The sequence below is a fragment of the Carcharodon carcharias genome, chromosome 3 (genome assembly GCF_017639515.1).
Source record: "Carcharodon carcharias isolate sCarCar2 chromosome 3, sCarCar2.pri, whole genome shotgun sequence".
Lineage (NCBI taxonomy): Eukaryota > Metazoa > Chordata > Chondrichthyes > Lamniformes > Lamnidae > Carcharodon > Carcharodon carcharias.
Genome location: NC_054469.1, coordinates 136,538,993 through 136,597,510, shown reverse-complemented (window position 1 = coordinate 136,597,510; position 58,518 = coordinate 136,538,993). Strand labels below are relative to the sequence as shown.

Sequence of the window (58,518 nt, the reverse complement as noted above, 5' to 3'; positions counted from 1 at the left end):
AAGATTATGCTGCTTTGTTCTGCATCCTCCCATCTGAGGAAACAGATTCTCTGCCTCTACCCTATCAATTCTCTATCATTTTAAGCAACTCATTTAGATCAGAAACCTGTCTTCATAATTTAGCTTTCAACTCTGGTATAATTCTGGTGAATCTGTGCTGTGTACCCATTCCATGGCCAATTTACATTTCCTGAAGTTTTGTGCACAAAACTGAATGTTGTACTTCAGATGGGGTCTGAGTCCAGGAAACATGGATAGGTCAAATGAAAAGTCCACTTGCTACTTGGGAAGTGGGATTAGATTATTGGGATAGTCATACACTGCCATGATGGGATAGAGACGATTTGTTTTAAAAGTTATAAAAACAGTATTCAGCAAATTATTGACGGCAGAATGTCAGTATTAATCAATGAGCCAATCTTTCGTAATTTTTTTGTATTCGTTCATGAGATGCCAGGCCAACATTTATTGCCCATCCGTAATGCCCCTTGCTCAGAGGGCATTTAAGAGTCAAGCAATTTGCTGTGGGTCTGGAGTCACATGTAAGCCAGACCAGGTAAGGACAGCAGGTTTCCTTCCCTAAAGGACATTAGTGGTTTTTACGACAATCGGCAATGGTTTCCTGGTCCAGATTTTTATTGAGCCATCTACCGTAGTGGGATTTGAACCCAGGTCCCCAGAGCATTACACTGGGTCTTTGGAATACGTGTCCAGTGAAAATACCACTATGCCAACGCCTCCCCTGACAAGTCCCTCAACTCACTTGACAGACTTTCTAGTAATGTTTGGTAAATATGTGTTGCCATTAAGATTGAACAAAGTCAATGCCAGGGAAATGGAACATATCACTACAGCATCAATCAAATGTGCATTTTAGGTTAGATGTACCACAGGTTAAATGCCTTAAATATGCCTTAAGTACGCCTTAAAACTGTGAGATTGAAAAACTAAATGTGATTAAATCATGGGTAAATTTATACCATTGATTCACACGCATCAAGAATGGGATTCTGAAATTGCCCAAACCATTTCAGTTAGGTTTTTTTGGCAGATCTTCTTATCGTGTCCACGGACAGTCTATACATGACCCAGCCAGAACTGGACACATTTTTATGCCTTGTTGTTGAATTTGGCAAGATCTGCAACAGTGCAGGGTTCCTCTAGCGATAGGCATTGCAGGAGATGTTGCATAGTCTGTGGCTCAGTTCCACATTCACAAGTTGTCGGTCGGGTTTATGGCAGATAAAGAGGTGACTTTCACACCGATTTCTTTCAATTTGAATCCAAGCCCCATGAAATGGGCAATGAAATGCTACTACTTCTTTTGGGTTAAACTTTAAACAAAAAAGTAAACAATGCAAAATAATCCATAATGCAGTACATTTACTAAGTGCACTGAATGACACAATGGTAGTAATGATAGTACTGCAAAAGGCAATGGAATACGTCACAGGGCTGTGAGACAGTCTTTCTAGCAGGATATAGGAAAACTAATACAGGTTGCCTAAATAGATTACATAACGATCACAGATTATGAAAAACATTCAACTCAAAACCCAGTCTTTTGTACTTGCAATTTTGCCAATTGTGGGATGTATGGCCCAGGTATCTTCGATACTTTTCATATGCAGATTTGATAGCAAGTTCTCTATTTACTTTTTCATTAGGGTATATATGGAGGGCTAGAGATTAGCTTAATGGCTTGTGTGGAGAAGATTACTGTTGCTGAATGGTCTGTTCCTGTGCTGTAATGCTCTATGATCCCATGTCAAAAAAACCTATTTCTTTACTAATACTGCCAACAGTAATTTCTAGACTTCTATGTTTAAATTAAAATCAAAGCCATACAAAATACCTCATTTTCTATAGCAATTCCCAGAAATATTCAAATACCAGAACACTTTTTATAAAGCAATTAGAACAAAAATTCTGCAACATTAGGCAAACAGCCTTTTTTTAATAACTCAAGAAATAATCCTGAATACCAACATCACTTTAAAACATTTCAAAAGACTTCCGGAGTTAGAAATATCTTCAAATACCAGTTTAAGCCAGCACAAACATCATCCTTGTAGCTCCACGGATGTTTTTTCAAGTTTCAACCTTTTCTTCATTTGCACCACATGTGTCCACAACACATATAAGACAACTGGTTACAGGGAAAGCGCGGACCTTAGAATTGGTTGTCCATTTGTCGGTCTCAGTGTTGTACTCCAAAATGTGACCTAATCGGCCTACACCTTGGAAACCAGCCAAGACGTAGATTATGGGACCTACTGCTGCACATTTAACTGTTACCCCTTTCCAGGGCATCGTTGACACCATTTTCCAATCATTCATTTTAATATCATAATATTCTATGGAATCCAGACCACCTGCAGGGACAAAAAAAGATTAAGTTTTCTTCCTCAGTGCTAAACTACAAAACAATAACAATTTTCTTCACTTTATGGCACCGTTAACACAGAAAATATTTCAAAAACTTGGAGACATTTTTAACAATTTAATTTGGACCAACGTTTTATGTACACTTTTATGATACAATTACTCACCTCAAATAATACTAAATGATGGTTCTGTACCAGAATGCAACATGAGAAAAAACTGTTTGAGAAATTCACTTATCCCGAAGATGAAATAGAAGTTTTATACTTCATTATATGTCTGGAACTTGGTTTCTTACTGTTTCAGTACGACTGATTTTTTTTTTGGTATAGTTTGTATTCTCCTTTTCCTTTCATGCCACAGAAACGTCTGAGAAGTTTGGCTGTGTGTCATTTTATTGCATTTGCACAAGGCAGATGGGACTCTGGATCTAACTTGGAAGGCTGCAGGATTCCGGAGCCTAGGATTAAGACAGTAAGGGAATGGGGGTGAGCAGGGCGGAGCCTTGGGAGCCTTCAGCCATCTTTCCCACAACTATGGAACTTTCTGCCCAACATCATACTTCCTTCATCTTACAACCTTCTTCTTCAACCATGTCTTCAGTCACCTCCCTTAATTTCCTTCCTATTTCTACATGGGTCTGACTCCAAACTGTGACGTATCTAGGGATATTTTTCTGTACCATTATATCACATACACACACAATATTTGATTGTCCTGCTAAAGTCTGTACAAGACAAAATGGTGATAGTGTATTAATGAGCTGTCATCCTATTAACACTGCTGTAAAATACAAAACTGGACACTGATTACTGCAAGCTATCAGGTGAGAGGATAAAGTGTCAGTCACTTTTCTGCGTTTATGATTTTTTTTCATGAAAAGGTGTTGGATATGAGGAATATTCAGGTGTTGATTTCAAATTTAAGGCATTTGTCCAGGTTAGAAATTCTCCTCACAGTTAAATGCTGGAGCTGCTGGGAGACAGAGGGGATTGATATGCTCATATACCAGGCATTAAAACAATGATTGAGGGGATTAGTTACCTCATCTCAAATATTTACACCACAGAGAATTATAATTTCTTTTTCTGTTGAACTTTGCATGAAACTAGTTTCAAAAGTACAGGTGGGGAGAGTGGGAAGGGATCTGATCGTCAGCTCCACTGGCCAACCCCCAGATAGTAACAGGATCAGAGATCAATTATCAAGCCCAAACTTCCTGGGTCACAGAAGGATGGAGAACAAAGACCCGCTTATTGCAAGCCAGTTGGTGAAGTCTGCAAAGAAATAAATAAGTGAGGCCAAGCAGTTTACATTCAAAAGAGCCAGACAGGCACAGCAAATGCCTTTGTCAGATTTAATGTAAAAATGGGCTAAAAGTGAGTATATTTAACCCACTATTCAGGACATCATCTCATGAAAATGTTAATATGTCAAACTACTAAAAGATTGGAGAAATGCACATGAGGACATGCAAGAAAAACATATTATCCAGTTCAGATTAAAAGAGGATTGTAACACCCCAGATTATGCTATCATATAATTAGATACTACACAGTAGAGGCAAACTGCTGAACGAGATGTAGGTTCTACTTACAAAAGTGAGCAGAGGCACAAACCCAAGAGAATATCTGAGCAAGACCTGAAATTTGTAACAGTGACCAAGATCTAAATGAGAAGGACACCCTAAAGTGTATTATAAATATAAATTACAATGAGCAGAGCTCATTGGCTGATGTTCAAAACTTAGAAAGTGATGCAATGGATTCCAGCTGGAAAATACCACATGGACGATCAAAGCTAACAATGTAAACTGTGTCGTGAAAGACCAGCAACCGGTTTAGCAACTGGCAGAAGGAAGAATATAACAATGATTACTGGAAATTATTGCTTCCAAACTGATGACTGACTGAATATCGCTTTTCTTTTTTTTCCCTACCAGTTCTCATTCACCCTCCCTCCTCAACTATCCTCTTATCCTCTTAGCCAAAAAGCCATTATTTACATGTGAGTCTTGGCAGCAACTGTAAACCAAAGAAAGACATGCATTTATGTAATGCTTTTTCACGACCGCCAGATGTCTCAAAGTACTTTTACAGCCAATGAGGTACTTTTGAAATGCAATCGCTGTTGTAATGTGTCAGCCAGTTTGCACAGAACAAAGTCCCACAAACAGCACTGTAATAATGATCAGAAAATCTGTTTTTTTCTAACAAGTCACATTACAAGGAAATCATCACCCAATCCTCAACCAATGTGCACCAACACAATTCTAGAGTGGTTGGCGTGGAGTGAACTCAGATCAGAATGCATGACAAGTAGAGTGCAAAGAGTTGTGAAATTGATGCAAGTGGGAATTGGGTGCAGAGGTGAAAGTAAGTACTGCTTTTTGCCTCCTATACTTGTGGTTCTTTGATATACAGATAAGCATTTAATTTAATATAGTATAGCTTAAACTAGATCAAGTAGTTCGTTAAAAGACTAAAACTATAAGTTAAGTATGAAGAGCGAGGAAAAAGACCCAGGATAGAGCAATGATCTGAGCAGAAACAACAAAATAGGCAAATCCAAAAACCAAAAAAAGGAATAATGTGATTGACAGCAGGTGGTGGGTTGGCTGGTGAGTATTTTTGTTGTCTATTTGTTCTTTCTCTTAGTTAAGACAGCAGATTAAAATAAAAAAATAGCAGTCTAACAAATAGTGACAGGACACCTCAGTGCAGTCAAATGCACATCCTGCACCATGTGGGAACACCAGGATGCTTCTCGTGTCATGGACAACCAGATGTGCAGGAAATGCTAACTGGAGGACCTCAAGCTTGGGTTATAAAACTTGAGCAGCAGCTGGAGTCACTGCAGTACATTCATGAGGCTGAGCCACATGGATAGCATGTTCTAAAAGGTGGTCACCCCAATTTTATTGATGTGCAGTCAGAGAGAGAGAATGGGTGGCCCCCTAATAGACAAGGAGGACCAGGTAGGTAGTTCTGTGTATCTCACTCACTAACCGATAGCCAGGTCTGAATACTGATGAGGCTGATGCAGCACAACGGCTGACTCAGCTGTGCAAGAGGGAAGGGACAAGCTCAGGGAACTGGTAGTGACAGGGGATTCAATAAGTGGGAGAACAGACAAGCTTTTCTGAAGCCACAGATGTGACTCCAAGATAGCACAGTTCCTCTCTGCAACAGGGGTCAAGGATGTAATTAAGTGGCTGCAGGATATTCTTTGGCTGGGTCGGGGGGGGGGGGGGGGGGGGGGGGGGGGGGGGGGGGGGGGGGTGGGGGGGGGAGAGTGAAGCTGCACAGCTGAAGCTTGTGGTCCACATTGTTATCAATGTCATAAGTAGAAAGATGGGTGTGGTTCTGCAGGCAAATTTTAGAGAGCTAGGAAAAAAATTTAAAAACAACCTCAAAAGGTTACTTCCAGTGCCATGTGTTATGGTAATTAAATAAGAGGATAGTACTGATGATTATGTGGCTGGAAAAATAGTACAGGAGAGAATTTACATTGCTGAGTCATGGAGACCGGTTCTGGGGGAGGTGGGACCTATACATGCCGGATGGGCTGCACCTCAACAGGAGCGGGACTAATATCATGGCATGAGGTTTGCTGTTGGGGAGGGCTAAATTAGCTTGACAAGAGGATGGGAACCTGAGCGTAGATTCAGAAGGCAGAGAAGAGAGGCTGAAAATGGCACACAGAAAATTAGTTAAGCAAGAATGGATGGCAGAGGAAACAAAGGCTAGAAAATGGACAACAAAGGGGTTGTTCAGTGATTAGTTGCATATGTTTCTGTGCAAGAAGTTTGAGGACACAGATTAGACATTTGGAAGTATGCCATCATAGCCATCGCTGAAACATGGCTTAAAGAAGGGTATGAATGGCAACTCGTCATTTCTGGTTACAGGGTTTTCAGAAAGAGGGGGGATATGAGAGGAGGGAGGGTAGTAATATTGGTTAAGGAAACTATCACAGCTGACAAGGAATGATATGCTGAAAGGATCATCAAATGAGGCCATATAGGTTGAACTAAGGGACAAATAAACAGCAATCACAGCTCAGAGTATACTAGAGATCTCCAAACAATTAGGGATTTGGAAGAGCACATCTGTAGGCAAATTACTGCAAACTGCAGAAACAATAGGGCAGTAATATTAGGGGATTTCAAGTACACTAATATTAACTGAGATAAGATCATTGCAAAAGATATAGATGGCATAGAATTCTTAAAATGCATTTTTTAGCCAGTATGTCGCAAGTCCAACAAAAGAAGGGGCAGTAATGGACTTGGTTTTAGCTAGCAGAGCTGTATAAGTAGAAGAGCATCTTGGTGGTAGTGATCATAATTCAGTTTGATTTGGCACAATTATGAAAAAGAACAAAGACAGACCAAGAATAAAAGTTTTAAACTGGGGACAGATCAATTTTACTAAGCAGAGGTGTGATTTGACAGAAGTGGACTTAAAATAGTTGAACGTAAATCAGTGGCAGAGCAGTGGGAAGCATTCAAGGAGAAGGCAGAGAAGGTTCAGAATAAATATGTTCCCACAAAGAAAGAATGTGGGACTCACAAATCTAGGCTTCCCCTGGATATCAAAAATAATACAGAGTAGGGTAAAGCAAAAAAGGAAAACTTCTGTCAGGTACAGAGAGCTCAATACTGCAGGAAACCTAGAACATTATAGAAAGTGCAGAGGTAAAATAAAAAAGGAAATTAGGAAAGCAAAGAGAGGACATGAAAAAAATACGGCAAATTAAATCAAGGAAAACCCAAACATGTTTTATAAATACCTAAAGAGAAAGAGGATAAGTAAGGAAAGATTAGGCATTTTAGAGGCACAAGAAGGAAAGTGTGTGTCATGGTGGAAGATATAGGCATGAAGAGGCGGACAATGCAAACATTGCAGTTAAGGAGCAGTGTGAAATATTGGATGGGATAAACTTAGTGAGAGGATATATTCAGGGATTTAGCGTCTATGAAAGCAAATAATTCACCAGGCTTGGATGAAATGTATCCCAGGTTGCTAAGAGAATCAAGGGAGGAAACAGTAGAGGCTGTAACCATCATTTTCCAATTCTCTCTAGTTACAGGGGACTGGAGGACACTAATATTGTAGCATTGTTTAAAAAGGGTGGAGTGGATATACAGAGTATTACAGGCCAGTCAGCCTAACCTTAGTGGTGGGCAAATTATTGGAAAAAAATTAGATAGTAGAAATAGCCATTTAGAAAAGTCTGATTAATCACGGGCAGTCAGCATAGATTTGTAAGGGAAGTTCATGTCTGTATTAGGAAATTGAGACAGTTTAAGTATGTCATATTTGTATTTGTGGGTGTTAGGAATTAGTTCAGCTTTAAAATTTAAGTTTGATTTGTATTTCTGTGTTTGTTTGTTAAAAGGTAAAGTTGCGTTTTAGTTTCACCTTAAAAGGTGCCTGCATTTCTATTGAGTTTTATGACTCCTAAAGAGAAGTTAAGCAAACAAGAGTAGAGAAAACTGTGCTGTTGCCTAGCAACAGGGGTCCAGAGAGGCAAGACCCACCCACAAACAGAAAAATTAAAGAAATAGCAGTTTTGAGTTCAGTTTGAAGGCAGCTACCAATCAGAAGCAACCTAAAAGGGAAAGATAGCCAGTTCCAAGCTAAAAGTTAGTTGAAAGTAGTTGCTATAGAGAGACAGGACGAAAAGGGGACAGATAGCAAGTTCCAACTGAAAAAGAAAGTCCCCAAAATCCAGGGGAATGGAACAGGAGAAAGTCCCAAGAAGACCTTCTAGTCAAAGGAGGGACAGGAGCCTGGAAAAGGTTCTGTTAAGTGAAGTGAAGAGTAAAGAGCAGAGAAAGGCTCCAAGCTTCAAGCGATAAAGGTCTGTGAGAAACCAGAAGGTCCAAAGAGACAACTGAAAGTCTGTAACTCTTTGAAACATGCATATGTAGCAGTGGTGTACTGTTGACAGCTGAGTCGGTGAGAGAGAGTGCATGGAGGAAAGCTTGAACGCATGTAGTGGCCCTGGGAAGAGGGACATCGGAAGGCGAGTGCGAAATCCTGGAGGTGGACCGAGAGAAAGTATCAGGAGAAGATTCCAAAGTGAGAGATTGGAGATTGGAAGCCCTCATGTGAAAGATGGAGTTCAGTGAGACCAGTTGGCTCATGGTGTAACAAGCATCTGGGTGGGGAGGAGGGGCGCGGGGCGAGTTGAGGAGACATCCATAGCATCTGTTTGGAGTGACAACTGTCACCTGGTTTCAGAGTGTGGGGTGCCTGACCAAAGGCTGCCTATCAGTTTACATGGACTGTGTAAATTAGAGTATAAGATAGCTTTTGTAACTTGAGTTATTCTTACAAACCTGTATATTTCTGAAAGGTATAGCTGTGAGTGAAGGAGTATTGTAATATAGTTCATCTTTTCTTGTTTAATAAATGTTTTATTCTTTTGTTCAAATTTCATCAGCTGACTCCTGTGACTTTGTTCAGTAGCTACTCTCCACATATCTAAACAAACAAGTTAGGATCCATCAAGCCAGGTTCCCCTCTGGGATCAGGCTTGTCCAGTAGTAACATCAGCTGGGATCATAATATCTGACAAACCGGTCTGAATTTTTTGAGGAGCTAACAAGCAGGGTTAATGAGGGTTTGATGTAATCTACATGGATTTTTAAAAGGCTTTTGAAGAGATCCCACATGGCAGACTGGTCAGGAAACCAGAAATCCAATGGATCTAAGGGAAAGAGAAAAGTTAGATCCAAAATTGGCTCAGTGGCTGGAAGAAAAAGTAATGGTCAGCGCATGTTTTTGTGACTGGAAGGTTGTAGCCAATGGAGTTTCACAGGATGTATATATATCAATAATTCAGAGTCAAAAGCAGGGGGCACGTTTAAAAAGTCTGCAGACGACACAAAAATTGGCATTGTGTGGTTGATATGGGGGAAGAAAGCTGGAAAATAGGCTGCTTGAAAATATCAATGGACTGGTCAAGTGAGGAGAAAAGTGGCAAATAAAATTCAATCTGGAGAAGTGTGAGGCAATACACTTGGGGAGGGCCAACAAGGCAAGTGAATAGGCAATAGATTATAAGATATCAAGAAGTGTAGAGAAACCTTGGAGTACATGTTCAAAGATCCCTGACAGGAACAGGACAGATAAATAAGGTGGTTAAAAAGGTGTACAGTATACTTATTAGTCAAGATATAGAATATAAGAGCAGGGAGGTCATGCCAAAACTGTATAAAACATGAGTTAGGCCACAGTTAGAGTATGGCATACAGTACTGATCACTGCATGACTGAAAAGAATATGATTGTACTAGAGACGGTACAGAAGAGATTTACAACAACATTGCCAGGACTGGAGAATATTTACTATGAGGCAAAAATAGATAGGTTGGAGTTGTTTTCTTTGGAACAGAGTAGGCTGAGGGAAAGATTTAACTGATGTGTATAAAATTACAAGGAGCCTAGAAAGAGTGGATTGGAAGGACCTATTAGCAAAAAAGTCAGTAACCAGGATCATAGATTTTAGATATATTAGCCTTGGAGGCAGTACAGCAAAGGTTCACCAGATTGATTCCTGGGATGAGAATGTTGTTCTATGATGAGAGGCTGAGTAAACTGGACTTATACTATCTGGAGTTTAGGAGAATGAGGGGCAATTTTATTGAAACATACAAGATTCTGAAGGGGCTTCACAGGGTAGACACAGAGGTTGTTTTCCTGGCTAGGGAATCTAGTACATGGGGGCATAGTCTCAGGATAAGGGGTTGATCTTTTACTACTGAGGTGAGGAGGGAATCGTGAGTTGGTATCATCAGTATACAAGAATATTTTCTAACATTTATTATTGTCATAAGTATTGTAGATTCTCAATGCTAGACCTTTGAGGCATCTTGATAAAATGAGTATAAATAAGCAACCATACCAAGTCCATTTTGTCCACCAACAGCATAGATTCTGTCATTTACAAAAACTAATCCATGGTTCTTCCTAGCCTCCAGCATTGCAGCAAGTTCTGTCCACCTGTGAAAGACATAAATGTGAAATATTAGCTCAGTGTTACTAACACCCATCGGTACAACAAAATTGTGGGTTTGAATGATTATGGGAATGAATTGGAAAGCTTTACACTGCAGTCAATAATTCTGACAATCATTTCACATCTGTACAATATACAGGTATACACAGGTGAATCTTTCATTACCAATAAGCACTTAAACAAGCACACTTAGTCACTCTTCTTATATCATAGCATTTTTCATCAGTGTTGTATTAGAGGCATCACTTTTCCAAGGAGACACTTAATTGAGCTTTATTTGCTGGTTAATTAAATTAACTATTCAATGAGTGGGGGAATTTTCATGGCGTCCTCGTCAATAGTTATCTCACTACCAAGGCTAAAGTACAAGAGAGAACTGAGAAAAGAAATGAGGGGCAAAGAGAGTGCCTGAGAATAGATTAACAGATAATATAAAGAGAACCCAAAAGATAAAACCAGTAAAAGGGTAATCAAAGGATAGATGGAGCTGATTAGGTATCAGAAAGAATTTATAGCGATAGGGCATAGCCAAGGTACTAAATATGTATTTTGTATTGTTTACACTAAAGAATCAGATGCTGCCCATGTTGCAGTCAAGGAGAAGATAGTAGAGAAATTAGATAAGATATAAATAAATAGAGGAAGTGCTTAAATGTGTTGACCATATTCAATATTGAAAAGTCACCTAGTCCGGATGGGACTCATCTGAGATTAACAAGGGAAGGGTGGAAATTGTGGAGGCTCTGGCCACCATTTTATAACCCTCCAAAGATATGGAAGCGAAGACAGACGACTGCTGAATTGCAAACATTTTACTCCTGATGCAATAAACCATGGCAATTACAGGCTGAATGTCAGAGATGGGGCAACTTCCAGAGACATACAGGATGCTTGGATTCATAAATAGAGACATAAAGTACAAATCAAAGAGGTTATGTTAAAATTTTCGAAGTCACTAGTTAGGTCCTAGCTGGAATATTGTGTCCAATTTTGGGCAACATAGTTAGTAAGGATATCAAAGCCTCAGAGAGGATGCAATGAAGATTTACTGGAATGAAACCAGGGATGAAAGACTTCAGTTATATGGAGAAACTGAGGTTGTCCTTTTCAGAAAAGAGAAAGTCATGGGGAGATTTTATCGAAGTGTTCAAAATCTTGAAGGCTTTTGATAAAGAGTAAATAAAGAGAAACTTTCCAATGGCAGAAATGTCAGTCATTGGATGACACAGATTTAAGGCACTTGGTAAAAGAACCAGAGGCAAAATGAAGAAAAAAAAATACACAGTTATGGTGATCTGGAACCCGTTGCCTAAAGGGTGGTGGAAGAGAATCAGTAATAACTTTCAAAAGGGAATTGAAGACATATTTAAAGAGAAAAACCATTCTGGCTTTGGGGGTAAAGCAGGAGTGCGGCAGTAATTGTATAACACTTTCAAAGGGCCAGACAACCACAATAGGAAAATGGCCTACTTCCATGTTGTAGCAATCTAAAATCCATTTAAGTTTCTGGCCAATGATGAGGCCGGAGTCACCCTTCCCTCATTAACCTCGGATGCATCCCATCCAGACGAAATGACTTTTCAATTTTGAATATGGTCAACTGAAAGTTAGGGGGAGTTGATTGTTTTTTTTAACTGCTAAATTTCTCATGGATTTAATATTCTTTGGACAGTTAAGTCACTGAAATGTAAACAGACACATTTGGTTTGTAGGGACTTGAGCTAATAAAAACAACAGAGCACTCTAATTTCTAACTAAAGAACTTTGCTTTCCGATAATTCTAAGTTGTGCATGATCAAGAATGATTTTGTCAACAGTGCGTCATTCCTAATATTATAACCAGAACTGAGCGCCACTGCTGCTTTCTCTCTTTTTGCCTTTTCCCTTGTGGTTTTATTTAAAATTCTAACTGCCAGCATGCAAAACATGTGCAATTTTCATTGGTGAAACCGGCCAGCAGCGAAACCGGCCTTCAGCTGACGATGCTGCATCTATGTGCAGCCTATTAAAAAGCCTTCTGTTCAAACAGGGAGGTTGTGCATCACTGCACGGATGCTCCACTGATTGAAAGTGACATATTCTTTGGAGAGATGAGTGACTGCCAAAGCAGAACAATCCCAGAGTTCAGCGATGCCTTTCTGCACATTCCACCTCAAGGCCATCAGGGAACAGGGGCTGGGGTGGTAGAGGGGTTGGGGGTTGTGGGGGGAGGTGGGCGTGCTCTTTCCTCCTCAAGATTGTGTCAGAAGGCCCTCCTACCAGACCAAGGCTGGAGGTGGTGAGCAATTGTGTGGTCAGCCACTGAACCTGGGTCCAGTGCAGGAAACGCATCAACAGCCTGCTCTGAACCTCAAGGGTAAATGCCAGTGTCACATCTTCAACAGCAGTCTCTTGCATGGTCATCAATAATGCATATGTGAGAGTGGGCAGCTGTGCCAGAAGAGTGTATGCATGATCAGCCATAGTGCCTCATGGCAATTGAGACCTAAGCATGTGGAAGTTTGCCTTTTGTGTGAGCTTGGATGTAATGCGTGAATGACTGGCCATTCTGTGTGATGGGGTGCATGCAGGCAAAAGGAGGTTTGTGTCACTTGACATGTCATTAACCCTGCACTTTGTCACACAGGACAAGCAGACACACAATGCCAAGGAGTGAAGATGCACAGCAGCAGGAGCTCCAGACCCGAGGCTCCTCACAGCTGCCGTGGAGGCAGCGATGGAGATTGCTAGCAAGGAGGGAGCGGGATCAGTGGCAGACGGTAAGGATGAACCAACCATCCTAATGGTGGCATATGGCACACAGGATGGATGCAATGAAATGCAAGTGTTCAGACTGTGATGATTCTTGATGTGATTCTTATTGTTCTCTGCAACAGGACATCACTATCCAACAACCAGACTGCAAACCTGAAGACTCCACCTCTGGGGATGAAGCAACCAGAGTCCTACAGGATTCATTGTCAACGCCCTCATCATCCACCTCCGCCAGCACAGTTACACTCACATGATTCGGGGAGGATTCACATGTAGATTCAGGAGCACAATCTGGTAGGTACACCACAAGACACGTCCCAACTGCTGAGGGAGGATGTGACAGTCTGGTCCCCTGACAATCAGAGGATTGCTGGGGATCAGGCCCCTGCTGAGCCCCATGCTGATGACCGGCCCCTGGTCACAGCCACAAGAAGCATAATGGAAATGCAGTAGAGGCTAGAGGAAAATATGGCAGAGATTCCAGGGATTATGCACATCTTTGCATGGGGTATGGAGGATTCCATGCACACCATGAGTTCTATCATGTCCCAGGCATTTGAGCACATGGCTTCATTCACAGAGACAACAGTAACCACAATGGAGAGCCAAGTCGAGCATTTAATCCATATGCACTCAGACTTGCATTCCATTACTCCAGCTATGGGCTCAGTGCAGCAGTGTCTAGATGAAAGGGGGTGAGGCTCCTGGACCTCCTGCCAGTCATGAAACAGTTGCAGTTGCATCCAAAGCATTTGAATGATGGTGCTGGATCAGAATAATTGGGCAAGGGAGGCTTGCTACATGGACGCCCATGTACCACTATCCTTGCTACCATCACTCACTAGCAAGTGAGTGTGACAAAACACTGCCCCCCATTCTGTTCTAGGTGGTAGATGACACAGGGTGACAGTTAAAAGGACAAGGGAGGATGGCAGGACTCAGCCTACACCGCGGGAGGGCAATGGAGGTCAGGCGAAGGAGTGATGGTCATGCCGAAGAGTTATTGTTGTGAAACCTTGTGTAGAGCTGGTTGTCCCTGGCACCCCTTCCACATCTCTCCATAGCCCTGGCATCCATGAAAGGCTCTTTTGGGTTTATGGGCTCCTCCTCATGCTCCAACAAATCCTCTTCATCTGAGGGGGGCTGATCTTCTTCATGTTCCTCCCCTTGCAACATCTGCTTGTGTTGCAGCACCTGGTTGTGTAGTGCACAGCTGACTGTTACCATTCATGACAGCCTCTGTGGTGTGTATTGCAGAGCCCCTCCAAACTGGTCAAAGCAGTGGAAGTGCATTTTAAAAAGCCCAATGGTGTGCTCTCTGATGGCTCTGCTGGACGCTTGATTGTAGCGCTCCTCTTCCTCACTCAGGGGATGCTTCACTGGCATCATCAGCCATTTATGCAGAGGATAGCGCTCATCTCCAAGGATCCATCCATCAACCTGGCCTGGGGCTTCAAAAGCTCTGGGAGCCATGAGTTGCGCAAGATGTATTCATCATGGCAGCTCTAAGGGAATCAGCACAGACCTGCATTATTCTTCTCCTGCGGTCACACAACAGTTGGACATTCATGGAGCAAAACCCTTTACAAATTTACAAATGCAGCTGGCTGTTCCCAGGGAGCTCTAATAGCCATATCAGTCCAGCCGATAACACCTTGCGCTCAGGTAAGCTCAGCAATGACACTGAATGCGGCTGACCTTGCAGTCTGCCTGTCCTCATCGGTGGTGAAGTGGATAAAATTATTGGCATGATGGAATATGGCATTGGTCCCCCTCTTTATGTGTGTGGCAGCCTGTGAGATGCCACATATGTTGCTTGTCATGCCCTGGAAGCCACCGTCAATGTAGAAAGTGAGCACTACTATAAACTTCTTGAAGGCAATTAGCATGGGGTTCCCACCAAATACACATGGCTGCATGTCTTGATGAACAATCCAACTTGGCTCAGTGATTATTTCCCAGGACGACCTCAGACGGCCATGGAATCACCTCTGATATCTGAAGATAGTTTGTTCTTGTCCTTTGAATGCGTTGATGCATCAATGCCTTCCCTGGTTGTGTGTGTCTGGACCAGCCTTGACCTCTGGTGCTGCCTGCTGTTGGCCTTGAGGCCCCTGTTGTTGGGATAGCAAGAGTTCTCCTTCACATTCTCTCCTCCTGCTCTCAAAATTGCAAGAATACCAGGTGAATGAGGTCCATGGTTATGGCAGTAATTGCATTATGTAAAGAAGGCAGACATATATGTGACAGCAGGGTTCTCCATGGTTCTCATCCATTGAAGTAATTATTAAGGAGTCCCTTTAATCAGCCAGTTGTGCACAACATGAGCTCCACCCATCCAAAACAACCCTCCTCCCACTTCGATCTGTGATCCTTGCTATTGGAAGTGTATTTTCAGCGAGCAACAGACAATGGTGCATGTTACAATCGAAACCTGATCATGTACCCTCTACCCTGCCCCTTACAGTCTTGCACTTTCCCCCCATCATCCTGACCCACCCAACACAACCTTTCCTTTCCACTGTTACCGTTGAATCTCCCCCCATTACCCTGGACTGTATTACCATTTCTCTGCACGTGCCATTTCTCCCCCCTGTGCCTATACCTGTGACCATCCCAATGCCCACTCTGACCCTGAACCCTTCCATTATCCTCAATGTTTTTGCTCCCTCATGTGACCCACCCCACGAGACTTTCCAATACCTGACCCTAACTCTGCACCTGCCCCCATACCAAATACAACTTCCCTCTTTGACTCAGACTGTTCCATCTGCCAAGCAGCACCCTCAATTCGACCCCCAGGGCCCCGCCATTGATAGCACTGACCCTGCCCTTTAGATGCTTCATCCATCTTTCAATCTCTGCTTGACCTGCCCACCCCCGCCCCCTTACAAAACCACCATACCCAAACAACAACCTATCAAACCCACCGCCTTGTGCCACAGAGTTCAACATGGAAGCTTACTTACCTTAGTCACAGCTTCACAATGCTGACTGGTGCACACCACCTTTAAACTATCGTGAACCAGGTGCCACAAGATTCTCATGCTCCTCTGTTTTTATCCCGAGGATAGGACTTTATTGAAAACTGTTTCAGGTTAGTGAGCATTCATGGCAAGCAAATGTGTTACAAGTATGAACCTGCCACAGAAAGGCACAATCTGACATGACGTAAATACAGCAATGACTTTATTGCTGCATCTCAACTTGCCATCGGGAAATCAAAACTTCACATCCCACCTAATTCAGTCACCCTGCATGCCATGTTTCCTGCTTTTGTGGGCTCCATAAAGTTCCCTTCTAACTTAAAGCAGTAATAGATTACACATGAAGGAGGGTTAATGGGCTTGTCTGATAGTTTTGTGAATAAATGCACTGCAAAGACTAGAATTTTTTACTCCGCTTTAACACTCTTCTTCCAAGGATGACAACACATGTTTGGATACAGTTTTACACAAAGCAGCTACCATCAGGTACCTCAACCAAAATGCCTATCTTCAAGGATAAGTCTAGTTTGTGAATTGACAGAATATTGGCCTGACAGGAAGGGGTGCATCATAGCGAATCTGATCACATATACCTACACGCACTTGTTTTTAGCAGAAGTCACTGGATTAAAAAATTCAAGGTCAAGTATAGAACCCCTAATGGTGTGTATAGTGAAGTCAACGCTCTCAGTATAAATGAGGGAAGTTCCTTTTTTCATGATTCATTTCCACTCTAGACATTGCAACTGCCAGCTGGGGTGGGAGAAACAGCTTTATCCCAGCTTTAATTCTTAGTCTATGCTGAGATAGTAGCACTCAGTCAGTAAGGATGATGGCAATCTAGAATTAATAATTAGCAGAGGGACCTGGGGGTATATTTCTTTCATTTTACTGTTTCATCTACCACTCAAAAAAACCTAGACTTAGTTCCTCCAGAGGAGATTTGATTGAGGTGTTCAAAACCATGAGGATACTGGACAGAGTAGATCAGAAGAAACTGTTCCCCCATTGGCAGAAAGATCCAGAACCAGAGGACACCAATTTAAGGTGACTGGCAAAAGAAGCAACAGCTACGTGAGCAAAAACTTTTTTTTTTTTTTAAACACAGTGAGTGGTTAGGATCTGAAGTGAACTGCCTGAGAGTGTGGGAGGCAAATTCAATTGTGGCTTTCAAAAGAGAATTGGATTATTATCTGAAGAGAAAAGAATTGCAGGGCTATGGGGAAAAGTAGCGGGGGGATGCGGGGGAGTTGTTCTTACAGAGAGCTGGCATCGACATAACGGGAAAAATTGCCTTCTTCTGTGCTTTAACCATTCTATGATTCTATAACCTCAGTGTATAAAGTTAGGAGGAATTCCTTCTATTTTGATACTGCACCTTTAACATAATAAAATGTCCCAAGGTGCTTCACAGGGGCATCAAAACAAAATATGACTGAGCAGATGAAGAGATATTAGATCAGATACCAAGATCTTGGCCAAAAATTAAGTTTCACAGTGTCTTAAAGGAGTAAAGGGAAGTGGAGAAATGGAGAGATGTAGGGAGAGAACTCCAGAGCAGAGGACCTAGGCAACTGAAGGTACAGTTACCAATTGGGCGTGATTAAAATTGGAGATCCTCAAGTAGTCAGAATTAGAGGAGCACAGATATCTCAGAAGGATTGTGGGGCTGGAGGAGATAACAGATTATAGGGAGCCATGGAAGGATTTGAAGAGAAGGTTGAGAATTTTGAAATCAAGACACTGCTTGACTGGCAGCCAATATAGGACACTGAGTACAGGAGTGATAGGTGAACATTTAAGGCACGGGTGACAGAATTTTACATGACCCCAGGCTTACAGAGGGCAGAATGTGGCAGGTCAACCAGAAGTGCATTGGAAAAGTGCAGTCTAGAGGTAACAAGGGTATGAATGAGGATTCCAGCAGCACATGCACTTAGATAGGGGTGAAGTCAGGCAATGTTACAGAGCTGAAAATAAGCAATCTTAGTGATAGTGTGAATGCATGAAAGGATGCTCATCTGAGAGTCAAATATGACACCAAGGTTGTGACTAGACTGGTTTAATCTCACACAGTTGCCAAAAATAGGGATAGAGTCAGTAGATAGCGGATAGATAAGGATAGGTTCATGGGGGGCACCAGATGTAACGGTATGGGAGCAGAAAAAGAACCCACTGCTGGTGATACTCTGGCCACGATTAGGTAGAAAAAGGAGGGAACTAGATGAGACCAGTACCACCCAGCTGGAAAACAGTGGAGAGGCATTGGAAGAGGATGGTGTGGTCAAACATGGCAACAGCTGGAGGCAGGTCAAGAAGGACCATTATTTCAAAACTGATAGTTGTGAATCTAAAATAATGGTTAGAGAAATTAATTGAGAAAGACAAGAAAAATATGGATCTCTCAGAAACCACAACTTTGGAAAAGAAAACAACTATTTGGAGATTCCAAGATTACTGGCACTTACGACTCAGTTGCAGGATTGTACACTTCACAGGAATTTAGAACTCTTCCAGATACATTGTTGCCTAAACTTCCCCCACAAACATAGATGAGTCCTTTAGCCTCCACCATACCATGGCTGCATCGAGGTGTCAACATACTGGGTTTGGTATGCCAATTCTCTGTTCTGGTATCGTAGCATTCAAACAGATACAAGGCAGAGTTTCCTGCAATAAGAAAGAAAAATAATTAAAATGGCTGGTACTAACCAACTAGAAGGGTGGCACCCTATTAATATTTAGAATCAGGCAACCTATTTTGCTGTTGTGGCAATGCTGTGGTATCTCTCAAGAGATTTCTGCTCAAGAATCCCAGCCAGGGAAGAACTTACAGATGAAAAGTACTTCCCAACCAGAATGGAATGAAGAAATGTTTTTTCTTTAAGTCTGCATCTCCTGGTTGCAGCAGAGCTGGCAAAAGCCTACTGCAGCTGTTTTTGCTTTCAACTCAACATTCAGTGGCACAGTGGAATAAAGGCAAAAGAAAGTATGTCTTCTTAGTTTAAAAAATCATTGAGGGAGAGAATTGTCACATTTGTCGAAGAGCCCACATTACTGAACATGTCCTACTGGTCTATTAGTTATGCCAATCACATATATGTAATAGTAAAGACCAAACAGTCTTGCAAGAGGGTTTTTAGATGGTATAAAATTCAACAAAGAATTTCAGGCTTATTTGGATGATTAACAGCAGTATGACTGTTGGACTGTATACTTCCCAAGAATTTAAAACTTCCTCTGTAGCACATCATGTTTACTGTTTCACTTTATTAGAATACTACATTCAAGCAGAAGCTTCAGAAGCAATTAATATTTATTTTGATCAAACCCATATAAAAAGTTCCCTGATGCCCACTGGATAAAGTCGCTGTCTGTTTGTACCACTAACAGACCACAGGGTCCCAGGTTTGATTTTCAGGACTATGCTGTACTAGCTGATCTCAGCTGATGCAACACTGAGGATACAAATGGAGTAATTCATACAACTGAACAATATTCCTGAACAGTGGCTGGGCTTTGCTGTCCATAAATCACCATCTCACAAGCCAATTCCTGAAGTCACGTGGGCTGTGTGTTTTGTAAGCATTAATTATGGGGAATAACTTGGAAGTACCACTTTATAAATCGTCCAGGAACATGATGATGACACTGCAACAAAATTTCGCAAACATCTTGAGTGAGCTACCATTCTTTACTGATTAGAACGGGATACAGCTTTACAGAGCATTAACCTATGAAAAAAGGCTATGAAACCACAGCGTACTTTTAAACAAGAAAATTTTTAAACTTTATTCTTAGGGCTTGAGCTTCTTTGGTACGGTCAGCATTTATTGCCCATCCTGGTTACCTCGAAGGCAGCGGTCAGCTTTCCTGAATCGCTGCAGTCCATGTGAAGCTACTCCCACTATACTGTTAAATAGGGAATTCTAGGATTTTAACGCACCGACAATGAAGGAGCAGCAACATATGTCCAAGTCCAGATAGTCTGTGCCTTGAGGTATGTGTTCCCATGCACATGCTGCTCTTGTCCTTCTAGGTAGTGGAGATCGTAGGTTGGGAGGTGATGCTGAAGAAGCCTTGTTGACTTGCCACAGTGCATCCTGTAGATACAAGCACCATCGAATTAACAGACAATTAACTCACCTACTTCGGAGCCTCCAGATGTGTAAATCTTGCCTTCTGCAGCACATGCTGCAAGACTGTCTCGAGGAGTTGGAGGACCCAGCTTAGAATACCAGCTATCCTTAACCACATTGTAGCAGTCCATCCGTTTGATGGGGAAAAGCTGTGAACCACCCAACATGTAAACAACGTTGTCCCAGAAGACACAGGCTGCATCTCGACGCTTCTCAAATGGACAACGAATGTCCATCCAAGTATAATCCTGTGCAAAGAGTAACATCATTTAAGGGAACAAACTCACAATTACTTTGAACTTGACCTACTGGGATAGTTCCATACATAGCAAGAACTAATGTATCCCACTTAAACTTGACATATTACACTGAACAGTTTGGGAGCTATTGGTTTAATAGTAATATTTTTCAAAGGCTAAAGGAATTACACTAGTATCAGATTTTTGGTGAAATTACAACAAAAGTTAAAATATTTAAAATCTTAAAATAGCAACACAACCACATTTAAACAATGCAGGGACTTCTGGGGCAGTTCTGCTATTTGGAGATGGACTGCTTGACATCTGCCACACCAATTTTTTTTAAGCAGCATGAGGGAGACATCCCCTTCACTGATATACCCACCAAAGGCTGTATCTCTTTTAGAGCAAATATTACAAATAATTTGATTGAAGATAAAAATACCTGCATTGTTAACATTAGCAGCCATTAAGAAGTCTAAAATCTTTGGAATATGGCTCACATGGAGAATAAACAACAACGTGGACTGTTGGTGTTCATTCTTCAAACAAGCAGTAGTCCATATGATGAAAGGCCACTGACCTGAAATGTTAACTCTGTTTCTCAGATGCTGCTTGACCTGCTGAGTATTTCCAGCATTTTCTGTTTTTAATTCCAACATGAACTGGTTTGGTTAAGCTGCTTGATTCCATTTTCTAATCAAGTTCTACACAGGTTCTACGTAAATGCTTAGTCTTGCAGAACCACTGATCACAAATACCTTGGTCTGTGCTCCGCCCACTTCAGCCCCCAGTGTTTACCTTGGGATTAAAGTATCGACAGGACTGCGGCTGAGATCCACCGAACAATGCAATACGATAATCATGTTTCTTCTGTCTTGGCCGTGTACTTTCTCCCAATTCCTCTCTATCCTCTGGAGACAGAAGATGATAGCGCATGCCACCTAGATGGAGAAACAGTCAAGAATGAGGAACAGTATCAAAAACTTTCTGGTTGTTCAGGCATACAATAAAGTAGAATGTTTCAACATCCATTTGGAATGTCACACTCGCAAAAAAGGCAAGGTGGTTAGTCATAAAGATCCACCCCAAAGTGTTGGCTTCCATTTACAAAGCTACTTTAATGTAATTTATGCATTTTGTGCATTCATCAGAGTGACCGATCACATTAGTAGAAAATGGAACACTACCCTACTTTCATCACCCAATGTCAACACAAATTAGATATAGTACAGCCTTTTCTCTATTGCCCCACAATATGCTTTACCCCTTACATCTGGCGTCACCTCTACTGCATATTTTCCAGACCACCATCCTTATTGCTTATGACCATTTAATTAAAATCTGTAACTACTTGTCAGCAACAGTGATTTGGTGCCCGGTTACTGGATTGAGACTGCCTTAATTCACGTAAAATCAATATGTTGAAACCAAAATAATTTCCCAGAATAAAAGAATAGTGTTTTAGCACAGGTACCAACAGTTCCTAAATAAATACTTATAATCCAGGTCAAACAGTTCCTAAATAAATACTTTTGATCCAGGCCAAATATTCTAATATGCTAGATTACATTCTAGTCACCACCATTAATTGGAATTTCCCCATCAAGAAATATTAAATGTCCAACCTTGGATCAAATGCATATTATTCCTGTTACATCAATGCAGAAAACATCTACCATATTTTCCTGTACTTTTGTACGATTTTGGTTTTGTTTTGTGTTCAATTGCTATCCAGATATGCCAGAGTAATTTATAGAATTCTGATCCATGTATTAACTCTAAATCCAGGAATGTGCAGATTCTTGCCAGTCTTTCTACTAAAGCCCAGTAAATATGCATTGGTCATATGCTGGTCATTATGAAATATGTAAAAGAACTCCAAACTTTTAAGTAAATCTTAAAATTAAATTATTTGAAAAAGAGATAAAACCCTGTGCTTAGTGTTCTGATCTATACTAAAATTCACTTAGTTGAGAACAGAGTTTAAAGTAATCACATTGTTTCCCACTCAAATGCAATGTGGCAATAAGTTAGGGAGACAAAACACATATACTTACTAATAACCATTTTAAGACACTCTGGATTATCCTGTATGAGTGATTCTGCTTGGACAGTTTTACTCAAGAAATTCTTAGAGATTAGTGGAAATCTGACTTTAGCCAGAATATCAACCATAAACTGCTGTCGATTGAGCTCATCATATTTTAACCACCTGACTGCTGCGTCATAAACCTGCAGTGGAATAGAAATAAAGCAACACAAATGAATCATATCTGCAGAGAACTTGTATCCCTTGAATGTGTATATCAAAGACACACCATGAGAACAAAATAATATTTGTTCATCTTCCTCCCCTCAAAAAAAGATTTACAGTAAAACATTAAAATGATAAGAGGAAGCATTTATAACTTCTGAATGAAGTTGTATCTAGCAGAAAATGGTAATAATGGATAGGCCCTCTCCCCAACTAATCCTACCTCAAGCCCAATGCTAATATATTATCACTATTTTTTTCTATGCCATTGTAACTGTGCAGATACTTGGTTAAGAAATGCTTAGAAAATTCACTTGATTAAGGAGGTTTTGTGAAGGGAGTTTGAATATGGCTGTTTGTACCTGGTCTTCTGCTCTAACTGTCAATGCATCTTGTTTCAGCAGATGAGTTACTCTTTTGACATCAAGTTGCAAAAACTCATCAGTTTTGTAAACTTCAGTGAAATGCTGATGAATGAATGCATCTGCTGAAGTCTTGAGCTCTGGACAGTCGAGGCACTCTGCCAACACACTTATTCCTGCAAACAAAGACAGAAAACAACCATAGAAGAACCAAAGTAGGAGGGCATTTGGCCAATCACATATGAGCTAATTATCCTCATATAACCTCTCTTTCAATTATTTATCTATTTTCTTCCAAAAGATTCAATGGCCTCAGGCTCAATTATTTTCTTCAGCAAAGTATTTCACACCCCAGCAACCTTCTGTGTTAAAAAAAAAATTCTTCTAAACACTACTCCCTCTCAGGGCAACTTCAATTGATGGCTCCTCATCAGTCAGTCCCCTGCCAGAGGAAATAGTTTTTATCACCAGATTGAAATCCTTCATAATTTTCAAAACTTCTACTGCATCCCCAGTGTGTTCTGCTTCCATAGAAATAGTTCCAATATCTCAAATCTCTCACATAATTTACCATTCCTGCCATCACTCCAGTGATCTACGATATACAATCTATGGTTTCAATGTCCTATGATGGAGCACCAAAAACTGCGCACAGTATTCTAATTGCAGCCGAACAATATCATAAAAATGGACTAATTATAAGCTTTAGAAAAATTAACACAATTCCTCTTTGAGGGGGTAAGTGGCCTATTCCTGTTATTTGTGTTTCAATATTAAGAAACAATCTTGAATGACAGTCGCAATCTAATTTGGCCTTACACAATGATCAGTCAGACTGATTTATGTTATTAACGGTGAGAGACCAGGAGCTGTGGAGGAGCAAAGACTATTAGGTGTCCATATACACAAATCCCTAACAGCTAGTGCTCTGGTTAAAAAAGGCTAATGGAATGTTGGCCTTTATCTCATCTGAACTAGAATACAAAAATTAGAAAATGATGCTTCAGCTGTACTGAACCTTGGTTAGAGCCAATCTGGAATATTACAGTTTGGGGAACTGAACTTTGGGAAAGATGCATTGGCCTTGGAAAGATTACAATGCAGATTCACAAGAATGCTAGGGTTTAAAGGATTAAAGTATTAGGACAGGTTGCCTAAACTTGGATTGTGTTCCTTTGAGTTTATAAGTATAAAGTGTAATCTTAACAAGGTATTTAAGATGAATAAAGGATTACATTAGGTAGATGCAGAGAAGTTATTTCCTCTGGTGGAGCAATCCAGAACAACAGACACAGGGCACAATATTACAATAGAGCTAGCCCATTAAAGAGCAAAATCAGGAAGCATTTTTCTACACAAAGGGTGGTGAAAATTTGGACACATTCCTCGAAAAGGCAGAGGGTGCAGGGTTTTTTGAAATTTTCAAAACTTGAGACCGATGCTTTTTTTAAGGTAAGGGTATCAAAGGCCAAAGAGCAATGACAGGTAAGTGGAACTGAGATACAGATCAACAATCAGCTAACCAAATGGTGAAACAGCTTATGGGGCTGACTGACTTCCTCCTGTTCCTATGTACCACATTTAAATCTGACTTAAAATTTTCTTCTACTGCAATTGATGTTGTTCCTAGACCTATCAGTGTTTACAACTTGAGTTGTGAATAATTATGTGGATGAAATTAGAGAAAAAAATTATCTGTTTGCACAAGATTCATACAGGCCTTAAAGCAATACAAACCTATTAAGAACTGATTTACACTTGAAGATGAAAATCACACCCCAAGTGCTACCTGCATTTTCCAGCAGGGACACGATGTAGCAATCAGAAGTGGGAACTCCAGGCAATTTCCCATTCCTTGATCCAAGAGTGCTAAAGGCAAATGTAGTGCCAGGTTGAGATTAGCTAACTAATCAAATGGTCAATCTGTGGATGGAATCATCCCAGAATTGCACTAAGTGCGGTAGTGGGCGTGAAAAAGGACGCTTTACCCGTTGGCTGCAATGGCAGGTTCTCACACCGTGTCATCGCTTCCTGCCTCATTAATTATGCAGCCACAGGAAATATGCTGTCTCGCTGGCGGGCAGCCTCTGAATTGCCCGCCACACCATTACCACACTGTTTCCTCACTACAAGTGCCATATCTAAACTTCAGGCGTGCACACAGTTCTCAATGCTTGCAGCCCAAGACTGCTCCAGTGAAGACATGGCCCTGAAAGCCAAGAAAAGTTCAGTGACCTGTCACTGGAATGCCTTTTGGAGGCCCACCACGGTGTCTTCCACCCCCACTCTGGCCAGCAATCTCACCACTCTGGGAGGCAGTGGCAATCAGTACCAATGCTGCACAGAAGAGGTTGGCTATCCAGTTCAAAAAGAGGATGAATGATCTCATCCGTGCCACCAGGGTAAGGCAACCATCTCATCATTCTAAGCTGACACACTCACAAGGCCATCACACATTCACTGGCATCTCACTCATTGTCAGCTCAAGGGACATCACCACTCGCTCTCTCTCACACACACACCTTCACATCTCCATCTGGCCTCATCTCCTTTGGAGCCTGCCTCCTCAGTTCTCACCATCTTGAGGCCACTTGCACAGATCAACATGTGCCCACACACACACACCCTGGAATACCCCACCATGCCCAATACAGCCCTCAAATTGCAGCCTCTTCTCTTGCCTGAGGCCACTTCTTCCCCCTTTCCCAAGCAAACCCTAGCCCTGCAGCCATTGAAAAGCCACCCCTACCTTGCAGCAGGTCTGGTACGTAGAGACACACCCATGAGCCCCCTAAAAGTGGTGTGCTGCTGCCTATTAATGACCACGAGTGCTTCCCACAATCACGCCAATGTGCCCGGATGATCCTGCATGGCGGGGGGGTGTTGATTCTGGTGAGCAGGGCTTATAATGAGATGCTAAAAAATTGAAATTAGGTTCCTGGCATGCGGCAGCAGGAAACACAGCCTGTCATTGACAGGTGGAGTGGATAATTGCAAACTGGTTTCGCGATGGGGTAAAACAGATTTTTGGCCTTTTTGCTAAATTGTCCGCTCACGTCTGCCACCAACAGGAGCAGAAAATTCCGCCCTACGAGTTTACTGATCTACATGACTTAGCCATCAGCTGGACCATAGGAGCAAGACATGAAAAAGATAAAAATCAAAACTAATGTCAACAAAAGATGACACTGCAGGGAATGCTTTAGAAGTGTTTTTCCTTAATTGAGGCAACCAAGGTCACTGTATACAGTAAGAAAAAAGCAAAATACTGCAGATGCTGGAAATCTGAAACAAAAAAACTGGAAAAACTCAACAGGTCTGACAGCATCTGCTGAGAGGAAAACAAAGTTAACGTTTCGAGTCCGTATGACTCTTCATCAGAGATAAAAACAAAAAAACTGCGGATGCTGGAAATCCAAAACAAAAACAGAATTACCTGGAAAAACTCAGCAGGTCTGGCAACATCGGCGGAGAAGAAAAGAGTTGACGTTTCGAGTCCTCATGACCCTTCGACAGAACACTCAAGTTCTGTCGAAGGGTCATGAGGACTCGAAACGTCAACTCTTTTCTTCTCCGCGGATGCTGCCAGACCTGCTGAGTTTTTCCAGGTAATTCTGTTTTTGTTTTGACTCTTCATCAGAGTCAGTTCCAGCTATTTTTGTGTTTGTGTCACTGTATACAGCATCATTTGTCTTCATTTCTAGCTGTCATCAGATTTTAAGACAATACCGAGAAAGACATGGCAGAGATTTGAGGGATGAAAACTACATCATCACTACTGCACAGTCTTCACCCTAATTATAGGACAGTATCTGAATACAGATCAATGACATACCAAGGCAATTTGAAGCATCAATTTGCTCTTTGAGGAACTCAACACACATTTTTTTCACTGGTTCAATCTGATACTGGTTTGCTGCATCCAATAGAGATTGGACATTATTGCTGTTAACAGAGATCCTGCAAACATTAAAAAATAATTTATTGAAAACTGTTAATGCGGTTTCTTTGAATTGAAATTTTTAGCAGAATGTTTTCGGAGTTGAAAACTTAAGGGACTGAACATGACAAGTAAAGGGCAATCTTTAAAAATGAATAAGGGGCGGTGGGGGGGAGAAAGAAACATCTACTCACCTTGCAGTATAAGCAAACTCTACCAGCAGTTCAATTATGTCAGGTTCAGCATCTTTGAGTTCCACTTCATAAGACTTTGATTCAAGCATATTTGCTACCAGGGAAGAGCAGGCCATTAATAATTAATTAATTTGGAGTAAGGTGCAATGAGCCTCAATTGCCACCTACTGAAACTGTAAAATTGACCAGCAAAAACAAACTTACTGGTAAACATTAGACTGAAAAAGTGGCTGGCAGCTGCAAGCACTACTCGATGAGCTGGGACTTTTCGATCCGACACCACCAGAAGGACATCACACAAAATTTTCTGAATAAGAAACATAGAAATTACAATACCAAAACAAGCTGATTTGTCATACCGGTCCATATGGTGTTTATCTTGTATGTAAACAGTAATCCTAATCCAATTAACCGCCTGTTCCTATATCACTTTATCCCATTTGGAGATCTCACACATATATTGTATTCATAAAGATCAGACAAACACTGTAATGCAAGAACTATTGTGGCCAACAAGAATATGCAATTATAATAAAAGCAAAGTATTGTGGATGCTGGAAATCTGAAATAAAAACTGAGTTCCTAAGAAGAGTCATATTGGACTCAAAACGTTAACTGTTTCTCTCTCCACTGATGCTGCCGGGCCTGCTGAGTTTCCCATCATTTTGTGTTTTTATTTACGAGTGTGCAACTAGTCGCTTGTAGTACAGACCTGAGTATCACTGAAAAGAGAAACATGCTATTGAAATTTTTCGTCTTACATTCATCAGGACAGACATAAGAATGCCAAATTTCAAAGGGAGCAACAATTTATACTGCATGAGAAAAGGATGCTAATTGGTTGGCAAGTTGAATCAGATTGGTTAAGGCGTTACCATGGACATGTTGGCTGGACATGTTTCTTTTGTCTGCAGTACACCAGTTCCTGCTTTTGAATACATGTAGCTTCTAGCAAGTGTGAATCATAATGCAAGCCCAACTAACAGTCTTAAATTGGTTGTTGGGTAATTCTTTACACACTTGAGATTGTTCAACAACTGCTGCTTAGTCACGGAATCATATCTAAAAGGTAGACATCATATTCTGAGTAACGCAAGGACAAGATGGTTGAGTATGGTCAGTACTCTGCCAACGACAAACAGACAAAGGGGTGTGCCGTTTGATATGATCTGCCAGTTGTGGGGATAAACTGCTTACAGCACTGAAATTTATATATCACAGCACTCATTTATGTGGTAGGCAGAATTCCTTTCTGGATTGAAGACAGTAGTCTCCTGTTAGTGGAGAATACCACTTGCATTGCTATTGCATGGTAGCACCGTGAAATGGCCAGCTTCAGCAGTTGCTCAAAAAATTGGAATACCTTACCCTTCCAGGGTAATTTGAGGTAGACTGGGCACTTAGTGGTGGCCTTAGGCCCATTTGTCAAACACAGCAAGCAATGATCCAATTGGCGCTGAAGAAGGGTCATACAGACTTGAAACGTTAACTTCATTTCTCTCTCCACAGATGCTGCTGGATCTGCTGAGTGTTTCTAGCATTTTATGTTTTTGTTTCAGATTTCCAGCATCTGCAGTATTTTGCTTTTATCTTAATGATTTGATTGGGATAGCCATTATCTTGCAGGATAGCTTTGATGCACTCTATTTTGGCGTCAAGCTTGCAGAGTGAGCAAATGGCCCTATTTATGAGATTGCCTATAAGGCCATTATTAAAGTGAATGGAGCTGTAGGAATTCCAAAACGTATACTGAAAAAAATTTTTTTTTAACCAGTTAATGACAGTGCAACTTTCAAAAGACATTCAATACTCAGTGATGTATGCCAGTGGCAGGTAGGCTTAAACTAGACATTAGTAGAGGACCCATTAGCGGATTTCTCAACTACCATTGAGTGCATTAAGATGTGCAAGAAAATTCTTAAATGCAGCTGCAGATTCAAATATAGCAAAAATATCATCTACGCATTGAAATATGCAAGGGGTAGGTGGTTAGGGGTCATTCCATCAAAAACACGTTTCTCATGGAAACCGACGAAAATGTTAGTGTGAGCTGGGCCAAGGCAGGTTCCCATAGCAACACCAATTATTTGGGCATACATGGTGTCATTAAAGCTGAACTCAACTGCGCAGGTTGCTAAGTTCATAAGTTCAATGAATACAGATTCAGAAAATGGTGCATCTAGATTGCTATGATATAGTGCCACAGCACATATATCTATGGCTTCCTTGAGCGACACATCAGTGAATAGGCTTGCAATGTCAAACAGACACATAGGTACAGCTTTGTTATCGATGTGCAGTCTTTGTGAAGGTGATGGAATCTTTCATCATGCATGTGGAAAATTCAACTAGAACTGGTTGTAGCAGCTCACTCAATCATTTGGCTAATTCATGCTGCGCAGAACCAGTCATAGATAAGATAGGGTATAATAGGACAGCATTTGTGTGTGTCTTGGGCAGCCCGTGCACACACGGATGTAGTGAACTATGAGGTTGAATCCTATCATATACATCCACTAATAGGTGACAGCCACTGATATTAAGCCAAAGAGACATTCTGCCTACAACATAAATGAACTTGCTAAGGATTACACAAACAGTGAATTAAATTATCAGCTGGGCTTGTAACATGACTCACTTACGCATGCTAATAGCTACATATATTTATAGTCAGGGACCTGTCCTCTGTAGGCAAAAGGAACATGCCCAGGCATTGAAACACTTTTTAAAAATCAAATAGAAGCATGGAGGACAATAGTTCCATGGAGCATTCTCCAAGGCAACACCTCAACCAATTAACACCCTTTTCTCATGCAGTATAAATCATTGCTCCCTTTGAAATTTGTCCTGATGAGTGCTTTGACAGCATGTCTCTTTTTTCAGCAATATGCAACTCGTATAACATTTCTTACATGACAGTGTTTGTACGATCATCAAAATTCCACAACTGCCAGCAACTGAGAAGCTTGTCTTTTCCTCCGCAAATCAGGTCTTCCCAACAGCTAGCCTCAACTAATATATCAAGTTTACTTTGGCATTGCTTTAGGTTGCACATCATTACATCAGGAGCTGGTGGTGTTGACACAGCAGAGCAGGAATACAAACAGCAACAGCCTGCATTTGTGTTGCACCTTTCACTTCGTAAAACATCCCATGGCATTTCACACGTGCATTATCAGAACTTCAGACAAATTTTGACACCAAGCCACACAGGAAGATATTAGGACAGGTGACCAAAAGCTTGAACAAAGAGGTGGGTTTTAAGGGCCATCTTAAAAGGAGAGAGGTAAAAGGAGAGGAGGATTAGGGAGGAAATTTCAGAGCTAGAGCCTAAACAACTAAAAGCATAGCCGCTGATGGTGGCCAGTTGTGTGTGTGTGTGTGTGTGTGTGTGTGTGTGTGTGTGTGTGTGTGTGTGTGTGTGTGTGTGGGGGGGGGGGGGGGGGGGGGGGGGGGGGGGGGGGGGGAGGAGGAGGAGGAGGAGGAGGAGGAAATGTAAATTGTGGGTACAGAAAAGGCCAGAATTAGAGTCCTTCTGAGGACTGCAGAGCTGGAGGACATTACAGTGACAGGGAGGAGTGAGGCAATGGAGGGTTTTGAACACAAAGTTGAGAATTTTAAATTCAAGACATTGGTGGGCCGGGAGACAATGTACGTCAGCAATCATAGTGTCTTGGTTAAAAGATATTTAAGATGAAATTCTCTTAAACATTCATAACGAAAACCATTACTATGTCCCCTATGTTATCCTTTTGGAAGTTTTAGTGACTGCAATTTTATTCCAAAGAATGTTTTAACTTCACTGAACTGGATAAGAAATTTTAAGCTTTGTTTCAAAGTCCAATTCAATAACAGTTGTTCTGCTTTATAAACAACAATAATGCCCAAACTATTTAATGCGTGCATCTAATTAGGGCATCAAAATATCTAATTAGGCTTCATATAATCAATAACTTTTGCCGTATAACATTATGTGGACAAATATGGCCATTTTTTACCAGCAATATCCCACAAACAGCAAAGATATGAACAGCCAGTTAATCTGTATTTTGTGGTATTGGGAGGAATGTTGGCCGTGACATCAGGAATACTCACGACTCTTCCTCAGATAGTACCATGGGATCAATAGCCTCATGGTCAAGTAGATAAGACATCATGTCAATGCCAAGCAACTGGAACAATGCAGCGTTCCCTTAGTACTGCATTCAAATGTCAGCCTAGACAAAATATGATCTGAGAGAAACATAAACCTACCTTCCGATTCAGTATTACCTACTGAGCAAACTCAACACTATCCTTTACAAAGATCTTCCTACATTTTGATGAGTACTTTGGGGTGCTAATGCTTAAGCATAATTTAAATATTTACAAATGTTTAGATTGCACTCAGCAGTCTTACAAAAACACTTATAATCACCAACCTCATTTCAGTATGAAGAGATACCTTAAAACTATCAGTTCAATCAAATATGTCATCTTCCCAATTTTTGTTGACTGAAGTCTGGTCTGACAAGATAACAGTCCACATTTTTTCAGTCTCCCTGCTTCCATTTAAATTCTGATCCATTGAAAATTCTGATTTTAAATCAAGCGAATTCTGAAAGATAATTCTATCTACTTTGGTAAAATAAAACACAGATTCCTAATGTTTTACAGGAAGATTTCAAGTTTCATACTTTCCAGGGTTGGGAATAACAGGTCTCACTGATTTCTAGATAGACCATCAAATCCAGCTTCTGGACAGCAATTAATGCTCACCAACAATCTCTCTAAAATTCCTTTGGTAACTTAATGGATATATAAACAATGTGATAGGAACTGAGCTATTCAACAAAGAAAGCTCGAGGTTTGATCCTTGGTCTGTACTGAGTTAGTTGATTTCAATCATGGTGGCAGAAAAGATGTTACAACTAATTTCAGGGCCTCTTAGGCAGGGAAAGGATAAAAAGTCAGACAGGTTTATGTTGTCAATCATTGTCCATTATTGAAAAATAATCATTGGATGTTGAATAGGGGCACAGCTTGGCTATGGTATTCTCATTGGTTAAATCATCTATGAAACTCACTGCGTAGACTCACACACGAATAATAGCTATTTGGATAAAGTATTATAGGCATGTTGGTGCCTATGAAATTGTATTCCAGAGTGAATCAACACATTTGGAGAGATGGGGGCAGGGAGGATATGAAGTAGTAAAGGCTTAAAAACAATCTATATTCATTGCATTAGGGAACCTGAAACAGATGACCTAGTTTGCATAATTCTGGTTTCACAGAAATTGAAGCATGTTGGATATAACTGATGCAAAATAATCTTTCAATGAAGGCTGCCCATGTACGAATATCCTCTACGTGGACACAAAATAAACACAACCTTGATACTTCTATCCTTACAAACTACTGACAGATCTCCAACTTCTCTTTCCTTCTCTTTGAATATGTTGTCGCCTTCAGATCGATGCTTATCCCTCCCACAATTTCCTGTTTGAATCCTTCCAGTTAGGTTTCCACAGCATTGAAATGGCCTTACCTTAAATCTCAAACAACATTCTCTGTATCTATGATACATTATCCCTTCTTGACCTCTCTGCAGCCTTTGACACAGTCAATTACACCAGGGATTCTCAACCTTTTTTGCTTCTGAGTCCCCCCTCCCGTGTTATAAAAACTCCATGGACCGCCTGTAACACAACACAAGTATTTTTTCTGTATAAAATTAGTTATACAATTAAATACATATATTTATTATTTTCTTTCACTTACTTAACGTGAAGCTTGTGAGTGAGTATAAACATCTGTTATCGGCAGGGATACCATTGCACTCACACTAAACACCCACAGATGCTCTCCACTTTGCACAAATGGACTCCAAGGCCTATCTCTACCCCCCTCTCCAAGAATAGCTGCCTCAGTAAGTAACCTGCAGCCACACAGCCCCATGCTTCTCTGGTGTTGAGTGGCTGAAAGCTGACAGCATTTTTGCCTGGAGTTTGTTGGCACATGCCTGAGGATTGTAATAACCAGCCATATTTCCATAGATACAGTAGATGCAGAGAGGGTGCCTCTAACACCTCTCCTTCACTATCCAGCTAAGTTGGGAATGCCCTCCATTGGTTCCACTTTAACATATCTAATCATAGCTAAAGTATCTCAGTGAATGACTTCACTCCCACCCCCACACTCTTACCTCTTGTGTAAGCTAAGGATCCAGCAAAGCTTCTAATGTCTCAACCAATTACCCTACTATATTGAGTTTGTACAACATTAACCTGTACCTATTATGTGTATCAGCACACTATTAAATCACAAACACTGTCACTTCTTGGTGTCAGCCATGGTTCAGTTGGTAGCACTCTCACACACTTTAAAAAGTACTTAAATGGCTGTAAAGGGCTTTGGGGGATCCTGAGGTTGTGAAAGGCACTATATAAATGCAAGTCTTTTCTTTCAAAGCTTCTTGCTGTCCTTACCAAGCAAACAGACATACACACGTCCAACAAGAGTTCTTGAATGAAGCCATCAAAAACAGTTGACCTGCATGGTGTTTTCCCCAATCCCTAATAGAGAGACAATGAGGCCAAATGTAAAGAAAGAGAGAACCTGCAATTATATGGCACCTTTCACAACCACAGGATATCCCAAAGCGCTTTACAGTCAATGAAGTGCTTTTGAAATACAGTCACCGTTGAAATGCAGGAATGGCATTAACCAATTTGTGCACAGCAAGGCCCTCACAAAGAGCATTGAGATAATGATCGGATAATCTATTTTATCACGGTGTTGATTGAGAGATAAATGTTGACCAGGATATGAGGAGAACATGCCTGCTGTTCTTCAGATAGTGCCTCATATCTATAAGAGGAAAGGCATGGCCTTGGTTTAACATCTCATCCAGAAGACAGCACCTCTGAATTGGAAGGTAGCAAACGTAACACCACTATTTAAGAAAAGAGGGAGAGAGAAAAAAGGGAACTACAAACTTATTAGCCTGACATCAGTAGTAGGGAAAATGCTAGGATCTATTCTAAAGGATGTGATAACTGGGCACTTAGAAAATAAAGGTGAGATTAGGCACAGTCAAAATGAATTTATGAAAAGGAAATCATGTTCGACATATTTGTTGGAGTTTCTTTGAGGGTTTTCAGGATGTTACCAGCAGGATAGATAAAGGGGAGCCAGTGGATGTGGCATATATGGATTTTCAGAAGGCTTTCGATAAGTTCCCACACAGTAAGTTAGTAAGCAAATTGAGAGCTCATGGGATCAGAGGTAACATACAGGCATGGATTGAGAATTAGTTAATGGACAGAAAGTAGGGGTAAATGGATCATTTTCAGGTTGGCAGGCTGTAACTAGTGGGGTACCCAGCTGTTCACAATCTATATCAGTGATTTGGATGTGGGGACCAAATGTAATGTTTCCAAGTTTGCTGATGACACAAAGCATGGTAGGAATGAGTTGTGAGGAGGATGCAAAGAGGCTTCAAGGAGATTTAGACAGACTAAGTGAGTGAGCAAAAAACATGGCAGATGGAATATAATGCGGAAAAACGTGAAGTTGTCCACTTTGATAGGGAAAACAGAAAAGCAAATTAGTTCTTAAATGGTAAGAGATTGGGAAGTGTTGATGTCCAAAGGGACTTGGGTGTTCACAAGTCAATGAAAGTTAACATGCAGGTGCAACAAATAATTAGGAAGGCTAGTGGTATGTTAGCCTTTATTGCAAGGGGTTTTGAGTATAGGAGTAAGGAAGTCTTGCTGCAGTTATAGAGCCTTGGTGAGACCACACCTGGAGTACTGTGTGGAGTTTTAGTCTTCTTACCTAAGGAAGGATATACTGGCCAGAAAGGGAGTGCAATAAAGGTTCACCGGATTAATCCCTGGGATGGCAGGATTGTCCTGAGGACAGATTGAGGAGACTGGGCTTGTATTCTCTGGAGTTTAGAAGAATGAGAGGTGATCACATTGAAGTATATAAAATTCTTACAGGGCTCAACAGGGTGGATGCAGGGAGGATGTTTCCCCTGGTTTTTGGGGGGGGGGGGGGTCTAGAACAGTCTCAGAATAAGGGGTAGGCCATTTAGGACTGAAATGAGGAGGAATTTCTTCTTTCAAAAGGTGGTCAATCTTTGGAATTCTCTACCACAGGGGACTGTGGCGGCTCAGTCGTTGAATATGTTCAAAGCAGAGGTCAATAAATTTCTAGCTACCAATGACAAGGGATACGGGAGTAATGTGGGAAGATGGTGTTGAGGTAAAAGATCAGCTATGACCTAGTTAAATGGCAGAGCAGGCTTCAGGGCCAAATGTCCTGCTCCTGCTCATGTGTTTCTGACAACGCAACACTCCCTCTGTACTGAGCTGAAGTGCCAGCCTGGATTATGTACCCCAGCATCGCATCTTCTGACTCTGAGGCAAGGGTACTACCACTGAACCAAACACCTTGTAGTACCCTCTTCCTCACTATCCTTTCACCCCACTAATAATTGTTGCTCAAGCTGAATTCAACTAAGAACATATTTGTACCTTCATGATCATTTTAGATCATCCCACATTCTACAGTGCCATGCTACATATACTCTCTTAACCTTGGCAGTGGGCGAGTCTCAGTTACTAATGAGTAGACTTTGCTACACCTACAAATAGCAATTAACATGAAAAATTATCAGCTGCCGGTCTGAGTACCATTCTTTCATAACGTTAAGAGGATTTGTGCACCCGGATAGCTTTTCTTCATTATCAAACATCTGAATCTTACTTAACGCTCCACAAAAACACTCACAAAATCCTTACCTGTTTTCGCATGTTGTTCATGACACCCATAAAAGTTGCTAGCAGCTTGGCTTCTTCTCTGGCTGCGAATTTTTTCTCACTTTTCTTCTTGATGGAGCATTTCTCTGTCCCCACAGACGCCATGGCAACATTGAGAGACCACGAGTCTAGTCGAGTCAGGTCAGGACAGGCCAGGCCAGGCCGGCACCAGGGATCAGGAACAATTCACACAGACACACTAGATAATTTAGAAATATGTATCTTAAGGGAAAATAAAGTCATGGGGCCTTGTAAGAGCTGTGGATACGTTCAAATGGCCGGGTACAGCCGCCCAATGCTCCCCAAAGGGAAAGGAAATCATGAAATGAAATACCTAATTATTGTTATTTAAGGGAGCGGATTGCACGACGATGCATTTGTTTCTCTCTGAAGGAAGCCTGAAAGCAGAGGAAGTTTACCAGTATTTTGAGTTTTGTTGGCAGCTGGCACAATCTCTCCTCCTCTTATCCGGACACCAACAACTGCTGCGACAAGACTGACTCCCCAAAAAGAGAAAGAAATATCGAACCACAAATAAAATCCCTCCTCATCAACTCGCTGGCGCCCTCTCAGGATGTCACCACTCCAAGGACTAAGCAATATTCGCGGAGAGGGTTTCGTTTTCCTTCTCTGTAGTGACTCTGTTCAAGAATCTTTACAAATACACAATCTATTTTTTTTGGCCGACTTATTCTCCACAATATGTTCCAGAAATTTTGTACATTAATGCTAAGACATATTATGATTTTTTTTGTTTGTTTTTCAAAGCATGTAAGTTGATCTTGATCCACAAATAAGCAGTGGCTAAAAGAGTAAATTTTACCCAAAGCTAGTCGGAGTTCAACCTTAGAAGAGGTTCAGTCTTAGAATGGAGTTCAGTCTTCAGGTGCTGTTAATCTGGATTATCTCTGACCCCTGAAAATTTAATACTGTATGAAGAGAGCATGAGGAGTTTGATTCTTGAGTTTTGTGCTTCTGGAAGTTCAGGCTAATACTCTTTACAGTTTTCAAGTTGGACACAAATAGTGCAGGGAGTCTTTGCGATGGGATTGCAGCGGTATATTTGGATCCAGACATAGCAACTTTGCTTTAACTGCCAGCAAATTGATGGGTTGAATTTCCACAAGGATTCTCCTGATCATCTGCCATAATTTTGGCAGAAAACCTATGGAAATTCCAGAGAATGCTCTGCAGAATGAGGTCACTCAAAAGATTGTCCCAGACCAGTGAGGGGCAACCTAGGCACATGAGTGGACCACCTTCATTTCAGTGGGCCATAAGATTGAAATCGGGCATGTGCACTAACCATGACCCCCATGAATAAGAATAAATACATTTAATAAATGCCAATATTTCATAATGACTTATAAAAAACGCTGTATCATTCATATATGAATAGAGCTGCCATCAACTTCAAATGGTAAAAACAAAATAAATATTTACACTTACATCATATTCAGTGCAACTTCTGGTTGGATCTGTTCTCCACAAGCTTTCTTAGATTAGGACACTGGGAAATGCAGACACTTTGTAATTCAGCACTGAGGTTTCCACCCATTATTCTGTTGCACTTCTTGCATTTGATGTGTCCCAAAGCAGAAAAAGTCTGCTCGTATGCAGCACTTTGATTAGATGCAGAGGGAGTGCATGGCTCTCTCAGTCAATGTTGTGTGCAATCACTTCACATGTCCATGCTTTCCCTGCATATCACTTTACTAATGCCAGTAGGGAAAAAAAACTACATGGATGGAAACCAGCAGAATCTGGCAACCCTGCGCATGAGCAATGATCAACAAAATGTCTCGCAGGCCGTATTCAGAGCCCTGATGGGCTGCAGGTTGCCCACCACTGTGCTAGACAGTCCATGACACATGCTTAATATAGAAAGTGATAACTGGTGACTATCTACATGAGGCAACAGAGGAAGGCAGAACTTACTGCCCAGTGGTACTTAGCATAGGAAAAATTGAGAGCCAGACAATGGCTGAGAGATGGATGAACTTAAATAATGTTAAAGCACCATGACACAGTGGTGCAATGTGAGAGGCTCTTGCTGTCTATGCTTGGGAGGACAGCTCCCTCACCAGCCTCTAGCCAACACTGCCCTGGTGTTGGAAAATCATTTCCACGGGCAGGATTTTGACCTCGGCGTACAAGCGCAGTTGGCAGGCCTGGGAGTGGCTGCAAAAGGGGCCACCGCCCGCAATCGGCCCCTGACCACGATTTCACGCTGACTGACCAATTAATTGAAATGCTCAGCGCTGCTGGGGTGAGGGTGATTGCTGAGGTCAGAGCAGGCGTGGGAGAGCATGGTAGGAAAGTTCCCTGAAGGCAGAGAGCTGCCTTAGGGAGCTGACAAATTTGAAACCATTAAAAACGTAATGTAAAATCCGGAAACAACGTCCACGCATCAGAAAGAGTATCCTCAACATAAGGATGTTAAAAATTATGTCCACACATTTTTATCTTTGTTTTAATTAACCTTGGAAACCTCATCCCTCCCTTGGATGAGGTTTCCTCAAAAATGCAAAAGCCGCCTGGCCAATTTGCCCACTCGCCAACCGAAACATTGGACAAGCAGCGAAAAATCCCCATTAATTGAAACTTTAATGACCTTAATAGGCCTCTTAATTGTTGGCGGGCACACTGTTGACTCTCTTGCGCACCCATCTACCATGTACAATGACATCAGGATACTTACCCAATATCATCATGTGCTATTTTACGCTCCAGTATGTAGGGCTCACTCCCACATGCTGAGGTCAAAATCCTGCCCCATGACTTCCTCTGAGGTTGGCTTGATGGCCCTTTTGCACGTCAAAGTTATGAAGCATGCATGGAGACAGTCAGGGGCCTATGCTGCAGTGTGCCTCAAGACCTTTCCAGGTGGCAGAAGTGTGACTTGAGGATGCTGATCAGGTCTCTCATGGGGGCATATCTCAGTGTTTATAGGTGGTATTTAACGCAGGCAACAGGGGTCTTGCCCACCAGCTGAAGAGCCAATGAGACCCTTATTTCGCTTCTTTGGCAAGGCCTGCTGAACTAAGTGCTTAATTGGACAGCGTTGGGCCTTTCCCAGGATCAAGCACCCTGGCAGCAGAAATCGTACCCCCAAGATCTCCTGGCCAATCAGACTCCAGCAGTTGTACATTGCAGGCAATGCCAATGGGAGTGGTGGCAGCTGCTCGCAATGCACCCACCAAAAGCCCTGGATTGCCCAGGGACCCCAGGCCAAAGTTGAGTGAGGATGGGTTGGAAGTCACAGGGTGGGGGTGGTGAGGGAGGGCGTGAGGGCAGTGAGTTGGCTTTCAGTGGGCCCTCCTTCCTGATGTCTGGTCCCTAGATCAGATATTGAATGCGTTTGAATGATGGATATTCCTGGGAGCCTGCAAGCAAACCTGGCAGCCTTCTGGGCTTCCTGCATGGCAACTGCCCCGCTCACCATTGGTTGAATACCAGCAACATTTGTCAAAACCAGAAACAACCTGCTAACTAAATGTGCTGGATCTACATGGGGTGCTGCTGCCACAACACTTCAGATCTCAGCACTTGCCCTACCATACTTCACAGCAGAGTGCTGTGCACCTGTCCAGCAAAGGTCATCACACACACATCTTGTTGACACTCGACTGAATGCAACAATGTGCATCATATCTGAACTGTCCGCTTAAGACCCCTCCCCTGGCTTTGTGTCCTTGAAAACATCACTCTGCCACACATCTGCCAACTGGCAAAAAATCCACAAACTGGTTAAAACCATCAATGTTGCACCTCAATTACCATTCCATGATGACCTGTTCAACCCACCTACTGCCCACCTTCCATTTCAGCACCCGGTATGAAGCACGCTTCCTGAGCAAGATCTACCAGCAGACATCCTTTCGATCAAAAATGGGAAACATGGCAAGTCACTAACAAGTTCCTTGTGACAACCCTCATCTGTCGAATGGCAGGCTTTGAAATACCACAGTGAGAGTGGCCCCTGCCAAATACGTTCAGGAAAGTCCAGGGTCCCTGTGCAGCCAATCTCCACTGCTGAGGCTTCAGTATAAACTCCTTATGCACTTGTGGAAAGACACAAACAATGCTGCTCTACAGGCTAAATGGCAGACAAATCACCTTAAACTCAGCAAATGAGAAGGCTGTCACTTGGATTCGGGGATTTGCATTCGTTAAGTAAATAAATAAATTAGAAGGCTGGTATCCATCCTGATCCAAGCAAAATAGAAGATATCCATGTGATGCCAAGACCCCAAGATAAGGAGGAGCTGCGATGATGCTTGGGTCTCATCAACTTTTTGTCTCCTTACATTCCTAATTTCACACAAAAATCATAATTTTTATGGGAATTGTTGAAAAAAGAATGTGCCTTTTCTGTGGCACAAGGAGCCAAAGGAGTCATTGTCAGAAGCATTATTATTGCATTTCTATGATCCCAGAGAAGAGGTGACCACTCTAGAAGTGCACGCATTACAACAAGGCTGAGGGGCATGCATAATACAGAAGGGTAAACAATCGGATTTGCTTCAAAATTCCTATCTGTGGTGCTGTACAATTACTGTAATACCAAGCAGGAGACATTAGCCTTGATATTTGGAATTATGCATTTTCACACCTACTTACTCGGCAAGAGATTTATGCTAGAAATCGACCACAAGCTGCTAGAGATGATTTGGGGAAACCATTGACCAGTGCACTGCAGAGGCTGCAATGTCTACCAGTAAAGATACAGGTCTACGACTGTGAGGTTCAGTATAAACCTGGTAACTTGATGATCAGCAGCCAATACACCCAGCAGTTTGCCCAATCCAGCAAAGACTGCAGATATGACCATAGATCTACAGGTCAACCTGATTGACATTGAACTCAAAGATATCCTACCCATTGACCTGATGAATTTTGCAAAACTACAGGAGGAGACAGCGAGAGACTCTATGCTGCAGGAACTCTGGAAAATGGTTATCGAAGGATGGCCAGACTCCATTCAGGATGTCCATGAGCACATGAAACTGTTTTGGGCTTATTGGGATGAGCTAGACATATCGCAGGGAGTCAACTTTAAGGGCAAGCAGGTCATTATACCAGAATCATTGTGATGTGACAAACTACAGCAATTTCATCAGTCACACATGGCAGAGATTGTATGAGGAGGCTCAGAATAGAAACATTCTATTGGCCGAGTATGAACAATGACCCTGAAGTTATAGTTAAGAAGTGTGAGGCATGTCAGGAAAATGTGTGAAACCAGCACAAGGAAACCTCTTTTAACAGATCAAGTTCCAACTCATCCTTGCGCTAAGATTACTTCCGACCTCTTCCATGTCCATGGGAGTAATTTCTTAGCTGTCACTGATTATTTTTATAAGTATCCTGCCATCCATTAATTGCACCGTATTTCAAACACAACTGTCGCTGTTTCAGCTTATTTGGGGCACCCAGAGAGATAATCTCAGATAACAGTCCTCAATTTACTAGTAAGACAATCAGTGGGATGTGTGAGTAGTAGGGAATAGCTCACACTATTTCTTCTCCAGACTATCCCAGGTCTAACAGCATGGCTGTAAGAATGATTCATATCGTGAAAGCTTTAAGTTCTAAAGTGCAGACAGACCGAACAAGATCTATACACTGTAATGCTACACCATAGAGCAACACCTCTAAGCAAGGCCTGGGAGATAGGGGTGTAGATGGTGCCAATCACGGGGCCTGGGCTCTATGTGGGCCAAGTAACTTATCATTCAGGATGGTCAATGTCCAAAGGGGCCCATCAGATATGTAGACCGTTATGATTGACAGGCTACTTGGGCAATGGTTGCTGTTATTCTGAACAGCATCAATCACTGGGCCAGTAGAGCGCATCTTGTTTCATTCCTCATGACTGGACTTGTCAGAGTTGGATTGTTAGTTGTCATGTGCTGCTGTGCTGTCTTCTGTATGGTGGTTGGGCTGGACTTATTTCGGAGTCATGTGCTGCAGCCTGTAGGAGTGGAGCTCAAGGTAAGTGCCTGGCTCGCTGTGACTCTGCATTTTACTTTACCTCTCTGGCTAGCCGCACTAACCCCCACCCCAAGCCCCTCATAGGCCCTTCCCCTCCTGGCCTCATCTCTAAATCCCAAAGTTCTCCCCTGTGTGATGCTTCGACGATGTTTTCTGTGGCCTTGGCCCTTTCCCCTCAAGACCTCTTCTCTAAAGTCTTAGGCCCTCTCCCTGGGTCACAGAAAACATCGTTGAAGCATTGCACTGTGGGAGGACATCAGGATTTAGAGAAGAGGTCAGGAGGGGAAGGGCCTAGGGCCACAGACACCATCATTGAAGGACTGCACTGATGATAAAGGGGACCCGGAAACATAAGAAGCACCAGAATGCATGATTTCTCTCCCTGGCCCTGTCTCTAATTGCAACCAAACCAACTGGCAGAACTCATGCTTGGCAGACCAGTGCCAGACTTAATTTTTGTCAGTCTACCCTTCCAGAAGCCAGAGAATAACTTATGAAAAAACAGAGGAGGATGAAAGACATGCATGAAAGGAAGGTAGGTGAAGAGTTGCCATGCTTATTGATAAGGCAACAGTTTCAAATACAGAATCCGATAGGAGGTACGTGGCAACGTGCCACAGTGAGAAGGATCAGTCCAGGGCTGAGGTCATACAAGGTCAGTATACTCAATGGTGCAACTGTGAGATCGAGCCGAGAACAACTCAGGGAAGTACTAAATCCTCAACCTCCGTGTAACTTCATTGCACCTAGGACAAGATCCAAGGCTAAATCCAAAGAAACATCAAGGGTGACACTCCCACAGACCACTGTGAGAAAATTCAACAACCTTAACCTAACATTACAGTTAATAAGTTGGGGCATACAAGCAGACCAGCACTACACTTCAGGGACTTATAAGTCTGAATTTCTTAACTCATAATGCTGTAATGTGTAAAGAACTATTTTGATGTACTGTAAATACTTGTGGTTATTTAGGAGTTATTCATTTGGAAAGAAGAGGGATGTTGTGGTGCACTTTTAAATGAATGTGGTTATGCTTTCTGCATATATATATATATATATATATATATCACTACAGGGGAAATGATGCAATGTATCATGTGATTCAGACTTAGTTACAGTTTTTTTCTGAGGAAGCTCAGAATATGTGTGAAAGCTCTCCCGTTGCGTAATGCTGCTACTAACTTTTCAAATCCTTAATACATGAGCTATTTTTGTGTTCATCAATCCCTTACACGTAGTGGGTGCCTTGATGTTTAGCTACTAAATAAGCACAAGGAGAAGTAAAACATAACATAAAAGCAAAAAACTGCAGATGCTGGAAATCCAAAACAAAAATAAAAATACCTGGAAAAACTCAGCGGGTCTGGCAGCATTTGCAGAGAGGAATACAGTTAATGTTTCGAGTCCGTATGACTCTTCAACAGAACTAAGTAAAAATAAGCTGGTTTAGGGGTGTGTGTGTGTGTGTGTGTGTGTGTGTGTGTGGGGAGAGATAGGCTGTCAAAGTCATTTGGCAGAATTCCTCATTGTCAGAACTTTCAAACAAGTACTAAGACATAGCTTGGCTGGTGGTGAGAAATGCCCTCCCCATCAGATCTTTCCTATATGCCAGGAGTCTCAAACCCTCTGCACAGTGTCCTCAAGGTGGCTGTGGGGAAGACACCATTGTTCACGTCATTCTAGAATGTGCCTTTGCAAGGAAGGTCTGGAGAGAGATGCAGTGGATTTTGTCGATGTTCATCCTGAGCAGCTCCGTGACACAGGACTCTGTGGGGCTGTTCCCAGGGATGCACACCGAGACAAACAGCTGCAGCTGGAGGATCATCAACCTGGTGAAAAACACTCTTTGGTCTGCCCAAAACTTGTTGGTCTTCCAGTGCAAAGAGTTGCCCATGACTGAGCATTGCAGACTAGTACATTCCAAAATCCGGGGCTACCCATTGAGGGATGCACTAAAGCTTGGGGCAGCCATTGCAGAGGCACAATGGGGAAAGGTCTCTGTCTAAAGCTTTTCAGAAATAGTTTACTGAAGGGCTGGAAATTGTATAGAAGCCCTCGGGCTGTATGACTCACATTGAATGTATACAGTAAATATTACATGTATCACAATTGTATTGAAGCACCTCAGAGTGCAACATGATCTATGTAGAAAATGTGACTATCATTGCACTTTCTGTGATAGCCATGTTGAAATATTTTGTAATGTCCTTTTAGATATTTTATGAATAAAGTATATTTTTGCAAAAAATCTACGCTGGCTAACTTAGCAGAAATTAGGGTGCAAATCTGAAACATTTCTGCTCTGTGAAACTTACCACCATACAAAACGTACATAGACACACAAAGCATGATTTTTTTTAAATATAAACATTACTTGAATTAAGGCATTTTGTGGAAATCCGTGCTGCTCATTTATCCAAATCTACTTGGTCAACTTAATTTTTATATTTACAAACCAGCAAAGTTTACAGCACTTATTTTGTAATTAAGTTCAGATATTGCATGAGTATCTAAGGTATAGAGGACTTGTTCAAAATAATATTTTGAATATTGGTTTTTAAATTGAGGTATAAATTCACCAATACGTGCTTGTGGCAGATGAGGTTCCTTGCTGAGAGTACCTATTCAGAAAATTTACACTACTGTTCATCTCTTCTACTTTTAAGTTTTTTCACTTACGTATTTTCTTTATTTTTGATCTTTATCTGTATCTATTGCAAGGGGATTCAAAAATCTAAACATAAAAGATATAATACATTGCAATACTATAATTGTCCAATTATTCTTGTCAGACAATTTGGATGAATCATTCAGCAAACATTCAAATTTCACCCTTTCCTTTCACATTCTGCCAACTGTTTCTGGTAAGATTGCTAATGTGATGTTACAGAGCTAAAAATACACGCAGTTAACTCAAACGTTTGCAAGTATTAACAACGGCTGCTGCAGATCAAAGTAATTCATTGTATGTAAAGTGTTATGAAATGTTTGAAAAAGGCCTATATAAATGTAAGAGTTTGCTTTGAAATGAATTATTTGGGAATGCCTGCTTTTCATTTAGATGAAGGTCACTTCTTCCAGCCCATACCAGGCCCCCAAGTTGGAACAGAACCAGCACAGTAAGCTGCAGCAAATGTATCTCTTCTCGCTTCCTCCCTTCACACTGGACTGTTTCCTCAATAACTGATTGGACACAGATAATAGTTGCCACATCTGGCTCAACTTTGAAAACGAGAGTATTGATGATTAAAATATGCTGTACGTGAAACGTATTTATGATTATAATCTATTTAAAAACAGGTAATCTTTTTATTCTTAATATATGAGGCATAGATCATTTAATACCCTTGATAATTTTCTTCACTAACTTGGGATTTTTACTACATTCATTTCAGTAACTATACTAACTACCAATTACCACAAGGGTGACCTTATATATATCTTTAGAAAATTTACAATGAAAGACAAATTGAGTACTTTTAAGGACAAGAAATAAAGACCAGGTGTGTAAATTCACCCACTATTTCCCAAATAAGAAACTTCAAAAGATACATTTTGTGCTCATCAAAGTAAACACATCATTTTTGGATGATACATTTTTCTTACTTACTTGGAAGAGTCAATAAATATACTAATACATTGACCTGGATTTCACTATTGAAATAACATTGAAATTAACAGTGCTCAGAGTTAATAAGCAATAAATATGAATGCAACTTGCAGCATGCATATGTAAAGTTAAACATGTAAATCAAGAAGCGATTGTTCTGTTCCACCAGAAGCATTATACTGGTGTCTTACAGAGAGGCTTGACATTCAAATAGCTGAAGGGCACAAAGTTGTGGCACTTACCTACCAGATACTTGCTAAACATGTCAGTAAAGGTTAAGGTTGCCCATTCAAGTGTAAGTGAATTTTTGATGCCTTAATTATTACCAGGCAACCCATATGGTACTGAAAATTAGTCTTTTCAAGTATGGAGTCTCATTCCTTCAGATTTTAATTACTGTTGCAGTTTTCAAAGTAACATTTTTGCTTTCAGCCTCTCTCTCCCTTAATTCCACCATTCTTTCACAATTTCGTTTTGCTTTTTGTACATAGTTTGACACTGAGTTAAATATAATGTCCTGGATTTTGTGGTTTAAATAGCAAGAGGCTATGAGCGCTAACTGATGTTAATGACTAAACCAGACAGCAACTTCAAGCATCCACACATGCACAGGTAAACACAGAATCAGGAAGCTGCTGTTTGAGTTGCCCTGCTCCTCCCACAAGCTTCCCTGTCATCATGCCGAGAAACTCAGGGCCTGAAACTTCCTTGGAGTGGCAATCAGCATTGAATTGTCACTCCTTTCCCAGTTTTTTACCTTAAATTTTTTCCCATCCTGTCTCATCCAACTTTCTGACTCAGGCCAGCAAGATCTAGGCAGTGCAGCACGTCCCTGGAGCCTAGCATCGAAGGGCAACTGAGTTGAAGGGAAGGAGGCCAAGACCCCTTTTTCTACAGCACTAGTTGCCATAAACCAGGTAAGTTAAAGGCCCATTGAAGTTTAAAGGTCCTTGAAAGGCCAGGAAGAAGGAAAGTATCTAAGGTAAGTGGATAGGATTTGGTGGGGTTGGTGGGGGGGGCTGGAATTGGAGTTCGGGGGTGTTGGATGTCTGGGAGATCAAGGATCGGAGATTAGAGGTCAGAGGTCGGGGGCCTTAGAGTGGGGGAGGTCAGGGAGTTGGAGATCAGGAATTTGGAGGTCGGGGGGTCAGGCCTGCAGGGGGATGGGTGAGAGTTGAGACTGGTGGATTGGGGGGGGAGGGAATCCTGTGGGTTGGAGAGTTCCTGTCAGGGGTTTTAGTCCCTTGGGGGTGGTGGGGGGGCGCCTGTGGGAGGGTAGTTGGGGGGTGGGGGGAGACCCCTGGGGGGTCAGGGGCAAGACAGAGTCCCGTTGGAGGAGTAGTTAGGGATGTAGGCAGGAGCCCTATGGGCCTGTCCAATAGTTACCTAGAAGTTAGAAGTAGTTTTAATTCTTCTAACCTTTTCTGGGTAGCTATTGATGTAACCCAATCGGAACCATCCAAAATTTGCGATTTAAATCGCTATTTCGGATGGTTCTGTGGTAATTATGGTTTTGTTAAATGTTGGTCTGTACCTTTAAGAATAGTCCTGTGATGAGAGATCATATGATCTGTGTAAACCAATGTGTAAGCAGCGAAGGGCTGCCTCCACAGTCAGTGTAAAGTTAGAAATGGAGTTGAATGCACATGTGTAGTTGCTGCTGGCTGTATTATAAATAAAACTAATGTTTCCACTCAGAAAGTTGTCTGCAGATCAAGTCTATTATAAATAGGCGACAAAGCCACACTACAACAAACTGGTGACAAGGATGATTCAGGATAAATCAAGAAAAATTGGAATCGATACTATACCTCACCCAGCAATTGTGAGTATCAATGTTCGTTTAAAATAACAGAAGATATACTCATCCAAAATACCACAGTTTGATAGAATTGATCGCTTTGAGCCAGCCACAGACAATTGGTCTCAGCATAGCCTTGTGTACTTCTTTCAAGCAAGCGAAATTACACAGGAAGAGAAGAGGCAAACAATCTTCTTGAGTACTTGTGGGAGCAAGACCTGCAGTTTCATTTGAAGTTTGATGGCACCCAGTGCCCCAGATTCGCATAATTTCACAGAATCAATGGACCTCTCAAAGGGGCATTTTCAACCCAAGCCCTCAGTCACGACGCAAAGCTCAAGTTCGATTCGCGAAGTAGAGCCTTGGGTGAAACAATTGCATGCTACATGGCAAACTTGAAGCAATTAACGGAGCATTGCAAGTTCAGTGTGACTCTGAACAACATGCTCCAAGATTTTTTAGTGTGCGGTGTGAAAAAAAAAACCATTCAGAGAAGATTGCTGGCTGAAGTGAATCTGCGTTTTTAGAAGGGATTAGAAATAGCGCTGGCCATGGAAAGCACTGTAAGAGATTCACATGCAATACAAGGGGCGCAAATGGCACCGTACTCCAAATTGAGCGGGAACAGTCAGCCGAAAGTGGCCCGAAAAAGCCAGACTCCACCATGAAATGGGAAACAGCTCCCGCTAACCGAAAAATAAGAAATAATTTAGCAGCTAAATCGAAGAATAAATCGATGTGGAAATAATCAGTCTTTTAGCGATTGGCAGTTTAAAAAAGTAGAATGTTACTTTTGTCATAGAAGTGGACATATAATGAGACAGTGCAAAGAGAGATTTAAAAAGACTTACAAACTACAGAAGAAGCCCATGAAATTGACATTGTAGAAGAGACTGAAAGAACAAATTCTGACATTTATTCATTGTTTTACATGAAAATTGGGAAGACAGAGCCAATATTTGTTACAGTACAAGTGAACGGAAAACCATTAAAAATGAAAGTAGACACAGGAGCTTCCACTACTGTAACTGGAGAACACACTTTCAGATATTAAAATAATGGTGAACATCAATTAAATTTGGAACAAACAACTGCCAAGTTGAAAACATTCACAGCTGAAGAAATCCAAGTAAAAATTACCAGCAGAGTAACTGTCCATTATAGAAAACAATTGGCACAGCTACCCGTGATAGTGGCTGTAGGTGAAGAACCAAGCCTTCTTGGGCGGGATTGGTTAAAGGAGATTAAATTAAATTGGTCTGAAATCTTCCAGTTGAGAGCAAGTGGGCTACCAGAGCTGCTTAAAGAATATGCCACCGTTTTCAAGGACGAACTGGGAAAAATCCAAGGCCTGTAGGCCAGGATTTACGTGGATGAAGAAGCAACCCCTCACTTCATGAAAGCAAGACTGGTGCCATACACCCTGAGAGAGAAGGTTGACGCTGGGTTGAACCAGCTAGAGAGGTTGGGTGTCATAAAAGCGGTTCAGTTCTCAGAATGGGCAACACCCATAGGCCCTGTCCTTAAACCAGACCAAAGCTTTCAAATTTGTGGGGACTATAAACTAATGGTCAACAGAGCAGCCACACTGAACAGGTACCCCATTCCAAAAATTGAAGATCTATATGCCAAGCTAACAGGAGGGACAATGTGTATAAAGCTTGACATGAGTCATGCATATCAGCAATTAGAGTTTGATGACACCTCCCGGGAATTTGTCATAATTAATACCCAAAAAGGCTTTTAAAGCACTGGAATGCTGTTTTTGGCTGCAGTAGAGAGCTTCAGTTGGAGTTTGGTGATTGAGGGAGTTCGGTGAGAACGGAGGTGGTGTTCCTTTCTTTTTCTGCCTTTGCTCAGAAAGAAGAGGAGTGGCCTTGGTAAGCAGGAACTGGTGAGTAACTTAGAAAATTGTAATAGTTTTAAAGTTCCTATACTTGGGTTTAACTGCGAAGCACCAGGAATAAGGAAAACTTAGGGCCAATATAATAAAGTAATATAAATAGTCCAAAGTAGAATAAAGTTAATGTAAGGGAAGTACAGTTAAGACATGGCAGGGCACCTCAGTCAAATGGAATGCATGTCCTGTAATATGTGCGGAGTCAAGGACACTACTAGTCCATGGTTCAGAGAGGTGGTCAAGTGGTCACACCGTAGCTTAAGGGCCTGGAGACAGAGAAGGAATGGGTGACCACCAGCTCAGTGCTGCCTGTGTGAGGGTGGGGGGGGGCTGCGGGCAGGAGGGTGAACGCGAACTTCGTTCAACAGAGTTGCCTTAGGGAGATGAACATCTTTCAAAATAAACTAAAGATTTAAAAAATATTATAAAACATGTCCCCCTATGTGTCTCTGTCACATGAGCAGGGGCATGTTATTAATTATATTTTAAAATTTTGATTTTATTTTTATTTGCTATTGGAAACCTCATTCTGCCCAATAGATGAGGTTTCCTAAAAAATGCAAAGGCCGCTTGGCCTTTTTGTCTGCCCGCCAACCGTAAGGTTGCCCTTATGTGCCCGCTGACTGAAATATCATGCGGTTGCGCGATGACTTCAGAATGCTCGCCGGATGTCATCGCACATCATTTTACGCTCAGCTGGGTCCTGTGCGCGCTCACCTGCCGAGCTAAAAATTCTCCCCCAAATGTCAGTGGGGCAACATTTAGGAGACAGTGATCATTGTATTTTACATTTTTGGATGATGATAGAAAATGACGATAGGCAATCCAGAGTAAGAATAATTAATTGGACAAGAGCCAATTTCGATGGGGCAAGAATGGAGCTTGGCCAGATAGACTGGAACAAAAGATTGGCAGAAAAACTGTAGCTGAACAATGGCCTACCTTCAAAAAAGAATTGCTTCGGGCACAGTCAAGGTATATTCCATCGAAAGGGAAAGGAAGGACAAACAAATCCAGAGCTCCCTGGATGAAAAAGGAGATTGAAATTAGATCAAGAAGAAAAAGTGCACTTATGACTGGTGTCAGGTAGAAAATACAATTGAGAACCAAGAGGAATACAGAAGGCTCAGAGGGTAGGTGAAAAGGTATATTAGAGAAGCGAAGAGGGATTATGAGAAAAGACTGGCAGCCAACATAAAGGGGAATCCCAAAGTCTTCTATAGCATATAAATAGTAAAAAGGTGGTAAAAGGAGGAGCAGAGCTGTTTAGGGACCTAAAATTGAATTTACACATGGATGATGGGGCCATGGCTGAGGTATTAAATGAATACTTTGCATCTGTCTTTACCAAGGATGTAGATACTACCCAGGCCATGGTGACAGATGAGGAAACTCTGTCAGGAGAAGGTTCAAAATTGATAAGGAGGAAGTGTTGAATAGACTGTCGGTACTTAAAGTTGACAAGGCACTGGGACCGGATGAGATGCATCCAAGGATATTGAAGGAAGTAACAGTAGAAATTGCAGGTGCACTGGCCATAATCTTTCAGTCTTCCCTAAACTCAAGGTTGGTGCCAGAGGACTGGAGAATTGCAAACATTATGCCCTTGTTCAAAAAAGGTTGTAAGGATAAGCCCAGCAATTACAGACCAGTCAGTTTGACTTCAGTGGTGGGCAAGATTCTAGAAACAAGTATTTGGGACAAAATTAGTAGTCATATGGAAAAATATGGGTTGATAAGGAAGAGCCAGCATGGATTTCTAAAGGAGAAATCATGTTTAACTAACTTGCTGGAGTTTTTGAAGAGGTAACAGAAAAGTTGACGAGGGTAATGCTGTTGATGTGGTGTACATGGACTTTGAAAAGGCATTTGATACAGTGCCACACAACTGACTTGAGAGAAAAGTTATTGCTCATGGAATAAAAGGAGCAGTAGCAATGTGGATACAAAATTGGCTGAAAAATAGGAAGCAGAGAGTATCTGGTCAATGGATATTTTTCAGGCTGGAGGAAGGTTTGTAGTGGAGTTCCCCAGTGGTTGGTATTGGTTTCCCTGATATATATGAATGATGTAGACCTTGAGGTGTGGGGGACAATTTCAAAGTTTGCAAATGATATGAAGCTTGGGAGTGTTGTGAACTGCAAGGAGGATGGTGTGGAACTTCAAGAGGACAAAGCAAGTTGGTGGAGTGGGCTGATATGTGGCAGATGAAGTTCAATACGGAGAGGTGTGAGGCGATGCATTTTGGTAAGAAAACATGGACAGGCAATATAAAATAAGGGGTGAAATTTTGAAGGGGGTGCATTAGCAGAAAGGCTTGGGTGTATATATGCATAGATCATTGAAGGTGGCAGGACAGGTGGAGAGAGCAGTTAATAAAGCATATAGTACCTGGACTTTATTAATAGGGTCATGGAGTACAAGAGCAGGGAGGTTATGCTGAATTTATGTAAGACACTTATTAGACCTCAGCTGGAATATTGGGCAGAATTTTTCAGTCGGCGTGCAGGGGCGGGCCTGAAACACAGGGCAAGTGTCCCGACGTCATTGCGCAGTCCCGCGATATTTTGTTTGGCGGGCGTGCGCTGGAGTCAGCAGCGCGCCCACCGAAATGTAAACGCCCTATTAAGGCCATTAGGAAATTAATTGAAGTACTTGTTAATGCTGCCCGTTCAATCTTAAGGCTGGCGGGCAGCTGAAAAGGCCAAGTGGCCTTTGCATTTTTTAGGAAACCTCATCCACGAGCTGGCCCTGACTCTTTCTCCTCTCCCCACCACCACAGGTAGTGCTGCTACCAGTCTCGTCTTACGCTGGGTGGGCCTTAATTGACCTGCCCGCGTAACATGGTGATGTGGAGCCGATCGCGGGTAGCGATCGGCTCAGCACCCATCCCCGCCCCTGCCCCCACCTGTTCCTGCCGAGCCTGCACACCATATGAAAAATTCTGCCCACTGTGTACAGTTCTGGGCACCATATTATAGGAAGGATGTGAACACATTGGAGAGAGTGCAGAAGAGGTTTACAAAAATGGTTCCAGGGATGAGAAACTTCAACAATGAGCATAGATTGGAGAGGTTGGGGCTGTTCTCCTTGGAGAGAAGGTGGCTGAGAAGAGATTTGATAGTGATGTTCAAAATCATGAGGGGGCTGGACAGAATAGATAAGAAGCTGTTCCCACTCATGACAAGATCAAGAATGAGAGGGCACTGATTTAAAGTGGTTTGCAAAAGAAGCAAGTGTGACTTGGGAAAAACTTTTTCACATGAGTGGTTTGGGTCTGGAATGTACTGCCTGGAAATGTGGTGCAGGCAGGTTCAATAAAGGCATTCAAGAGGATATTAGATAATTATTTGAATAGAAAGAATGTGCAGTGTTAAGGGAAAAGGCAGGGCAATGGCAATGTGTCATAATGTTCATTTAGAGAGCTGATGCAGTCATGATGAGCCGAATGGCCTCCTTCTGTGCCATTAAGATGCTGTGATTATGTGATTCTGTGGTTGTAACAATATACACGCTTGCCTTTTGGTGCTTCCTCAGCCTGTGCCATCTTTCAGAGAACTTACTGGAAAAATTACTGCAGGGACTACCCCAGGTTATAATCTATTTAGATGATATGCTGATAACTGGATTCATTGAAAAGGAACATTTGTCTAATTTAGACGAAGTCCTAAAACGCTTTTTACAAGCAGGAGTGCGACTGAAAAAGGAAAAAATGCACTTTTCAAGGAAAGAAAGTAATCGATTTGGGCCACTGGGTAGACTCTAAAGGGTTACACCCGGTTGAAGAGAAAGTTAAAACAATAGGAGAGGTAACTGCACCCAAGGACGCCTCTGAACTTAAATCATTTTTAGGAATGATAAACTGTTGTGGGCAATTTTTACCCAATTCATCAACAGTTCTGGTCCCTCTGCATTCACTGCTAAGAAAGAATCGATCTTGGGAGGCACCCGAAAAAGAGGCTTTCATGAAAGTTAAACAGCTGTTACACTTATCCAATCTGTATTTGCATTATGACCAGATGAAAGAAGGAAGGTCTGTCGATTATTTTTGGTATAAAAAAGTTTCAACAATACATGCATTTCATGCTTGCATCAGACCACAAACCACTGTTGGGTTTGTTTAGCGAGGAAAAGGCTATACCACCCATAGCCTCAGCAAGAATACAACAACGGGCCCTAATTTTGGGGCTTATGAATACACCTTTGTACATAGGCCTGGCATTCACATCGCAAATGCCGATGCCCTAAGTCGCCTGCCCTTACAAGAGAATGACGGACAAGTTCCAGTTCCACAGGAACTTGTTTCATTATTAAATTTTCTAGATTCCTCGCCAGTATGTGCCGGACAGATCTGAGACTGGATGAGTCAGGACCCAGTCCTATCTCGAGTGCGACACCAAGTGTTACATGGTTGGTCCCAGGAGTCAGTCTCCGATGAAATGAAACCGTTCTTCAACCAAAGACAAGAGATGAGCAGTCAAGATGGCATTCTATTGTGGGGTGCACAGTTCCTCCAAAGGAAAGGGAGTCACTTTTGTAAAACTACACTTCATCAGGTGGACACACTCCTCCAACTCGTAAACTGCTTCCAACAGTTCTTCATGATGTTCCCTCACCTTCTGTTGACTCTCCAGGATGTGTTGGAAGGCCAAATCTAGAGGCTCATCATCTGACTTGGACCTCACAGATGTCTCTTCCCCAGCAGTCCTCCAAGTGCCAGAGAGCTCGGGTGAACCTACCTCCTCCTGCTGCAGACACCTGCCTGTGCGGTGACCACCAGATTGTGAACCTGAGCCTGCTCTAGATCTAGGTCCTACTGAGATGTGAGACTCTGAGCTGGTGCAGGATTTGGGTAAATGCTGTGACTGGTCTTCCAGGCTGCTTATTTCCGACTCTTCAATAGATGAGGTGTCCTCTTGGCTGGAGGTGAGGATGTGGATGGAGTTGAGGGACTGGCTGGCTGAGGGTGTCGGTCGCTTGGCAGAGCTCTTTGTGAGCCAAAGTCAAGATAATTAGTGTATGGCAGCAGAGTCAAAAGCAGCAGAGAGAGAGAGCACTCACATTTGCATTGAGAGAGGGATGATGTGATGCAGGATCCTTACCAGGGTGTTCGCCGCCGACATCACCGTCACCGCAGGCACAGTCCATGTCCTCACAAGTCAGCGCAATGACACACTCCTCAAAGTGAGGGAGGGGCCTAATGTGGGCCATTCCACCCCCCAGTCTGGGACCGCACCCTGCTAATGTGAGCCAGCTTCTCCTGCATGAAAACAGATGTAGAAAGTGTGAGCAGGACACATGGCACCGTGTGGAATGTTTGTGTGGTGAGTGGTTCCATGGACAGGGCTAGGACGTGAACTCCAGAGGATGTGAGCCTGATGGAGATGTGAAGGTGTGTGTGAGAGTTAGTGGTGTTGTCCCTTGAGGTGTGAGATCTCTGCGGATGTGTGATGGGTTTGTGAGTGTGTGACTGAGAGTGATGAGAAGAGTGAATTTCTTTGGAGGAATGGATGAGACCATTTATCCTGTACCGGCACTGGGTGACTGTCCTCTTTTGCGGGACATTTGCGCAGACCACCGCTACCACAGCCTCCCAAGCCTAGTTGGTAACACTGCTGCCCATCCTGCGGCCAGAGCGGGGTTACAAGACATCCCGGTCGGCCTCCATGGCATCCAAAAGGCATTCCAGCGACACGTCATTAAACCGGGGAGTTGCGGTCTTTTTGCCTTTCATGGACATCTTCCCTGCACTAGTTCTGGTCTGGAAGCACTGAAGTGTGTGCACATGGCTAGACTTTAAATATGGCGCCCGGCGTGATAAAGCAGCGAGGTGATGGTATGGTGGGTGAATGAGAGCCCGCCATGGAAATGGCGTGTTTCCTGGGAATGCATTATTAATGCGGCAGATTTGGGATGATATGAAGTGAAAAATCGCCATTGCGGCTGAGAGGTAAACGTCACCTTACCTGCCCACTACCACACTTAGTGAAAATCTGGGATGATTCTGGAGAAACGACACTTTACCCACCAGCCACAATGGCAGCTTTTCATGCTGTATCATTCTAAATCCACTGCATTAATTATGCATTCCTGGGAAACACGCCGTTTCCATGGCGGGCGGGCGGGATCTCATTCACCCGCCATGCCATCACCTCACCGCTTCATCACATCGGGCACCATATTTTAAGTACAGCCGCACTCAGAGATTCTAGTGCAGGACTGCAGCAGAGAAGACAGGGCCCTGAAAGGCAAGAAGACTGCAGCCCTCAGCACCTTTTGGACGTCATGGAGGCCCGCTGTGATGTCCTCTACCCCCGCTATGGCTGCACAATGGGCAGCAACATTACCACCACGGCTTGGTAGGTAATGGCAGTGGTGATCAGTGCCAATGCTGCACAGAAGAGGTTGGCCATCCAATGCAGATAGAGGATGAATGATCTCATCTGTGCCACCTGGGTATGGCAACAATCTCATCCCTCTAAACTCACACACTCAGGCCCACCATATATTCATTAGCATCTCACTCACTGCCAGCTCAAGGGACATCGCCACTCACTCTCACACACACCCTCACCTCTCCATTTGGCCTCATCTCCTCTGGAGACTGCCTCCTCAGCCCTCACCATCTTGAGGCCATTTGCACGGATCAACATGTTCCCCCATACACATGCTGGGATACCTTCCTTCCCCAGTACAGCTCTCGTCCTGCAGCCTCTTCCCTTGCCTAAGGTCACTTCTCCCCCTTCCCCAAGCAAGCCCTCGCCCTGCAGCCTGCCAAGTACACACCTTATACATGCTGTTGTGAAACACATTGGCATGTTTTCCCATTGTTCTGTGTGGACAATACAGTGGGGTGTGGGGGAGGTGGGGGTACGATTCCAGTGAGCTGGCCTAATAATATTATGCAGATGTATTACAATGAGGTTCCCAATGTCCGATGGTGGGAAACATGGCCCACCTTCAGCAGGGTGTGAACAATCGCAAACTGGTTTCACACCATCGTGAAACCGATCGCGCCATATTGTCCACTCACACCACAGAACACGCCCAATGCCAGTGGGCACGAAAAATCCTGGCCATAATTCTGGAAGTTGCCACCTGATTTGCTCTGCTCTTTCACAAGCCTCATTACACTGGTACCTTGATAAGGAGACTTGGCATGGAAATATATTAAGGGTGCGAAGTTGAATAGCCCACTAGTTACTCATTAAACTTAGGCCTTCATGCAGGGTCTGCAGCTTGTGGCTCTGGAGCTATAGGTGGCTCTTTAACAGATCATTTGCATCTCTCAACCTTTTCCAGTTGAACTGTATTAATGTAGAAAAGGCCCAAAAAAATTAAGTCAAAAATAGTAAGCGCTGTGTTTTTATTGTGGGGCTAAAAGGTTGATCGTTATGCTGCATTTACTTCAAACAATTATTTCAATGAAAAACATCATGGGCTGGATTTTCAGCTCGGCGTGTGAATTGCGCCTGCCATGCATGAGCATGAAATAACACGTGATGATGTCAGCTGAGAGCCTTGACGTCATTGCTCAGTCGTGCGATATTTCGGTCAGCGAGTTTGTTGAGCCACCTTTTGCCATTTAAGAGCTCTAAGGTCTAGGGTGGGTGGGGGTGGAGTTGGTGCTCCTAACCACTGTGCTGGGGACAGGGATATCCAGGCATGCTGCCCCCTCCTCCAGGAGAGCAGTGAGACACTCATCGGGAAAACCGTGGGGCCGACTGCCCTGCCAACCTGACCTACCGCCTCCTGTGTTCAGCACTGATGTCCTGCATTACAACAGTACTCCGAATCAATGGCAGCCTTCGCATGGCTCACTTTTGGACCTGGCAGACATTGAGCATCCGCCCCCACCCCTTCCCCTTCAAGCTGATGCTGGAGTCACGCATTACGCTGGGTGGGCCTTAGTGGACACGGGAAAAGTTCTGCCTTATAAATTCCTTGCTTATTGACAAGAAAAAAACTCACAATAAATTCATAATGCTGTCCGAAACATCAAGGCCTATCCAGCCGGGCTGGAGCACTGCAGAGCCCTGGCACCTGGGGTTGTCTGAGGATGTAGGCGTCATGCGAGCTGCCTGAGTACCTTGCACAGACTTGCAGAATCTGCATCTTGTGGTCACACACTATATGCATTTTCACGTTAATTAACGCCTCCATCCTCATAGCGTGCCTGCCTACCAAAATATTGTGATTGTGTGCGGTGACGTTGGGACGCATGCCCGACATCATCGCGGGTCATTTTATGTTCTGGTGTGTCGGGCCTGCCCCCGCACGCTGAATGTAAAATTCTGCCCACCAAGTAACTCTTTCGAGTACAAACACATTTCCATCTGTTTCCTATTCAGATGAAGTTACATTGTTTCATAGTTTGCCATTGAGATTTGAACTCTTGATCTTGGGGTTACAAGCTCAGTACCATAACCACTTGGCTATTTAGGCCAAGCCTGCCCACCAGGTACTTGGACGAGATGGAGAAGTGGGCAGGGGAGTCCACTACCACCAACATTCCTGGGATTTCTTAGATTGGTTGTAAGCATGAACATTTCTTAATGTCCGCTTTTGTGAAGGATTCCTAATATTAAGCTTATAGCTTAAAAACGTCAGACTAGAATTTGAAATATACATATTTATATAAAATATACAGGGTGGGATTTTCCACACCCGCCCGCTGCCAGGATCTTCTGGTCTCGCCGCAAGTCCATAGACTTCTGGCTGTGGCGCCGCCTCGCCCGCGGTGGGTCCCGCCCACAACGGGGCCGGAAAATCCCAGCTATTGTCTTGTATAGCGTATGTATAGCTGAAAGATTTGCTGCGTGAATTTAGTATTTTCTGTGTATATTTCAGATTTCCAGCATTTGCATTCTCTTACAATTTTTAACTAAATTACATGTTTGTTGGTTGAGTCCATGGCATTTGGCAGACATGAAATTAAGTAGGCAAACTTATCTTACTTCCTATGATGTTCCTTGCTTATTTTTTTCTACTGATGAAGGTAAGGTATTTCAAATGGAACACTGGTATCCAATATCAATATCAAGTACTTGAGTCATGCATGGGATAAAGCCTTTTAATGTGCTTGAGCAAAATGTATTTCTTTGATGTGT

General features: G+C 42.3%; 1 protein-coding gene across 5 annotated transcripts; it reads right to left on the bottom strand.

The window, feature by feature from the left end:
• Positions 1 to 1,927: 1,927 nt before the first annotated feature.
• On the bottom strand, positions 1,928 to 36,680 carry klhl7 (kelch-like family member 7). 5 transcript variants are annotated; one of them, XR_005942612.1, is made up of 12 exons: positions 36,080 to 36,680; positions 27,492 to 27,594; positions 27,288 to 27,381; positions 26,989 to 27,113; positions 23,154 to 23,329; positions 22,595 to 22,769; positions 21,336 to 21,478; positions 20,303 to 20,543; positions 18,625 to 18,826; positions 10,302 to 10,399; positions 2,553 to 2,845; positions 1,928 to 2,375 (listed from the first exon to the last, which is right to left on the bottom strand). XR_005942612.1 is itself a non-coding variant. In XM_041184160.1 (12 exons), exons 2-12 carry the CDS (start codon positions 36,200 to 36,202, stop codon positions 2,092 to 2,094), a joined length of 1,764 nt encoding a protein of 587 aa, XP_041040094.1. In that variant the 5' UTR covers positions 36,203 to 36,296; positions 36,432 to 36,680; the 3' UTR covers positions 1,928 to 2,091. The 5 variants fall into 5 exon arrangements, 4 of the variants coding, with proteins under 4 accessions (XP_041040094.1, XP_041040095.1, XP_041040097.1 ...); XM_041184160.1 differs by lacking the exon at positions 2,553 to 2,845 and having other exon boundaries at positions 36,080 to 36,296; positions 36,432 to 36,680; XM_041184161.1 differs by lacking the exon at positions 2,553 to 2,845 and having other exon boundaries at positions 36,080 to 36,296; positions 36,517 to 36,680.
• Positions 36,681 to 58,518: the final 21,838 nt, after the last annotated feature.

What these genes read in the sequence shown, in the direction of transcription:
- klhl7 (XM_041184160.1), bottom strand. Translation starts at nt 36,202, where the DNA reads ATGGCGTCTGTGGGGACAGAGAAATGCTCCATCAAGAAGAAAAGTGAG. An exon ending in TGAACAACATGCGAAAACAG is followed by an intron (nt 27,595 to 36,079) that starts GTAAGGATTTTG and finishes TTTCTTATTCAG; the next exon opens with AAAATTTTGTGTGATGTCCT. An exon ending in TGGTGGACAAAATGGACTTG is followed by an intron (nt 2,376 to 10,301) that starts GTATGGTTGCTT and finishes TTGTCCCTGCAG; the next exon opens with GTGGTCTGGATTCCATAGAA.